The sequence below is a fragment of the Lycium barbarum genome, chromosome 12, assembly GCF_019175385.1.
Source record: "Lycium barbarum isolate Lr01 chromosome 12, ASM1917538v2, whole genome shotgun sequence".
Taxonomy (NCBI): Eukaryota; Viridiplantae; Streptophyta; class Magnoliopsida; order Solanales; family Solanaceae; genus Lycium; species Lycium barbarum.
This window is the reverse complement of record NC_083348.1, coordinates 72,282,250-72,351,303: the sequence shown is the minus strand read 5'-3', so window position 1 is coordinate 72,351,303 and position 69,054 is coordinate 72,282,250. Positions and strand designations below refer to the sequence as shown.

The following is a 69,054-nucleotide window of genomic DNA, read 5'->3' as shown; positions in this document are numbered from 1 at the left end:
TAGAACCTGATATTTTTTTCTGCGTACAATAATGTAGGCTCAATACATCAAGGATACGTAGACGTTCGGATCATCATTTTAGGGGTTGAAAAGGTGTCCGAAGTAAGTTTTGTTTGAAAACTAGTTGTAAAGTGGTCAAACCAGCTCAACTGGTAAGAGGCGCTTCCTTAGGGAGGACAAAAGTGACTGCAAGGTCGCGGGTTCGAAGCTCTGCAGAGTGTGCGAACTGTCTAAGCACCCTTTCACATACAATGACCCAGTAGTCCATGCGCAGATGCATGTCAGCAGAGAGGGCAACCCCAGTGCAGATCACTATGGATCCTCGACAAAAAATCGCCTTTTTTGTGAGGACCCACAGCTGAGCGCTGACCATGCTGTGAACCTCTGGGTATCTGACCCCATGAACATGCGTACATGACATGACATACTCAGGTATTGTGCGTGAGAGGGTGCTTAGCCAGTTCGATATACGCTGCAGCGGTTGGGATCGAACCCGCGACCTTGCAGTCACCTTTACATTCCCCTGAGGGAATCGACTCTTACCAGTTGAGCTGCAGCGTATATCGAACTGGCTAAGCACCCTCTCACGCACAATACCTGAGTATGTCATGTCATGTACGCATGTTCATGGGGTCAGATACCCAGAGGTTCACAGCATGGTCAGCGCCCAACAAGATGGTCATAACTTTGCGCTCGGAAGTCCTTTTTACGCGTTTTTTTTTTTTTGAACTTGCATATTTTTTCGAGATCTACGCGGACAAACTGCCATAGGCGGTTTAGCCGAGCCGATTTTTGAAAAAACACCTTTTATCTCATTCAATTTCAATTTTCCCCCAAATTGGCATGAAATTTTCAGATTTATGTACTTATAAGATGATGATACGCAATAGATTTCAACGTAAAAATCCCGGGGTAATGTAGCTGTGAATGTCAATTTCACTTCTGTGGTTTCAATTTTTGAAAATAAAGTTGACTAATTTTCTCGACATATAAAGTTGACTAAAATAACCTTACAGTCAAACACTAAGTTTTTTCAAACAAAACTTACTTCGGCTTCAGGAGCGCGGACTATAACTAGAAGGAGGAATGAAGTGTAGTACGTGCAAGCAAACAGGTCATAAAAAGAATCGCTTCCCCGACAGAAATCAGTAGTTGTTGTTGCTTGTTGGTTTTTATGTTTTTTCTTAAGTTGTACGATCGTTGTTTCCTTATGTAATCTTCCAAGAATAAATAACATGTTTTGTACCGTTTAATAGTTAGTATGTAATTTAACATTTACTACTCAATTAATGTGTGACGTTTATTTAACTTATATTTTATTTTTTATTTCTGTTCGCATATATAACACATTTAATTATTGCATGTGTTAAAATATTTATTTGAGTTAATCATGCTTTAAAAATTAAAAAAATCAATAAATTTTTTTATTAAAAACATAACCAAATATGATTTAAATTTAGGCAACGTCTTACCAAGTATTTGTTAAAAAAAAAATTGATTGTATAACGTGGACGGATCCACGTTATACAATATAAATTGTATAACGTGGATCAGTCCACGTTATACAATTATAACTTGTATGATTTAAAGTTTTCGTTGACTTCGTGTCAGATGAAAAAAAAAAATTGGGGTATATCGTGGATCAGCCCACGATATACCCCTTTTGGTATATAAATTTTTGGTCATTCCGTTTTGGTAAATACCGTGTATTTTTATACCCTTTAGGCTCCGGACTCCCATTATTGCTATCAAAGGGGCGAAATACTCCTTGTACACCAATATTTCAAGAAAAACTACATAAAAGGGCACTCGAATTAACACCAATGTCAGTGCCACTTGTGAACTCCTACCGCAGTTCCACTTTCAAGAGGAGTGGGACTCGGGGAAGCAAGAGGCGCAAAAGCGTTCTCAACGCGATTGGGGTTGGGTCTAGGCTTATTATTAGAATGGCAATAGGGCAGGTTAGGGTGGGGCAAGCCTTGCCCTATTAAGGTTTTGACCCGCCCTGTCCTGCCCCGTTTAGCTTTTCCAAAAAAATTGCCCTGCCCTGTCCCGCCCCACTAAGCCGCGCCCTAACCCACCCCGTTTATGTTATCTTCCCTTTCTCCTCTTTATTTCCACTTTGTAGCATGTAATTTTTTAAACTTCTTTTGATATATTTTTTAATACTAGTACTGCAATTGCTTTTCTTCAATGCAATCTATTGACTTTGTAAATACTATTTTTCCAACTTGGCCTACATTTTTTGACTTTATAAATACTATTTTTTCCTACAACTTGCTCTTCGTTTAATCATTTAGTACAGTTTTAATGCAATGTGCAGCTAATTAGTAACTCTGTTTATTTAATCTCGTTTGATATTTGAATAATGAGAAAAGGACGACAACAAAAAACTATGATATAGAGAAAGTATAACTAAACCCATAGGCATTTAATTTTTACTAAAATAACCGGGGATTTGCTTGATGGTTTATGATTGTACCCAACTTCAGGGGCGGAGCCAGGATTCCGACGAAGGGTGTTCATATTTTAGGACAGGGAATGTGTGAGCGATAGTTTGCACACCCTTAGTCGCTAGGCTATCCTTCGTTTCTATGTCAAGGTTGTTCATTACTAGTATATATCCACAAAATTCTATATTTATCATAGGCATTCGATAATTTTTTTCGACGAAGGGTGTTCATATGAACACCCTTCAATGGATGTGGCTCCGCCACTGCCCAACTTCCTGCTTCTGTCAATCAATCATTAGTATTCATGCTTCTGTCAATCAGCTTTCTCAAAATATTAGTGAGTATATGAGTCTCATTTCACCAACTTTTGGAAATTATTAAATTACCAAACGAAAGAAAATGAACAACAAAAAACTGAAAAGGAACAAACTCATATATCGAAGTGGGAATTGGGATGAATAAAATACGCGGGTCACCTGGTTTTACCCGACCCACTTTTAAACTCGTACCTTGCCCTGCCCTGCCCTGCCCTAACTCATTAAAAAATTTTAAAAATATTATTTTGCCCTGCCCTCACTACAAAAAAATGAATAATTTGCGGAGGTTGAAAGTTGCAATTCGCGGAGGTTTTAGCCTCTTCTAGCAACTAATGGAAGCTAAAACCTTTGCGAATTGCAACTTTCAACCTCCGCAAATTACTCATTTTTTTGTGGTGCCCTATTTAAATCCTTCCCTGCCCCGCCCCATTAAGGGTGTGTCCTGCCCCGCCCCATTAAGGGCGTGCCCTGCCCCGCCCTGCCCTATTTAAATCCTTCCCTGCCCCGCCCCATTAAGGGTGTCCTGCCCCGCCCCATTAAGGGTGTGCCCTGCCCTGCCCCAATTGTCACCCCTACTTATTATCTTGCTTTTCTTGATCACCGCCATTTTTATTCTTCGTATATTTAAAAAAAGAAAAGATTCATATTATCATAAGCAAATATAATTAATTAAAACGTTATAAAGAAAATGACTTGGTGTCGTATAATGGAGGAAAACATTTAATGTTAGCAATGAACACCTTTTTGGTTTGCAACGTATAGTTTAGAGCTTAGTCCTAATAACGGAGATCGTATGAGTACTCAATTGAAAAAATTAGACAACATTTATTAGACAAATTAAAGTTTATTGTGCAAGACATGTGGCAAAATAACAGAAAATGTTTTTCTTTCACTATTTTCTGTTTTAGGATAATATTTTATGCTTACTTATCAAACATAAATTATTTTCTACACAAATATTTTGGAGAGAAATACTTGTAATCCACATGCTTTGCACAAGCATTTGCACCGTAAACTTTGTTTAACAAATGTTGCTTCACTTTCTTAACCTATTATAACTAATGTCATATAATTATAAACTAACAAAGAATTGAAACAAAAAAGAGAGATGAAAATAACTACTATAACGGAGAAAAATAAAACAAAGAGAGACAAATGAAACACGCAAAATATGCCCCCCAATAAATATGAAATTATGGCAATTGGCTGATCGATTAGAGAAATCAAGGGGACTAATTACAATCAGCATTGTTTGTCCCCTTCCTTTAATCATATGGAAACAACTAAAACTGTAAATGAAACTAAATTCTGATAATTCAAAACCATTAACACATATGGTGAAAAAAATACCAAATACTTAAATGTTTTCTCTTACAAGAGTATGAACACTCGACACATTTAACTTTAACATTTTTAATTCGCTGGTTACGTCATATTGCCTCCTCCAGCTGATGATGATGATCCTTCACTAATCGAACACATCATGTGACCAAGTCTGCCGGATCGCAAGACTATGAGCGATTGCAACAATGCATCATTGGATGTTGGACCTTGTACCTCAACATTTCAACAAAAACCATTTAAAGTGGCACTCGCAATGCCACTAATGCAAGAGTCTCATATGGCTCCAGTTTACTAGGAGGAGGAGGGGTACTTGGGGAAGCAAGAGGAGCAATAGCATTCTCAGGGCGATGAGAATTGGTGAAGGCTTATTCTATTTCTTTTTTTATCCCACTGATTTTGTTCTTCATATGTTCAAAGAAAGAGAACATATTATCATAAGAAAATATAAATTAAGTGAAGCATTGAGAAGAAAACCTCTTTCTATTTTGTTACATACTTTGCACATACCTTGTACAAGCTTTTCGCCGTAAACTTAATTTGTTTAATAAATGTTGCTTTATTTTTGTGGTGCCTATTAAAATCATATAAACTAGGAATTGTAACAAAAATAAAAAATGAAAATAACTATTATTATAACGGAGAAAATTAAAAGAGATAAATGCAAAAAAAAAAAAATACACGCAAAATCTATATAAATTAGAAATCTAGAAAAACTTGAAACTAAGGCAATCGGCTGATTAGAGAAACCAAGTGGACTTATTACAATCACCAAAGTTTATCCCCTTGCTCGAGTCATGAAAACAAGAATTGTCATTTGTAAATAAAACTAAGCTCCGATAATTCAACATCATTTACACGTAAATAAAATACCAAATACTTCAAGTTTTAATTAATCTTGCTTCTGATGGAGGAGAATTGAGATCCAGAACAGGGTACTTCCCTACGGGGTCTGCCACATTCAAATTAGGAACTAGGCGGTGTATAGTTTGACGTGGTTTTGCAGCAGCCGCCTCTCTTCCTTGTGTTGCCTGTTCTATTGCTTTGTCCTCAACAATCTCCGCTAATAGTTCCGTGTTTGAGTTAAGATAGGCAGATCCATCCCTGTTAAACACTAGAAAAGGATATGGTCGAATCAGAGCCACAATAGAAGTTACAGACGATTCAATAGAACTCAGTAGCTTTGACTCAAATTCTGAATATATATAAGAATTCATAAACTTAAAATTCTGAATCTGCCTCTGAATATGCATCTTTCTTACTGAGACTTATTGGATGGAGAACACTCTATGCCCAAACAAGGCTTTGGGTGAATGAATGTTTTTCCATGCACCGGGCGTACTCTCTGCACTTCCAAGGAAGGCTATAAGGTGCTACACGCAACACATTTAGGTTAAAAATTTTAATAATTGGTTATAACTGCCTTTTTCAGCCGATGATGATGATCCTTCACTGGACACATCACATGACCGCTTCTGCTCGATCGCAAGGCTATGAGCGGTTGCAACAACATCATTGCTACCGATGGACGCTGAACTTGTACCCCAACATTTTGAAAAAACCACTTAAAGTGGCACTCGCAATGCCACTAGAGTGTCAAATGTGACTCCAGTTTTACTAGGAGGAGGAGCGTGGGACTTGATGAAGCAAGCGGAGCAATAGGAAATGGGTGAAGGCTTATTCTCTAGTATTTTTTTCTATCTCACCGTTTTTGTTCTTCATGAACTCAAACAAAGAAAAACGTATTATCATTAGAAAATATAAATTAGGTGAAGCATTGGGACGAAAATCTTCTGTTATTTTTCCACATGCCTTGCACAAGCACTCCACCATAAACTGTTTCTAAAAATTATTGTTTTATTTTCTTAGTACCTCTACCCTCCTCAAACCTCACCTGTGGGATCACATTGGGCTGTTGTTGTTGTTGTTTCTGAGTACCTATTATCCATCTATCTATATATATACTATATTATAAGCATGAAGACCCTAAGCGAAATGTCGTTCGTCTTTACCATTTAAAACATATTTCACATTGGATAAAAATTTAATTTAGTGATTTTTTTGATATATAAGAATTTAAATTCAACTAAAATTTTGGTTATTAAATCTTTTCTTATTTGAATTATGTAGAACTTTAAAAATAATCAAATTCTTACCTTAAATAAATCCTCTTCTTACTTGAACAATAAGCTAAATTTGACAACGATAAATGCAATTGTCCTTGTTGTATATTTGCAAAAGAAACAAACTTCTTGTGTTGTCAAACTCCTCTTCGAACTTTTTTTGTTTCTCTGTAATTTTATTATCCTTTGCAATATAGAAGTTATTAAATCATATTGAGTTCTCTATTAGATCACTAAAATTGATTTTAACTTTTATTTTATAACTCAAACATATCATTTGATAATATTTGTATAATTTCTAAAATCGTGTACTCATTAACATGGGTACGCGCTTTAGTACTAGTAATTACGTAACTAATAAGGAATTGAAACAAAATGAAAATAAGTACCATAGTGGAGGAAAAACAAAAGGATAAATGAAAAAAAACACGCCCAACATATAGCCGAACACAAAAAATTAAAATATAGAAACTTGAAATTATGGTAATTGCCAGATTAGATAAATCAAGGGTCTGTACAATCATCAATGTTTGTCTCCTTGCTCTTATCATGAAACAAGAATTGTAAGTTATAAATAAAATTAAGTTTCAATAATTCAATACTATATATCTAACACATATCGTGAAAGAATACGAAATACTTCAAGTTTTGATTAATCTTCCTCAGGTGGAGGAAAATTGAGATCCGGCACACGGTACTTCCTCACAGAGTCTGCCACATTCAAATCTCTTCCTTGTGTTGCCTCTTCTACTGCATTGTCCTCAACAACTTCCTTTGGCTCAGTTGGCTCAAATTCTGTATTTATATAAGAAACTAAGTAAAAATAATGTATTCCAAACTCAATAAACAAAAAGAGTAATGACTTAGAAATTATAAATTTAAAATTTTGAATCCGCCTATAAATATCACCTTTCTTACTATTGGTTGTTGGATGGGAGCGCATCATATTCCCTAACAGTGTATACGGTGAAAACCGGATGAGGGCCAATCCGGGGTAGCCGTGGCTCGGAGGAGGAAAAGGAGGGAAAGTTCGTGTATAGGCATCTGGTTTCCGGATAAGCATTCGGATCAAAGCCGAGCGGAAGCATCATCGGTCCCGGTTTTTAAGCTACCGAAGGTTCGGATCTCTTTCTGGGGGGGTTACCGCCGGAGGTCCGGTACCCGTGAGTCCGTTGGTCCGTTATGACCGTTACTGGGGCGCAGCAGTGGTGTCACATCATGGTCGGCTATCAACTATGCGTGTGTCAGACGGCGCCGTCAGTCAGATCCCATCACATCCATTCAGGGGCTGTCCCTTTATTATTATTTTATTAATTCATATTGAGGAAGACCCATGGGTTCATCACTATAAATAGGGCATTCCCTCCTCCCTTTGGGGGTTGGTTCATTTTTATTCAAAAGAACACTTGTAACACAATACCTATATATATACAGTTCTTGCAATCTCAATATTGATATTTTTCATTGTAAGTTTGTCATCTGTATCATATTTCTTCAATCAATTGGCCATACGCGGAGTCATCCGTCACTTGCGCTCCTTGCTCGCTTATCAATAAGCATTCTCATCCACGGTTTGTAATAAACATTGGGACTCAAGCACATATCCTATACTCACACACAAATTCAATTGATTACCGAATCCGGGGTAAACAGTTTGGCGCCCACCGTGGGGCAAGGATAATAGTTCTTGGTCCTGATTCTTGTCGTTCTCACCTCCAAACCGTAACACTCCCACCCCGTTTGTCTCGTCAAAAACGGACTAATGGCTGATGTTGAGCAATCTGGCCATGTCAATAATACCGAGATTGTGGCAGAAAACGAGGAAAGCGAATTACGGGGACTACCGAACCCCGCTGACCCGAACCGCGTCGACTCGAGGGAGGGCCTCAACCGACAAAACACGGTGGATCAAATTAATGCCGCCCTACCGGCCACTGATCCTCTAAGAACTCGTAACTCCGTCACATTGTCTCGGACCCAAAGCCAGAGAGAGCCGGAGGAAGCGAACGACGGCATTAATTTGCGTTTGATTTTCGAAATGTTGCAGGAACAAAGAGCGGCAATCGCCGAGCAAGGAATGGCGATTGCCCGGTTGCAGAGCGGACAAGGGGAGGCTGGACCGGAAAAGGCCAAGGGAACAGCAGAAATCGAGAGAAACGGGCCGCGGATAGTCGAGAGCAATGATTCCGGAGCCGGTTCTTCCACCGAGGTACTGAAGATGCTTGAAACCTTGGCGAAGCGAGTAGACTCTACCGAAAAAAGGGTAGAGACTTACAATTCTCGGGTAGATCAGATACCGGGGGCTCCACCTTTGCTAAAAGGGTCTAACTCGAAAAAATATATTCAAAGGCCTTTTCCTCCGAGTGCAGCACCCAAGTTAATCCCGAAGAGATTCAAGATGCCGGACATTCAGAAATACGATGGCACCACGGACCCACATGAGCACGTGACCGCGTACGCCTGTGCTATAAAGGGCAATGATATGGAAGAGGATGAGATAGAGTCAGTACTGTTGAAGAAATTCGGGGAGACTCTGTCAAAGGGGGCGTTGACGTGGTACGACCATCTGCCCGAGCATTCGATCACTTCTTTTGAGATGCTCGTCGATGCCTTTGTGAAAGCCCACGCCGGTGCAATAAAGGCGCAGGCCCGTAAGGCTGACATTTTCCGGATAACCCAAAGGGACGGCGAGTTATTACGGGAATTCGTCACCCGGTTCCAGAGGGAACGAATGGAGCTACCCCCGGTGCCGGAAGAGTGGGCCGCACAGGCCTTCACAAAGGGACTCAACATGCTAAGTTCGGTGGCCTCGGCAAAATTGAAAGAGAGCTTGCTGGAATACGAGGCCGTAACATGGGCCGACGTCCACAATCGGTATGAGTCAAAGATTCGGGTGGAGGATGATCAATTCGAGTTCTCTCCGGTAAGGACCAAAATAAGTAGAGGTTTCGAGCCGCCAAGGAAGGGATACGAGGCCAAATCTGAATCATCGAAAGAAAGGTTTCGGCCATATCCCTATCCGGATAAGAAAAGTTTCAGGTCGGAAAAGGCAATAGAGAGCCCGAGCCATTTCTCAGGACGGGGCAGCAAACGAGTGGAGCGGCCATCGAACAGTCGGGGACTCTCGTTTAGGAGCGATGCCGGAAGTTCCGCCGGCAATAAAGTTCCTCCAAAAATTTCAGAATACAACTTCAACGTTAGTACTTCAGGACTTGTCTCGGCTATTGGACGTGTCCCCGATGTAAGGTGGCCTAAACCATTGAGGTCGGATCCGGGTCAGCGAGATCCGGGTGTAGTGTGCGAGTATCACGGGACCCACGGGCATCGAACCGAAGATTGCCGTCAATTGAGAGACGAGGTAGCCCGGTTATTGAAAAATGGTCACCTCCGAGATCTGCTGAGCGACCGGGCCAAAAATCACTATAAGGAAAGGGAATCTTTTCAAAGGTCCGAGCCTGTCGAACCCCAGCATACGATCAACATGATAGTGGGCGGGACAGACGCCCCTCGAGGGCCGGTAATGAAACGGACGAAGATCTCTATTGTTCGTGAAAAGCGCACCCGAGGCCATTCGGCCGAGGGATCCATCTTCTTTAATGACGAAGACACAGAGGACATCGTTCAACCCCACAATGACGCATTGGTAATCTCTATACTAGTCTTTAAAACTAAGGTTAAACGTATTCTGATTGACCCAGGTAGCTCGGCCAACATCATCCGATGGAGGGTGGTTGAACAGCTAGGACTGCTCGGCCAGATCGCACCAGTGGCCCGGGTGCTAAGCGGGTTCAATATGGCGAGCGAAACCACAAAGGGGGAAATCTCATTGCCTGTAAATGTGGGTGGCACCATTCAGCAAACGATGTTCTATGTGATCGAGGGGGACATGAAATATAATGCATTATTGGACAGACCTTGGATACATAGCATGAGGGCGGTGCCCTCAACACTACATCAGCTATTGAAATTCCCCACGCCGGAAGGAGTAAAAACCGTCCGGGGCGAGCAGACCGCTGCAAGGGAAATGTTTGCAGTAGAAGAAGCGGCACCTCGGCCCGAGGGGCCGGAATGGAAAAGTGCAACCGGAGGAGAGATTCCCAAATAGCAATCAAAGTGCGTCGGGTTGAACCCGGTACATAAGGAGGAAGATTACGAGGTACCCAGATCGTTCGTCATGCCAGATGACTCGGATGCAACTCAGTCAACTGTGGAGGAATTGGAGCAGATCATCCTGTTCGAATATCTCCCGGACAGAAAGGTATACCTGGGCACGGGGCTCACCCCGGAGCTCAGGCGTCGATTAATTGAATTTCTTCGTGCTAACGCTGATTGCTTTGCATGGTCGCATATAGATATGACAGGTATATCACCAGAAATAGCAACTCACAAGTTCAGCCTGGATGGGAAGTTTACTCCGGTGAAACAGAAAAGGAGACCCATGGCGGAGGCTAAACACGCATTTGTGAAGGACGAGGTAACAAAACTTTTGAAGATAGGATCCATCCGAGAGGTAAAGTACCCGGACTGGCTGGCCAACGTCGTGGTAGTACCCAAAAAAGGTAACAAACTTCGAATGTGTGTCGACTTCAAAGATTTAAACAAGGCATGCCCGAAGGACTCATTTCCGTTGCCTCATATCGACAGAATGATCGATGCGACGGCCGGGCATGAGATGTTGAGTTTTCTCGACGCTTACTCCGGGTATAACCAGATCCGGATGTACCCGGAGGATCAAGAGAAAACATCCTTCATCACCCGGTACGGGACCTACTGTTATAACGTCATGCCTTTCGGACTAAAAAATGCCGGTGCAACTTACCAACGCCTAGTTAATGAAATGTTCGAAGAACAGATAGGGAAAACAATGGAGGTTTACGTTGACGATATGGTTGTTAAGTCCCTGGAAATAGAGGACCATTTAAAGCATTTGCAGGAAACCTTCAATGTGCTTCGCAAATACAACATGAAGCTTAACCCGGAGAAGTGTGCATTCGGTGTAAGATCTGGCAGATTCCTAGGTTTCATGGTGTCAAACCGAGGGATCGAAATCAACCCGGACAAGATCAAAGCCATCGAAGATATCGAGGTAGTGAACAGCATAAAGGGGGTTCAGAAACTCACCGGGAGAATCGCAGCACTAAGTCGCTTCATATCGAGATCCTCGGACAGGAGTCACCGGTTCTTCTCCTTGCTCAGAAAGAAGAATGATTTTATCTGGACACCGGAGTGCCAAGAAGCTCTGCAGGATCTAAAGAAGTACTTGTCTAACCCCCCTCTACTGCACACGCCGAAGGCAGGTGAGACACTATTTCTGTACCTAGCGGTCTCCAAAGTTGCGGTAAGCGGCGTTTTGGTCCGAGAAGAATCAGGTACGCAATTCCCTATCTATTACGTGAGTAGAACATTGGGGGATGCGGAGACCCGTTACCCCCATCTGGAAAAGTTGGCGTTGGCACTAGTAAGCGCCTCCAGAAAGCTTAAGCCTTACTTTCAAAGCCATCCCATATGTGTAGTAACTACTTATCCTTTGAAAAACGTCATGCATAAACCCGAGTTGTCGGGTAGGCTAACGAAGTGGGCTGTAGAGGTCAGCGGCTACGACCTCGAATACAGACCCCGAACGGCCATCAAATCCCAAATTTTAGCCGATTTCATAGCAGACTTCGCCCCAGCCATGGTCCCCGAGGTCGAAAAAGAGTTTCTGCTGACCTCGGGAAAGGACACGGGCATTTGGTCTCTGTATACGGACGGGGCTTCGAACCTTAGAGGTTCCGGGCTTGGTATTGTCCTTAGGGCCCCGGCCGGTGATGTCATTCGACATTCCATCAAAACTATCAAGCTAACTAACAATGAAGCTGAGTATGAGGCTATGATTGCAGGATTAGAATTGGCCCGGAGTATGGGGGCAGAAACTATCGAGGCAAAGTGCGACTCGCTTTTGGTCGCAAACCAGGTGAATGGCACGTTTGAAGTCAAGGATGAACGGATGCAGAGGTATCTCGAGAAAACCAGAGTGATACTTCACCGATTTAAAAAATGGACCCTGCAGCATATACCGAGAGAACAGAACTGTGAGGCCGATGCATTGGCAAATTTGGGATCTGCGGTCGAAGGGGTCGAAATCAACTCCGGAGAAACGGTGCTACTGACAAGAACGGCCATAGAAAGCGGACACGCTGAAATATACTCGACAGGTCTGACTTGGGATTGGCGCAACAAATACATTGACTACTTGCGTGATGATAAGCTTCCAAGCGACCCGAAGGAGTCGCGTTCGTTACGAACAAAGGCAGCCCGATTTTGCTTTGTGGATGGCCAATTATACCGACGCTCTTTCCACGGACCCTTGGCTAAATGTTTGGGCCCTGGGGAAACGGAGTATGTGATGAGGGAAGTACATGAAGGGACCTGTGGCAATCACTCTGGTGCGGAAGCTCTGGTCCGGAAGCTGATCAGGGCCGGGTATTACTGGAATCAGATGGATGAAGACACGAGAAACTTCGTCCGAAAATGTGACGGGTGTCAGAGGCATGCCCCGATGGTTCACCGGCCCGGGGAGTCGTTGCATTTAGTGGTCTCACCATGGCCGTTCATGAAATGGGGAATGGACATCGTGGGTCCGTTACCCCGGGCACCAGGTAAGGCACGCTTTATTTTATTTATGACTGACTACTTTTCTAAATGGGTCGAAGCGCAGGCCTTTGAAAAAATCAGAGAAAAGGAGGTTATCGACTTCGTTTGGGACCACATCGTCTGCCGTTTCGGCATTCCAGCCGAAATAACTTGTGATAACGGTCCTCAGTTCATGGGTAGTAAGGTCAACAGTTTCCTCGAGGGGTTGAAGATCTAGAAGATTGTGTCGACCCCATATCACCCGTGTGCAAACGGACAGGCGGAATCCACTAACAAGACAATAATCCAAAGTCTAAGGAAGCGGCTGGAAGCATCGAAGCACCGTTGGAGAGAAGTGTTGCCCGAGGTATTATGGGCTTACCGAACCATGGCCAAGTCCAGCACGGGCGAGACCCCTTTCTCGTTGGTATACGGGACCGAAGCCCTTATCCCCGTCGAGGTTGGCGAGCCGACTCTCCGTTTCAGGTATGCAACCGAGGAGTTAAACGGGGAGGCCATGGTCGTAAGGCTCGACCTGGCAGATGAGATGCGCGAAAGAACATTGGTCCGAATTGCGGCTCAAAAGCAGAGGATGGAAAGGTACTACAATCGGAGAGCCAACTTTCGGCATTTCCGGGTTGGGGACTTGGTACTTCGAAAAGTCACTTTGTATACAAAAAACCCAAACGAGGGAAAGCTAGGACCAAACTAGGAAGGGCCGTACAAGGTGACCGGTGTAACAGGCAAAGGATCGTACCAGCTGGAGTCCATGGATGGACAATGCCTACGCAACAACTGGAACATAGCCCATCTGAAAAGATATTACTGCTAAGGTATGATCCTCTCATATACCTTCTGTTAACCGTATTGTCTTTTTGCAGGAAATCGAACACGACACAAAAATAGAAACTTAGGACTGAAAGCACGTGTTGCACTCTTTTCCTTAAGTGCGGTTTTATCCCAAAATGGGTTTTCCGCCGAGGTTTTTAATGAGGCAGCGAGTACAACGTGCTACGCAATAAAGGCAAAGGGCCAGAACTCGGACACCCGAGGTTGCATCTCCCGAGTGAGGGCTTGGTAACACTCACCCGACCTCGAAGCTTGGACCAGTGTTAAGGGGCCACAGTACCCACATCGAGGCATGGCACGATAAAGAGAAACAAGGGAAGAAATTCAGCATTTGCCACGGCAAAAGCATAGGCCGGCCACCGGCCACCGCCTTCGATGTAAGGACCAAACGATCATAATGAATCGTGTCCCATTCAGCATTTGCCACGGCAAAAGCATAGGCCGGCCACCGGCCGCCGACTTCGATGTAAGGGCCAACGATCGCAATGAATCGTGTCCCATTTAGTGTTTGCTATGGCAAAGATACAAGGAATGAAAATTCTCCTATATGTACGAACACTTGTAATACAAAAGTTATTACAATAACCAATATTTTGGCAGTGCTCAAGTTGTACGCCCAAAACACTGGGCGAAGTGAGGTCATCTCAAATCGGCCTTAAAGATAAGTCTCACGGGCAGAATTAATCAACGACCACGGATCATCTTGTCCGAAATTCGGACCAATAGTTCAAGGCAGAATAAAAACAAGCAATCAAACGAAGACACAAGAGAAGTGTAACTTTCATATACGCAAAGGATACTTTTATAAAGAGTACATTTACATCAAAAATAAAAAAGATCCTATGCTACTCAGCCCGGCTAGAGTCAGAATAATCGGACTCGGTTCGTTCGGAGTCATCCGAGTCGGACCCAAGGGCACGGTTGGCCTCCTCCTCCATCTCCTTGGCCTGGGTAATCAGGGCCGGAAGATCGGATAATCCGCGATCGGCCTCTTCAAGGGTGAGCCGCCGAGACTTCCACTTCTCATACTCGGCAACAATGGCAGTATGGGCCTCGGCCGTCTCCACGCCTTTCCAGGCTTCTTCCAAGTGGGCCTCAACCTTAGCCAACTTAGCCTCTAGCTCGGCTCGGCCTGCCACAGCGATAGTCCTCATGTGGACAGCAGCTTCTAGCTCGGCCTTAAGAACGTCGTTGGCACTCACCGCCTCCTCCAGCTCGGCTTTTAAGCCCTCACTCATCCGAGACCGCTCCTCGGCCTTCTCTTCGAAAACTTTCATGCGTTCTTCGTACAGGGCGGTATCAGATTCCAGTTGCCGATTCCTCTCGGCCAAGATAGTCGCATCGGCTTTCACCAAGTCAAGTTCCCCTCGGAGTTGAGAGACAGTGGTCTCCAACTCGTCCAGCCTTGACGAAAACTGAGCTTTGTCTCGGCTGAGGCAAATCTTATCAGCCTCGAGGCTTCGGTTATAATCAGTCATGGCGGCCAACTCATTTTTTAAACGACAACTTTCGTCCTTAGCCGCATCGAGTTCGGGACGAAGGTTGGCGAGAACGGCGGCCTGGCTCAACTCTTCCTCTTTTTCTCGGAGGAGGTGCTTGTATTTCTCCGTTTCTCGGCCCTGGGCGTCTAGTTGGCCTCGGAGATCATCCATCTCGTGTTGGGCACGGATGAAGGCTTCGTTCACCAGTACTACACTCTGCAAGGAAAGCAAACATAAGGAATCAAAACCAAAATGAGCGCAAAATCTGATTGATATGCAAAGATGGCTGTAAGTTCTACCCGGTTGCCCGCGTGCATGCCTTCGTTCATGAGGCATTGCCAAGTGACCCCGGTCATTTTGCGCTTATCCGAGTCGGAAACAAGAGGACGCAAATAACTTGCCACTCCTACCGGACGTGATAGAAAGCCACAATCCTCGGGGACGGTGACTACGGCCGATCTGGTCCTTCTCGGCTCAACGCTCGGGGCTGGGAAGATGGTCACCAGGTTATCCCTAGAGCCAGATTCTGACTGTCGGTTGGCCGACCTCGTGACCCGAGGAATTGGAAGATGGCCAAAACCCGCAGCTTCACCGGTAGCCGGAGGAGTGGCTGAAAACATATCTTCGAAGTCTGCAACCCTCGGGGCAGGGGTAGACGAACTCGGTATAGACTCAATATTCCTGGCGAGGGTCGGGGGCTCGGAAGTAGAAACCGGTTCATGGCCGGGCGATGGACGAGCCTGAGTGGGGGCTTCGGTCTCCGGAACTGGAACGGTCCCTTGATCGGTTGCAGCAACAGCTGTTTCCCCGGCTCCTTTTCTCCTTTGCAGGGGAGTATCTTCCGAAGAAGTTTCACCTGAAATGTCGACGAAGTCAACCGACCGAAGAGGGGCCGGGGAAAGGATTTCTTTCGCGCTTGAAAGAAGAGCGGGAATTAAGATACCTTCATTCATAGAAGGCAAGGGCGGTTCGGAGTCAGTCTCCTCGGGTACTGGGGCCGCTAACGGTGCCGGGTCTACCCTCCGAACAATGATGTCGGACTCCACCTCCTCCCTCGGTGGCCGGGCAACACTCCTTGCTTTCTTTCGTTTGGACGGTTGGCCCTTTTCGGGGGGTCGTTTCCTTTTGGCGGCTTCGGCGAGAACGCGAGCGGAACCCGCCATGTCGAACGCGGAAGCCGGTGCAGGGGAAGCGGCCCCCGACTCCGATATAGATGCCACCGAACCCTTCGGCAAGCCTGAATGACAAAAGCATAGGCAGGTTAAGAAAATTGACGGCCTCGAATGGCTAAAGAGGCAACGAGATCAAAGGAAAGCCAAATATTACCATGATTTTGAGCGATCCATCGACCGCGTGATAAGTGGGCCCAAGTCCGGTCCTCATAGGGAAGCTGGTTGAGGAGCGCCGTGACCCACTCACTCAGATCTCGAATAACCGGGGGAACAAATCCATTTGCTGTAAAGTAACGAAAGGGTGGTGAGAAAACAATACCGTAAGCAACTGAACATATGATGACGATTACTCAAAGGATCGAACTTACGTTTGTCGTTCCATTTCTCCGGAAAAGGTTGATAGGAGGCCGGGATTATGTCCTCGGATTTTACCCGGACGTAGCGTTCCAACCACCCCCTGTCCCGGTCTTCGTCCATCTTCGAGAAGAACGGGTTCCGGCTGTGCTTGGCTAATCTTATGACACCACCCCGGAATATCCTCGGGGAATACAAACGTATTAGGTGGCCCAATGAGAATTCCTTCTCAGCCCTGATGGCCAGCAACCGGAGGCAGGCAACGACCCTCCAAACAATTGGGCCGATCTGAGCCAAAGTTACGCCATAAGTCCGGCACATATCCAGTATGACCGGATCAACCGGGGGGTCGAGCTTAAGGGTGAAGGGGTAAGTGTACACGTACAAAAACCCCTCCCGGTGGTCGGTTATGGATTCATCTGGCCCGGGTGCGAAAACCCTTACCGGGCGTGTGTCCCACCCGCAGTCTGTCCGAACTGTGTCGAGCCTGTCCTCAGTTATAGAGGAAGGATATCGCCTCACGTCGTATCCCTGGTCTGAAACGACGGAGGGTTTTTCTACCTCCAGGTCTTTGTTGAAGTTAAATTTTGCCGGTATAATATCCGAGGCCGCAGTTTCGGGATTACCCTTTTGTTTGACCGGGGATACGGCCTCGGCCCTCGGGGACGAGATTGAAGGAACGTCTGTAGAAGTGGTTTCAAACATGATTGAAAGAAAAGGAGAAAAGTAGGGAATGGCGTAAAGGAAACGAAGGAAGTGACGATTTGAAGAAGCAAAGAAGCAATTGACGAGAGTAGTGACAAAGCTAATTCCCTTTCCTTTCTTTTTTTTTGTATTGGTAAGAGAAGGTTTGGCAACGAATTTGTGAACGGAAAGGATGGTTTTTGACGCACAGAAGGAAGAAGAAAAGGGAGAGCAAACCAGAAAAGTGAAAAATGAGGAAAGGAGGGGCTTTATATAGGCGTAAGGGAGGAACGGTTATCGAGGGCGGCCAATCGAGGATCGCCACGTGTTGCGACATTAATGCGAGACGACGTGTAAAAGGCGGTTGACAGGAACGAACAAACCAGAATTGGACACGTGGGCAACAAAAAGGAAGACGAAACGCAGCCGTTCCCGCCAAAATAAAGTGATAAGAATTGGCCGTCCGGGTGGCCGGATGTACGATTCATTCACTTCCCATCACTCCGATAGATCGTTGGTCCGGGAAGCGTGGGGCTATCTGTATACGGTGAAAACCGGATGAGGGCCAATCCGGGGTAGCCGTGGCTCGGAGGAGGAAAAGGAGGGAAAGTTCGTGTATAGGCATCTGGTTTCCGGATAAGCATTCGGATCAAAGCCGAGCGGAAGCATCATCGGTCCCGGTTTTTAAGCTACCGAAGGTTCGGATCTCTTTCCGGGGGGGTTACCGCCAGAGGTCCGGTACCCGTGAGTCCGTTGGTCCGTTATGACCGTTACTGGGGCGCAGCAGTGGTGTCACATCATGGTCGGCTATCAACTATGCGTGTGTCAGACGGCGCCGTCAGTCAGATCCCATCACATCCATTCAGGGGCTGTCCCTTTATTATTATTTTATTAATTCATATTAAGGAAGGCCCATGGGTTCATCACTATAAATAGGGCATTCCCTCCTCCCTTTGGGGGTTGGTTCATTTTTATTCAAAAGAACACTTGTAACACAATACCTATATATATACAGTTCTTGCAATCTCAATATTGATATTTTCCATTGTAAGTTTGTCATTTGTATCATATTTCTTCAATCAATTGGCCATACGCGGAGTCATCCGTCACTTGCGCTCCTTGCTCGCTTATCAATAAGCATTCTCATCCACGGTTTGTAATAAACATTGGGACTCAAGCACATATCCTATACTCACACACAAATTCAATTGATTACCGAATCCGGGGTAAACAAACAGGGCTTGGGGTGAATGAATATCTTTTTAGGGCACCACGTATTCTTTGTCTTTCCGGTGAAATCTATAAGGGTTCACACGGGGCAGCTTTGGATTAACATTTCTAATTAGCTGATAATTATAATTGCCTCCTCCAGTTGATGATGATGAAGATCTTTCACTAAACACATCATGCGACCGCTTTCGCCCGATCACGAGGCCATGAGGGGTTGTAGCAGCACAATTGCTACTAAAAGGGCACTCCTATTAACACCAATGCCAGTGTCACTTGTGATCAATCCTACTTCAGTTCTACTTGAAGGAGGAGTTGTACTTGGGGAAGTAAGAGGAGCAATAACGTTTTCAGCGCGATTGGGAATGGATGAAGGCTTATTCTCGTGCTTTTCTTGATCACCTCTGCTTTTAGTCTTCATAAAAAAAAAAAAGGAGAGAAAATCATATCATCATAAGAAAATATAAATATTTAAAGATTGGGAAGAAAGTAAAATCGGTGATACATAGTGGAGGGAATCATTAATCCTTCCTCTCGGTTTCATCTTGTATGTCTTAGTTTGACTGACACAAAATCTAACAAAGTAAACGAAACTTTTAAATCTTGTGAGAGATGTGTATAATATACCAAAATGTCTTTGAATCTTGTTGTTTAAACATGTCATATAAGAAGGGGAGTACTACTATATTAGTAATCTTCTACTAGGAGTACTATTTAAAGCTTTGCATACGGACTATTTTAATATACTTTCTTAATAATTACTAAATTTATTTGATCATATAAATGTCAACTGGCAAAATACAACTGATGAGTACTCATATATGAACCAGATCTACGTGTTACATATCCTTAATTAGTTGATTTGCATACATTTGGACTGAACACAAAATGAACTAGACCTATGAAATGTCATTTTTGTAGATAGATCCTATGTAATATAATTAGATAACCAAATTGGAAAGACTTACATTGTTTCGATTCTTAGAGGACCTTTTCTTAGTTGGAAATTTCCATGGAGAACTTGTATTGTCTGAACCTGTTGATGAGGCCATGGCTGCTTTGAAAGAACAAGTAAAATTGGTATTGCTGAAGGAACTAGGTGCTGCCATGGGATAGGAAAAAGTAGTACTTATTATAGCTCTCAACGATAATCTAAAGTATTGTAATACTTAGTAAAAAGTTTAATGTATTACCAAATATGCACAAGATTTAGTTGTCTAATTAAAAAGTCAGTTATCTAATAAATATGTAACCATATACCTGTATCAATGTAATTTGAGTTGATATATAAATTTAGTCAGTTTATAATTTATTTAAACTCTTTACCAAGAGCAATTAAGGAATATTTACACTGGTAAATTAAATTACATGCAAACTGATTATAACGTCTAATAGGAAAATTATTTCTTTCTTATCATATTTACGTCCACTTTAATGTCACTCTTTTTATTCACTCATGCTCAAGGAAAGAAAAAAGAAAAAAAAAATGAAAGCACACTAAGTTGAGAATGATTCTTCAATTTTTATTAACAATAACAACTATTGTATATCACAAAATAAAAATAATTAGGGATTGATAACTGTATGTATCAATTGTATCAACTTCGATCCATTTATCCTCGTTTCATTTCGCTACTTAATAATTTATCTTTTAGAACAAAAATTAAAATTAATTCTTTAAAACTAGGGATAAAGTCTGTGAACATCCTATTCTTCCATTTGCAAGTTCTTAAATTATATATTTCGCTATGTAATTTAGGGCATCGTCCTTTTTAATACTATCAGTGATCATGTTGTAACCTATATATGCATAGGTGCATTCCAAAATTTTCGTGTGACATGATCAAATCATCTTAGGCCATCTTTTTCCCTCTATGTCTGCTCCTTGCATCGTCTGTATCATTTCTAATAATCTTGAATATATAATCACATTAATTAGTTCATCTTATTACATATAGTTTCTACAATATATGCATATCCTTGTGGATTTCTTGGTCCTTATATACTCAACATTCACGTCCGTATAGCATTATTGATCTCATAATTATTTTAAAAAACTTTCAATCGCTCAGAAAGATGGGATCCTACTATCCAGCTATGGACCCAAAATTTCTAAGTTGTGAATGCTCAACAATCTTTATCAATACTTTTGCATACTATAACAATTTTTTATTAGAGAAAATATAATTTGGATAAAACACAATGCCTGCCTGAGCACCCGATAACGTTAGTGAAGGTCCGCTAATATTGCTCCTATCTCACAAAATCTGCTAATACTCTTCCATTTCAGACATCAAACCTTAATATTGTATGTAGTAGGTAATTTATCTTTTTTTTCAAGATCACAGATTTCACATTCTAGCGATGCTGGCCAACAGATAACCTTTGGATGACCGGATGGTGTGAAAAAAGTTACATTGACGGTGTATATAACTTAAAACTCATATTTCAATAATATATCAAAAGTTGTTCATTAGTTTAGGTTTTATTAGTTTAGGTTTTTGATGACACTACTAAAAAAAGGGGATTTTTCCACCAAAAAATTTCGACCTCACTTTTTGGTGGAAAAAAATCGACCACATGAGGTCGAAATTTCCAAATTAATTTTTTTATTTTATTTTCTATAGGATTTTGACCACATGGGGTCGTTTTTTTACGGGAAAATATGATTTCGACCTCATGAGGTCGATTTTTTTTTTGTACAAATAATAAATGAAAAAAAAATCATTTTGCACAAAAGTAAATTATATAAATATAAAATAATTAATTAAAAAATTAAAAAAAAAAAAAACAAATTTCGACCGCATGAGGTCGAAAATTTTAATTCAAATCTGGCTTAATTTTTTCGACCACATGCGGTCGAAAACTTTCAATAAATAATACACCCACACAGGCGGATGAAAATATTTCATCTCCCCCCAAAACTTTCTCTTCTCTTTCAAAAACATTTACCCTCTCTAAACTCATCTTCCCCAAATTTCCCACCACCCCACCAACACCGGCGTTGTCCAAGTAGGCGACGCCATCTAGTTAAACCACTGGAGTAGCCACAAGCCGCCGCCGACTGAACAGCGAGCTGGGTTAGTCCTTTTTTTTTTTTTTAATCTCATTTTATCATTATTAGTTGCATTACTTTGTATAGTTGTAGTTTAATTAGAAGATTTGTTAACTTTATTGATTGTTCAATGTTTCTTTTAGGTATTAGATGATTTAGATAATATTTCTTTGTTTGCTTTTTGGTAAAAGAAAAGAAAAGAAAAAACAAAGAACGAGGAAAAAAAAAACTTCAAACGAAGAAAACACATTCTTTTGCTCTTTCATTAGAGCATTTCTTGAAATCTTTAAACCTTTTCGATTTTTCATTAATTTTCCACGAGAAATTGGACTGGTTATTTAGTACAGAAAATAAAGGAATTTTTCAGTTCATTTGCTTACCAGATCTTGGTTGTTGAAAAGTTTGATTTTTTTTTTTTTTGAGTCAAGTTGAAGTAATATAGTAATAGAAGAAAAATGAAGTGTTGCTTTTATACTTGTTATTTTTTAGGAGAAAAATCGAGATTGGTTGGCAAATCATTGGTTTCTTGATCTATTTGAATTTGAGTTCTTTTTATTGTCATTGAGGATTTACAAGTTGATTGATAATATCTGATCTGATTGGAGTTATTTAATAAATGGTACTATTGGATTATTTCTTGTTATGTTTGTTATTAAAGTACAACATTGTTTGATCTGCATTTCTTGATATATATTTTGTTTGTTTTGATCTATATGAAATTTGATTTAAAGGGTATTATTCCTCATTGTTATCAGGGGATACTTTATGCCATTGGGTTAATTTGGTCATGGTGATAAAGACTTGTTTATGACATTTTATTTTGCTAACTAAGTGTGCTGTAAAAGCTCCAACTTTGGTGAAAAAATAATAATCATAGATTGCTATAAGTCTATGGATGTTGAAGGGACTATGTTGTTTTCTTTTAATTTGTATGGATTTTATTTAGGTTGAAATTCCAATTAATCTTGTTCATCAAAGCATCTGAACTTTAAGATGACATAGTTAAGGAACTATGGTATGGTGTGCTTAATCTATGTTGGTCAGCTTAGTTATTTAAATTATTTTAGCATGATTTTGTAAGTCATGATGTTGGATTGGTACTCTGTTTGTTTAAAACTTTCATGTGCTGATTAGTTTAACTTATGGGACATAGTTAGAAAGTTGTGTTTGATAAACTTCAAGGAAGATTAGTATAGCTGAGCAAGTGGTCTTTACACCACCTATGAGACTATAAAGCTAATGCAAATTTGTCCTGATCTAGCTATAGGATAATGAAACATAAGACCTAAAACCTGGGAATTTTAAAAATTGTAAAAAGATATGTGTATAACTAAATATTGAAGAAACATTGGGTTTTTATTTCAAGCATGATCCTCCCTGTCCCCTTCTCCCTTGGGATTGGTTGTGTCATTATCTACATTTATGACTGTTCCAAATTCATGTTGCTCCTATATCCCAAATTCATTTTTTCTAACCTTTTTTTAGTAGTGTTATTTTCTTAAGGTCTTTTAGTCAATTATTTTCATATTAGGCTCAAATGATGCATGAATTGTCTAGCCTATTTCTCCTATCTTGAGAATAAATTTGGTACTTTAACAACAAAATCCTAAATTCCAAATTACATTGAGGAGACTACTTCTTCGACAGCAGGTTTGAGCGCACTCATTATCTTATGCTCGAGTATAATACCTTTTATATATGTAGTTATTTTAAAAACAAATGTAAATTCCACATCTTGATCTGCAGTGCATTTAAAAAGTTCCAACCACAACATGCCACAAAGAGCAGAGTGAAGGGTGCCAATCTCTGCTTAAGATAAAGAAAGTAGAAAAAATCTGTTCCATATTTTTCAACTAAAGTCCAAATACAAATCAAATCGAAACAATAAACACATAAAACACAAAGTCCCCATAATGTGTGTAGTGTATTGCAGAATTTATTAAATCCAAGAAAGGAAATGACCAGAAGAAACAAGATACAGGGAAGGTTTGGTATTTAGTAGTGGAATTAGGTCCAGCCAATTGGGGTATGCTAAATGTGATGTCCTTCTATGAATTAGGAATAATACCCTTTTTCTAAGCTTTTTTTTTTTATTGTGTAGATGGTGTGTGATAATTGGGGTAACGTAGACGACCTTCCCATGGTAGACGATGTAGGTCACAGGCCAACGTAGATCATGGTTTTGTGGATGAGGATAGTGAGGAGTATTCGGATCATGTCTCTAACACCCAGCGTTGACTTTTTGATTCGTATACTTTTGGATTCTAATTTTGCTATGTTTTCTTGGATATGTATATGATATTTAAGTGTTTGAATGTAGTATTAATTCGAATTAGAAGTACTTTGAAGGTGAATTTGATTGTAGAATGTAGTTTATGGTTGTTTAAATTTATGATGTTTAAGTGTATCAATGTAGTTGTAATTTGAATTAGAAGTACTTTAAATTGGAATTTGAGGTTGAATTTGATTGTAGAAGTATTTTGATGAATTGGATGTGTTGATGAATTGCATTGTTGATTTGGTTGATGAATGAGATTGGCTGGTGGGATGCTATAAAAGCAGCTGAATGCTGAAATTTTTTTTCCAGATTTTCGACCGCATTAGGTCGAAAATCAACCCAGATATTGATAATTTTCGACCTAGTGAGGTCGAAATTGTACCCAGAAATTAGAATTTCGACCGCATGAGATCAAAAAATTGGGAAACATTTTGAATTTCGACCACATGAGGTCGAAATCTGGCAACAATATTGCTAAATTTCGACCTCATGTGGTGGAAATTATGATTTTTTATTTTTATTTTTTAATATTCTTTCATATTTCGACCACAAGAGATCGAAAACTTTAAAAATATATTTATATAAAAATAATATTTTCGACCGCGCGTGGTCGAAATTTTTTATTAATATTTAAATAAAAATAACTTTTTTCGACCTCAGGTGGTCGAAAAAATTATTTTCGTAATTTAGGTAGAAAACTTATTTCGACCGCGTGAGGTCGAAAATTTTCAACCACGTGAGGTCTAAAAAAAATTCACCCTAGCTGTTAGCGACCATGCCTTGTGGTCGAAATTTTGGTCGAAAATTGGCCTTTTTCGACCTCATGTGGTCGAAAATTTTGGTCAAATTTCACTGTTTTTTTAGTAGTGTGACTTATGTCTTATTAGAATTGTTTAACCTTCAGTTGGTGCAGGAATCATGGAGTGAATTCATCATTGGTGGAGAAAGTGAAGTCAGAAATCGAAGCATTTTTCGAGCTACCAATGGAAGATAAGAGGAAGTTTGAGCAAGAAGAAGGAGATCTTGAAGGATATGGGCAAGCCTTTGTGCAATCTGAAGAACAAAAGTTACTGGGCAAAAATGTTTTACATGATCACTCTCCCTCCCAATTTGAGAAAACCTCACTTATTTCCAAAGCTCCCTGTCTCACTTGGGTATATCTCCCCCCCCCCCCCCCCCCCCCCCAACAAATCACACGAAATTTCTGAGTTTAGCACTTTGTCTGAAAAGAATTACTCTATTCGTTTCAATTTATATGGCAGAGTTTCAATTTATATGGTGCGAGCACAGAGTTTGAACAGAATAAAAAAGTTAAAAGTTGTAATTTTAAATATGTCATTAGATTTCATCCTAGTTATAAATAGCATTCAACCTTTTTGGTAGTCTTTCCAAACATGTGTTTCGAACGTAATACTATAGTCTAGGTTAAAAGAAATTAGAGTGGACAAAAAACAAAAAACGAAGCAGATGATCAACAGATAGAAGTATTTATGATTGGGTGGATATTTTTGAAGGACAACCTCACATTTGATTGCGTGTTATCCCTTTAAATCTGTACTGAAAGCATGCAGTAGTCAAGCCGTGATGGTATCAACTACCTCCTTTTTTCCCAAACGTATCTACATTTCCGCGAGGGCCCCCAGGCCTCAATAAGAGAAAAATCAAGATTTTAAAATTTTGTGGTCTTAACTCTTAAATATGTTGCTATAATATATGTATGTTCATAATTTAAAACTCATGATCTAAAGTATGTAACTATAGTAATTCTTTTATATTAAGGGTAAAATAAAGAAATTATAAGTTCAACTATTTTCAAAGATACCGTCCTTCAAAGAACTAAAAAGAAAATAGGATCACATAAACCGAAAAAAGATGATTTTTTTCGTTCCAAAATATACTACTCCACTATAATTCATGAAACTAACCACTTGATTTGTATAATTCTCAAGGTCTCTAGTCTACCTAGCTTGGCCTTTGAGGCTAATGATATATAGACTTTGTAGGGAAAGATTTAATTTATTTATACCGATAATATAAAAAAGATTTATAGTATTGATAGCTTAACTAGTTGTTATATGTACTTCTTTTTTCGGTTAGTTACCAATCCACTTTTTTCGGTTAGTTACCAATCCATGTTTAGTACATAATTTTACCTGCAATTAACTCTAATAACTTGATATTTAGATAAATATTTTTTACATCGTGTAAAAACTTACTTAATCCGTTCCACTTTGTTTGACATAGCTTGACTCCGTAAAAAGTTGAAGAAAGGAAAAGAAACTTTTAACTTGCGATCTAAAACGTGGCATAACTTTGTGCCAGCAGTGTGGCTATAAGACTTTTGAAACTTATAATTTTTGAAACTTGTCACAATATTTGTACAACTATAAAAACTTCTCAACAAGAAAATATAAAAATGTGCATTCTTTTTTTAACATAATAATGGAGTAAGAAAATAGTTTCAAACAAAAAAGAACTGATACATTCTATAATCATTCATATATTTAAATTCTTGGACCGTCAATACTCAACAGAACTGAAGGAACTTGCAATGAAAATTATGTACAAAATTGCAAGAGCTTTGGGGATACAAGATGAGGGCTCGATCTTAGGTCTGAGGTATGGGTCGAATCATGATAAAGAAGGTTCGGTGGTTGTATAATTCCCAAGCGGAAAGTCGTATACTTTTGTTGTAGATGGAGTGATCAAGCGGCCCTTCTTGCGCCAACATACATCCAATGGCATAGAGTGATGCGTCAGTATGAACATGGAACTCCTTATTCCAATCCGGAAACCGAAGGATTGGGATATGAAAGTACTATTTATAGAAGGGGTGCAAATGATGAGAATAAATTATTACCCTCCTTGTCCTCAACCAGAGCTTGTCATGGGCTTACGCCCTCACAGTGATGTTCAGGCTCTTACCATACTCCTTCAGGTTAATGAAATTGAAGGCCTTCAAATTAAGAAAAATGGAGCTTGGATTCCTGTTTCATATCTTCCTAATGCTTTTGTTGTCAACATTGGAGACATTTTAGAGGTAAAATGATTTTTTTGGTCTTTTTTTTTTTTCCGATCTTCTCAATGGTTCGTGTTGAAGGGGAGCCTTGGCATGGCTGGTAAAGTTGCTGTCATGTGACAGGTTTGCGCCGTGGAAGAAACAACCTTTTGCAAAAATGCAGGGTAAGGCTGCATACAATAAACCCATGTGGTGCGGCCCTTCCCCGGACCCAGCATATAGCGAGAGTTTCGTGCACCGGGCAGCCCTTTTTCAATGGTCCATGTTGATGGTGGTAGCAGTTGTTTTAATTTGCAGGTTATGACAAATGGAGTTTTATAAAGCATTGAACATAGAGCAATTGTTAATGAAGATCAGGAGAGGATCTCTATTGCTACATTTTTGAGCCCCGAATTGTATGGTGATTTTGGTCCGGCACCAGACCTCCTCACTCCTCAAAGCCCTGCAAAATTTAAGAGGATCGGAGTAGCAGACTACTTTAAGGGATTTGCCTTTCGACAGGTCGTTGGAAAATCATATATAGATACCATACGCATTAGAAATGGAGATGATGGGAGCAATTGAACTTCGCATTTTGGATGCTTCTTTTCATGCATACATGTTCAACCATGCATTCATATTAACCATTTGCATTTCAGTGATACTAAGCTTGTAGATGTGCTTTAAAGCAGTTTCAAAGAAATGCATGTCTGGATTTGAGAATTGCAGACTAGCTACTAGGACATGTTTCTGTTTTTGATTGCCTTGTAAATTGCTACTACCATTTATTAGGATGCACATTCTGTAATAGTAGATACTAGAATAGTTACAACTCGCCTTAGCGCTTATCTTTTCAAGCTTTCACTCACTTCTAATTAAGATGCTTGATCTAAATAACGAAATTTATTGCTCTTCCAGGAGATTGAACAACTAATGCTGTGAATCAATTAACATCAACGTCCATCAATGGCACCACTCCTGCTTAAGAGCTTGTCAAATACTAGTAGCCCTACACAAGATATCCGTCAATTCTACACGTTTCTTGTTACTTCTTAGCACAAACACACTTCAGACAACTGACTTGACTATTTATTTGCCAATTGCTGAGATAATGAAATTTTACAATCTGGAATTGTGGTTTTTTGAAAATATCCATGAAAGTCTGTTGGCAACAGAAGACATTAAAATTCTGTTGCAGCCCCAAAAGCTATACCAATAGCTCTTGCACCAAGTTACTGTTTTTAATATCAAACTGACTAACCAGTTTTATGCACAAAATTCTTGCTCAGCTTCACGACTCACCCTCTGCAAAACTCTGTTACGCTAGTACAAACCAAGAGGTAGACTAAAAGTTCTCTCTGAGTAAACTAAAAGCAAAGAGAAAAAGCAATGCATCATAAAATAACATACCAAAAAGCTTGATCGCAACTGAATAAGCAATTCAGAGAAAAATAGATAACTTACAGCTCAATCAACATAGCATCAAGGAAATCCCTTTAGCCTAGCAATAGCATATATCGAAACAGAGATGCTAGACAGAAGTGGAGTACAACTTATAATATACCAAACAATTTATGGGACGGATGTTATCGTATGTACAAAGGACTTAAACAACTTGTTCTTCCATCAGTTTCCTTTTTTGGTCCAAGGGAAAAGAGAATGGCAAACAACAGTTGAGAGTCCTTACCAAAAATCAACTCCAAATAAATATTTCCAACTAAAACTCAATGCTCCTTTCAATTAAGATTTGATGCTCGTCGTGTCCAAATTAACCAACTTCATCTTGTCCCCATCAGAAACTATAGTCATATGAAAGATAATAATAAACCGTTACTGTCCAAGATTTCCAAGAAGTCTCTCTACTGCAGCATGAACATTGCCTGCAGTGGCAATCAATGCCCTGATATTTTCTTGAGTGTCAAAGAACCCCATATCTTGTAACTGTGCTAGCTGAGTGGCATATAATTCCTCCGGAGGCACTACAGCAAGACATCAACAGGAAAAAGATGAGAGCAGGTTAAAATTTGAGGGACAGTTTGACTAAATAGAGAGGAGAAAATATTAACCGTTGGATCTGTTGGGGACACCACCCAAACCCCCCGACCCAAGTCCACCAAACATGTTCATCAGCATTTCCATTCCCATATTGTTGTCAGCGGCTGCAATTATTGAAAGAACCATAATGATGGGTCAAACTAAACAGCAGCATGCAAAAAAATAGCATTGTACTTTGTCCTTCACCACCGTACTGTATTCGATATCACAAGAAGCCAGAAAAAGAATCGGAACCTACCATACATTTCCCCATACGGAGGATATAAAGGAGGATGGATTGTACTGAAGCGAGTATATCTTAATATAGCTAGATTTCATATCTCAGCACTTAATAACGGATGCTGGAGGATGTCACTGAAGCTGAGTATGTCTTAATATGATTACATCACATATGTGAGTGTCAAAAGTGGGCTATTATCTACACACTGTTTCATCTAAAGTAGCAGCAACTGATGAATACATCCAATGTTCAGATTCCATAATTAGCCAATAGACTGAACAAAGTGGCTAGACAAACAAGCTGCAAGGGACTTTAGTCCCCTTGAAAGACAATTATCAAATCACATGACAGAGGTGTGGTTCGAAACTAAACCACCCCATTAGTTCCAAACCCTACAACACCCATACCCTTGTGGCCCCATCACGCCCAGACCTTCTACCAGCCTCCCCAACCAATACCACCCACCCCCAACAGCTTCCCCTTAAACTCATGACCTCAACATGCTGCAAATCTTACCGTTGCGTCAAGACTCCCTTCTTAAGAAAGCTGTCAATGGGTAGAAAATGATTTTATACTGTTTGGGGCCTAGTTTTGGTTTCCAATCATGTTTGGTGCAGCCATGAGGTTCCTTTTGATATAAATGATTTGGTATTATCTCAAAAAATCATAGTTTGGGGTAGGCTCTTGACCTTTTGTACCGACTTAAATCCCACAACATCAAGTTATTTATTAACTTTCTAAGAAACCAGTCCTTAAAGACAAAATACAATGAATCTCTGCCTAAGAAATGAAGGTACAAATTTGCAAATTGTTACTACTAGACCCTTTTTACAACAACGACGCCTAAGACCCAAACAAGTTGAGGTTGGCAATATGAGTCCTAACTTCTCCATTTAAGCTCAACTTATGTCATCATCATATCAAATAAATATAAAATTTAAAAAAAAATTGATAACCATAAAAGTGAAAGATTAAGTTATAATAATAATAATAATAATAATAAAACTGAAGTTCTATAATAAGACCTATTCTCAACTATAAGATGTCACCTACATTGTGCCCTATATTTAGCTAAGTCCGCATCCAAAAAATTGTAGGTCTTTCGTGACAACTTCTTCCATGTGATTTTAGGTCTACCCCGCCCCCTTTTTAACACCTTCACTCAACATAATTTCACACCTACAGAATGCTGCATCTCTAGGTCGACAGAGGACATGACCAAGCTATCCCAAGCGACCTTCTCTCATTTTATCCTCAATGTGCTCAATGTGTGCTACTCGAACCTTCTGGCGAATGTGGTCGTTTAAAATATAATCTAATCTTTGTATGACCACACATTCATCTTAGCATCCACATCTCTGACACTCATCCTGTGGATATGTTGAACTTTAGCAGCCAAGTATTCATTACCATATAATATTGTCAGACTTATAGTTGTTTTGTAGAACTTAACTTTCAGTTTGGTAGGCATCCTTCCATCACATATACTAGACCTTTTTTGCACAACAAAATTATAGTTTTGGAACGAACTTCCAAAACAAAGGTAAGGGAATTTTGGCTCCTAGATAAGATTAAAGCACTAATCTTACCGAAGTAACCTAAATCACAGGTAAGATTGCAGTTACGAGGTTTGGATTTGAGGTATTCGATGGCGTAAAATTTTACCTGCACCTCCAGCATTCTGACCCGGTCTGCAAGAGTGAAAAAGTATCACGTCAGCATTGAACCAGAAATACCAATAAGTTATCCAAAATGATCCAACCACCAGAAAGACGGTCTGAAACATTAACTTAGAGCATGTCCTTCCTTCCTAATTAAGAAGGTTCTCTACTATTGGAAATGCAGTATGAGAATACGTCTGAGAACCTTCCAGTTTTCATTGCAAGTGTATACAAGAAATGCTGACTAGCTAATGGGAATTCAGAAAGATATGCAGAACTTGTAACACAAATCATGAAGCATGCAGAACTCCAGCCAAGTGAACTAAAAGAGATAGCTATCAACTTACTGGTTTGTTTGTTGTCGACCAAGTTGAGACAAAAGCCCTTGCTGGAAAATCATAAGTTGCTAGAGAAAAGCAAAAAATCAGAAGTCAAAGGACACATAAAGATGATGAACCAATGGATCACTATACCATGTTGGATAGATAGAACTTTAAAATTTAAGACTTCGCCTAATATTTTGCCTTTTGAATTTAACTAAGGTGCCGTTTGGCCATAAAAATTATTCTCTTTTTTTCCGGATTTTTTTTTCACTTTTTTCACTTTTGGGCGTTTGGCCATAAATATTCCGAATACAACTTGAAGTTGTATTCCGGAATACCAAAAACTCAAAAAACTTGTTTTTCAAAAAAAAAATCACTTTTTTCACATTTTTACAACTACATTTCACCAAAAACTACAATTTCAAAAACTATGGCCAAACACAACTCCAACTTCAAAAATTCCAAAAAAAGTGAATTTGTTTTTGGTATCTATGGCCAAACGCCTACTAAGACTTTACCACCTTAAATCTGGGTAAACATTATAAGCCGCATCCAGAAACAAATAGACGGTAACACCCATTAAGTGTACTGATATCTTACTCTTGTTTTTTTTATAAGGGATATCTTACACTTAATTTAATTAACAAGTAAGTCAATTTCAACATTTCAATGAATCTAAGACTCTCTGCACTTATTGCTTGAGTACTTTGAAATCTTAGAAGTGTAGTTAGTACAATGAACAAAAGCAAATTTCTACATTTGGACGGGTGCATGACTCTTGAGTCCATTATATACAAAATCCGAAGATGAGAAGAGAACATGCATTGACTCTAAGAGAGAGATATTGTTAAGATTCACAATAAGTGGTGTTTTTACCTTTTCATTTTGTTTCAAAATAAGTAGTGTTTCACAAAATCAAGAAGGCATTTGATTTTTTTCTTCCAATTTTACCCTTATTTAAATAAATGGAGTTTTACATAACCAAAACCATTAAAGAGCTACTTCTTTTTCAAGACATTTTGATTAAGGGTAAGCTAGTAAAAACACTTCTTACTTTCTAGGAGTGAGTAATTTTCTTAAGCGGTGTACCCAAGCTAAAAACACCACTTATTATGAAAGGGAGGGAGTATAACACAATAATCTTTTCAAATATCTGAAGTTCCTCTAAAGAAGCTGGACATTATAACAGTTTAATTTTTACTTGAATAGGAAATGTGAAAGACTAATACACTGCTAGTTTTGTCAACTATTAAACTTCCCTTTAAGGAAAGTGAACTTTGGCACAGCTTAGTTTTATGTTATGGAAAGTGGGAGAAATACAGTGATTTTGAGAGGTATAACAGTGGATCTAAAATTGCCCAATTCAAAGCCAAAAGTACCAAAATACATTATATCAATTTTTTCCTCTTTTCCTTTGATCCACATAGTTAGCTTCTGACTTCCTTTTCCAACAATCTGAACTTATGATTTAGCATTGTTTCAATTGGACATGTTATAGCTCATCTCATTCACAAATAGGTAATGAGGCTAAATTAGTGAAAAGCACATTTATTAGGAATCAGTTGCCCAAACACCATATAAGATATCTGCATAGTTAGCTTATGACTTCCATTGGCCAACAGTCCGAACTTATGATTTAGCGTCATTTCAATTGGACATGTTATGTCTTGTCTCATTCACAAATAGGTAATGAGGCAAAATTAGTGAAAAGCACATTTATTAGGAATCAGTTGCCCAATCACCATATTCGATACATCCAATGCACCACACTTCAGGGAAGCAAGACAAAGACAGCAACCAGAAATGATTTACCTGCATTGTCTCAGGGGAAGTCATCTGCCGAATAAATTCAGGGTTTTGCATCATTTCTCGAAGATGGGAGTTGGAATCAAGCATGTTCCTTAGCTGTGGGTTGAGCCCAAGCATCTGAATACCAAGATAGTACTGAATGAGAATTGAGAACTTGACAAGAAGTTTCCCATGACAAATAGAAGAAGATAAATAAAATAAGGAAATAAAGACATAAATTTTATGACTGCAAGAAGCTTCAAGTCCAAGACAAATTATACCTGGTTCATGTATTGAGGATTTGAGAGGAGAGACTGCATCATCTGTGAGACGGCTGGGTTCTGCATCATCTGATTTAGTGAAGCAGCATCTGGCATGCCACCCAGCATTTGCTCAAGATCTGGGAGCGCAAGCCCACCTAAGCCAGCAGGCGGTGTTGCCCTGGTTTCCCCAGCAGCATTTGACCTAGCAGTGGTATTAGTTTGGCCAGCTGCAGCTGCAAAAAGTCAAAGAAAGGGAAAAAACAATAATAAAACATAATGACAAAAGCACAATCATCTGTTTTATCTAGCCAATTATGAGATACCTTGATGCCTATATACTGCCTGCTCAAGGATCCTAACTGTAACACGGATCTATGCATACAGCATGGAGAATGAAAATTCTTGCAAATCAGAGACGAGAATCTTATGAGAACATGACATTTTATTTGTAATGTGCAATGCTTCCCCTGGTGAGTATAAATTCAAAACAAACATTGGACAAGCCGTTCACAGCCAATCATAGCAGCCAAGAAGAAAGTTCTTCCAGAAGCACAAAAAAGGAAAAGTCGCTGCCTATTATAAGAGAAACCCGACTCAATCAAAAAGAGGCAAAGCCCAGCAGAGACCCAAAAAAAAACCAAAAAAAAAAACAAAAAAAACACAAAAAAACAAAAACAAACATGCTCATTTGCCAATACCTTGGTGGCAAAGTTACCCATTACACGTGCTTGTGCGAGGTAGCAGGTACCCGGTGGAATAATCAAGGTGCAACCCGGACACCACCCGAAAGAAAAAGAGGCGAAACAATTAAGCATGTCAAAACCAAGCAAAGCTTGTACGATCAACGAATACGAAATGATAGTAGCTTACTGCCAGCAGAAGCCCAAGGATTAGGAAGTGGATTAGTATTTGGAGCAGGTGTGTTCGCGGCAGTCTCAGAACCAGTAGTTGGAGGATTAGTTGACTGGTCTCTGCCTTGCCCCGCACCCTGGGCACCCAAAAGAGCCGCAAACGGGTTTGAACCCACATCACTTCTTGCATCTCCAGTCATAGTTGTTGCATTTAGGAAAGGCTCTTGTACATTTTCATACATGCGCCTCAGCATGTTAAATCCCTCGGGAGAAGATTCAATATTGCTCATTGCCCTGTCAGTATTACGCATCATCTCACGCATAAGTTCAGGGTTTCGCGCAGCCTCCATTGTCTGACGAAGAGTAGCAGGATCATTGAGAACGTGGGCAAGCTCTGGATTACGATCCATGATCTCTCGCATTTGAGGATTGTTCATGATCATGTTACGGATGATTTCTGGGTTATTCATTAAATTCTGAACGAGAGGCATATTCAGCATGTCTCTCATCATGTTGGGGTTTTGGGTCAACTGCTGCTGGACCTGTTCAAAATCCGGAAGGCCAGCTCCAAGTAAACCACCGCCACCGCCGCCACCACTTCCAAGACCAGGAAACAGTGAAGCCCCAAGGCCCGATCCAGCAAATGGACCGCCTACATTTGGAGCGGCATCAGAGGGTGCATTCTGATTAGTATTTGGATTTTCAGTATTGGCTGCACCTGCAGTATCAGAAGAGGCAGCTGGTGCAAAACCTCGAACCAAATGAACAGTGTGATCTGCCTCAAGACCTATCAACCACATAAATAAGATAAGCAAGACATCAAAAGAATATATTACTGCAACAGCCTGATAACATGTCAAACACATATTTCACTGAGAAAGAATATAATCATGTAAAACACAATGCCAGGGCGGAGGACAAGATACTCCATCCATTCCCAATCGTGGGGAAGTGGAACCACATTTCATCCCCAATCCCGTGTTTTACACTTCTAATATCCTCTTTCTTGTCTGTTCCGATTTTTTAGAGGTCGCTATTAACCATCGGCACCTAGTTTCTATAAAGTACAATCCTCTCAAAATGTGGCCTTCAACACAACACTCAAATAGGATTCTAGAGTCTGCATGGCAAGTCAACACACCAGACCTTTCTTTTAGACTTAAACTATAGTACTTGCCAATCTATATGATATCACTTCTTACACCTCTTTTGGGAAGTAATGCTCAATCGTATGAATGGAAGTCCTTTTCATCACTATCTATCATCATCATCATATGAATTAAAGTCTAAACCCTTTGAACGGAGAAAGCATTAACTAGAGGTCCTACTTTGTGAAAATACTTCCATACAAATCAACATCAAAAACAAATTCTTGCCTATGAAATTTAGTTCGATAATAACTATTGAAGATTATTATCAGCTTATATACTTTTCACTGATTTACTATCAACAATTAGGCCCGCTTATCAATGAACTTCCCAAAAGCCACATTTAGTTCATCACTCCTTAGTTTATCCCCCAAACCTCTCAGGAAGTCACCAATAGCAGCATACAAATCCGTACCATTACCCATTCTAATATGCGTCTCCATATTCATTATTAGCTATACATGCACACATCCCCCATTATTTCCACTTTGAAACATGAATTCATTCTCCACTTGGGCTAGCATCTTGTGATTGAATTCAAGACTGGACAATTAATAGTGACAAGCACAGCTCTTTCTTCTTCTTCTTTATAATTATTATTATTATTTTAAATTATTATTATTTTTTGGGGGGATAAGCAAAAGGAGAGAAACACAGCTCTTTCTTAATGAATTATTCAGCAAAGACACCACATATGCAGAACCCAAAACCTAAGTCTGTCTTATCATCTTTCTTAATATTAGTGGATAAACCCCCAAATACCAAACCTTTTAAACCGGGAGCACGTATTAATGTTGCCAATATTCCTTCACATAAAAACCAAGTAACCACAATCAACAAAATAGCACGACGCAAGAAATCGCCTAATAAAGGGTATGTTTGTTATTCATGGAAAATGTTTTTCAGGAAAATAAATGGTTTCTTCCTTATTTTCTTGTGCTCGGTAAGTAAGCCAAAAAAAATAAAAAATAAATTTACCATCCTACAAGCATTTGTATATAATCAACTTGTTTTCCTTACCAAACACGAGAAATTGGAAAACATTTTCCTCCATACCAAACGCAGCCTAAATTAGGGATACGATATATGAACTAAGCAGCAGCAAATAAAGACGTGCGAAATATATAATTAATTAAACGTGTACCGTAGCTAGCTAGGGTTTGTTCGTCCTTTAAGATCCGTCCTTTATAGATCAATCTCTGCTGTCCTGCAGGAATATCGGAATGCTGAGCAAGGACAGACTTGAATGATCCAACGGTGGATTCTAAAGTCACCTCAACCGTGAATTTTGAGCCGTTGGAACATCGAACATTAATTGTAACTTCCTCTTTTGTCCCCGCCGCAGCAGCAGCAGCACTAGTAGTATCGCCGCCGCCCATAATACTCAAACACCCTTCCCTTAAACAATTATGGGAGGTCTAATTGATTAATTAATGGAGAATTGTAGATTGATTGTAAAAGGAATGATGAACAATAAGCCCTAATTCAGATGATTTCACATCGGAATTGGGGAAGCGGAGATTATAAAGAAATAACAGACAGAGACACTTTTATTGCGATTAATATTATATTGCCAAGGGAAACGAAAATTAATTAATGCTATACAACTTGCTACTATTCCAATTCGGGAAATACGTAATCCCCATATATTAGTATTTTATTTGATATAGTACTCTCACCTCTCATATTATAGCGTTGCTTTCTAAAAATAATTATTTCAAATTTAGTTAACTTTTTCCTCTCAATTTATGTAACACTAATTGGATCTCGAGATTCAAATAAGTTTTTTTTACGGTAAATTTTTTATATATTTTTTAAATATTTAGATTTGTCAATTATTATTGTGACTTATACTATTTTTTATGTAGTTTTCAAATATGTAAATTTTATTTTTTTAAAAAAACTTAAAAGATTTCATACTTGAATTTACGGTCAGAATTAAATTACTTGACACTAGGAATTCGAATTGTGCCACATAAATTGAAACAAAGAGAGTATCATTTTAGAAGTTCAAGACAACATTCATTATTCTTTTCTCATTTTACTGGTTCTTCAAGACTATAAAAATCGCAATTATAAAGAGATGGCATATAAATAAAATAAATATTAAATGAAAAATTATATTTTAAGACGTAAATAAGGATAAAATAGTTAAAATTTCTCTTAATTAATATATTATCAAGGGTTGGTAAATGTGGGCATTAAAAGATAAACACGATAAATTATTTGAGAAAGAAGGAGTAGTATTTTATAAGGGTTGTGTGATTAAAATAAGTGAATGTATTGACTTGCTGCTTAAGTGTAGAATAAAGGGGGAGACTAAGAAAAGTTGTGTATATAATAATAAAATTAGCCAATAGGCAATAAGTATCGAAGGTGCCTTGAAGTTGGAGAAACTAGAAAACAACAGCATTAAGTAATGGTGGGATGCCATACGGTTGGTAGGTGAAACCGTGAAAGTGAACATAATGATGTATAATTGTGTCTTGTTCTTTTCATAATAACTACGCAAAATGCACTAGCTGGTGTTGCATGCACAATAGTTTAATAGTGAACGAAATTTATAATGTTAGTTAACTTAACGTATGCATAATAAATAAATATTAGTTTGACCAAAAAATAAATTTAAAATTGCAACACTCTTTTATGTTTGTTAACCTTATTCACATGTCTTGGGGTCACGATAAGTTACCTAATTGACACTATTTTGAGTTATTAGAGGCATAAAATTATGTTGTTGACGGGTGGAATGATAATTATGTGTTTGAAACTGAGTTGGAAATGAATAGAATAGACAGGTCTTGAAAAAAAATTGTATTGCGATTACAATGTGTGGTCGCAACACAACATTTGCAAATCTAGCATCATCAGAAGGACTGGATGGTACGATTGCAATCATGTGAAGGAGTTGAATCAGAAAGTTTAAAATTTTAAATTAAGAAGGGTTAATGATCGCATTCTCAAGTAATGTGAGTCGTTGAAAACTCTTTATCTGTTGCAGTTATCATACGATCAATCGTTTAATAGTTTTTCTTTCAAATATTCTCATTTATATGACATTAAATGTCGTTTGTCTATCATATATTTTTTAGCAGTCTTCCATCATAAATTAGTATTTCTCGATTTTATGTATTGAAAAGAATTTTTCATTGAAATATTTTATGGCCAGTAGTCAGAGACTCTTTTATTGGGATTTATTATATTGTGATGGAAGGAAATTAAAATTAATTAATACTGCTACTATTCCAATTCGGGAAATATGTAATCCCATATATTAGTCTTTTATTTGATATAGTACTCTGACCGTCTCAAATTATAGTTGTGGCTTCTAAAAATAGTTGTGACTTATAGTATCTTTTACGTAATTTTTAAATATGTAAATTTTATTTCAAAAAAATTAAAAGATTTCATGCTTGAATTTAAGGTCAAAATTAAATTGTTTGACTCTCGAAATTTGAATTGTGCCACATAAATTGGAACAAAGAGAGTATCATTTTAGAAGTTCAAGACAACATTCATTATTTTTTTTCTCATTTTACTTGTCCTTCAAGACTATAAAAACTGCAATTATAAAGAGATAACATATAAATAAATAAATAAATATAAAATGAAAAAATTATATGTTAAGAAGTAAATAAGAATAAAATAGTTAAAATTCGTCTTAATTAATATATTATTAAGGGTAGGTAAAAGTGTAAATTAAAGGATAAACACGATAAATCATTTGAGACGGAGGGAATAGTATTTTATAATGGTTGTGAGTGATTAAAATAAATGAATGTATTGACTTGCCGCTAAGTGTAGAATAAAGGGGGAAATTAAGAAAAGTTGTATATAATAATAAAACTAGCCAACAGGCAATAAGTATCGAAGGTGTCTTGAAGTTGGAGAAACCAGAAAACAACAACATTAAGGAATGGTGGGATTCCAATTTCCACCGGCACTAACTGCTTGTTTGGATGGTTGTTACCTATTTTATTGTATTGTGTTTCAGTTTAAATACAATGTTCGTTTTGATTGTTATTTTAATTTTATTGTATCGTATTGTTAAATTCATCGTTACGTAATGACGAAAGTCCTATTTTATATAACGACCTATTTGGTGTTATCGCGTCGTTATCTTATTTATTTTTATTATTATTTATTATCTAATAATCATATTTTGTCTTTTATCGTATCTTTTTATGATAGACCTACGCCCGTACCTTACTTTTCTTATAGGTTTATACTTGAAATAGTTGATGTCTAACATTATGTAACGACCGGAAATGATATGATCTATCCAAACATTATATTCATCAAAAAATACACGACATTACAATACAATACCATACGATACATTATGAAACAATATATAACAACCATCCAAACAAAGTGTAAGGGCAATGCCATACGCTTGGTAGGTGAAACCGTGAAAGTGAACATAATGATGTATAATTTTCTCTTGTTCTTTTCATAATAACTATGCAAAATGGGATCCGCAACCAAAATGCCCCAAAAAAATCACTTTGAACTAAAATAACCCAATAGAAAAAAAAAAGTTACAAAACTACCTTTAGCGCAGTAATTTACTGCGCTAAAGCAGTTCATGGAGACAGAGCTGTTAACTGCTTTAGCGCAGTATTTTACTGCGTTATAGAAGCAGTTAATTTTTTTTTTCTATAACGCAGTAAAATACTGCGTTATAGAAACAGTACCAAAAAAAAAAAAATTGGCCAACTTTATTTTTTGCAACACTTCGTGTTTTTTTTCATACTTTGACCAATGATTAGTCGTGTGTCAAGACTCCGAAACGTCAATATTTATATAGAACCTGATATTTTTTCTGCGTACAATAATATAGGCCCAATACATCAAGGATACGTAGACGTTCGGGTCGTCATTTTAGGGGTGGAAAAGGTGTCCGAAGTAAGTTTTGTTTGAAAAAACTTAGTGTTTTTTCCATACTTTGACCAACGATTAGTCGTGTATCAAGACTCTGAAACGTCAATATTTTATATACAACTTGATATTTTTTTCTGCGTACAATAATGTAGGCTCAATACATCAAGGATACGTAGACGTTTGGATAGTCATTTTAGGAGTTGAAAAGGTACCCGAAGTAAGTTTTGTTTGGAAACTTTAGGGTGTTTTATTTTTTAAGATTTTGATTTAAGCATGTTGTTTTTTAATCAAGACATAACTTTATTTTGAATATAAATATAATTCTAAAAAATATAGGGAGAAAAACTAGTTGTAAAGTCGTCAAACTTTAGATGGTCATAACTTTGCGCTCGGACATCCGTTTTACGCATTTTTTTTTTAACTTGCGTATTTTTTTGAGATCTATGCGGACGAGGTTTAGTCGAGCCGATTTTTGAAAAAACACCTTTTATCCCATTCAATTGCAATTTTCCCCCAAATTGGCGTGAAATTTTCAGTTTTATTTACTTATAAGATGATGATACGCAATAGATTTCAACGTAAAAATATCGGGGTAATGTAGCTGTGAATGTCAATTTCACTTCTGCGGTTTCAATTTTTGAAAATAAAGCTAACTAATTTTCTCGACATATAAAGTTGACTAAAATAACCTTACAGTCAAACACTAAGTTTTTTCAAACAAAACTTACTTCGGGCACCTTTTCAACCCCTAAAATGACAATCCGAATGTATATGTATCCTTGATGTATTGAGCCTACATTATTGTACGCAGAAAAAAAATCAGGTTCTATATAAAATATTGACGTTTCGGAGTCTTGACATACGACTAATCGTTGGTCAACGTATGCAAAAACACACTAAGTGTTGCAAACAAAAAGTTTGCCAAGTTTTTTTTTTTTTTTGGTACTGTTTTACTGCGCTATACCAAAAAAAATAAAAAATTCTTGCAGTTAAAAACCTTTTGGCAACGACTTTATTTTCAATAAATCTAAACCCTAAAAATAAAAAACCTTAAGCTAATGACAACAAGTCTTCAAACAAAAATGGACGTCTATGTATATAGAACACTTAAACCTAAAGTTTACAAACAAAACTTACTTCGGGCACCTTTTCAATCCCTAAAATGACGATCCGAACGTCTACGTATCCTTGATGTATTGGGCCTACATTATTGTATGCAGAAAAAAATATCAAGTTCTATATAAAATATTGATGTTTCGGAGTCTTGACACACGACTAATCATTGGTCAAAGTATGAAAAAAAACAATAAGTGTTGCAAAAAATAAAGTTGGCCAATTTTATTTTTTTTGGTACTGTTTCTATAACGCAGTATTTTACTGCGTTATAGAAAAAAAATTAACTGCTTCTATAACGCAGTAAAATACTGCGCTAAAGCAGTTAATGGCTCCGTCTCCGTGAACTGCTTTAGCGCAGTAAAATACTGCGCTAAAGGTAGTTTTGTAACTTCTTTTTTTGTTGGGGTAGTTTGGTTCAAAGTGATTTTTTTGGGGGCATTTTGGTTCCGGACTCATGCAAAATGCACTAGCTCGTGTTGCATGCAATCGCTTAATAGTTTTTTTTTTTCAAATATTCTTATTTATATGATGTTAAATGTCGCTTGTCTATCAGATATTTTTTAGCAGTCTTCCATGATAAATAAGTATTTCTCGAGTTTATTTAATGAAAAGAATTTTTCATTGAAATATTTTATGGCCAGTCGTCAGAAAATTTTTGTGACGTTCGTTTTTTCAATGGACTATTATTGTTCATGAAGGCATTTGACTTCATCGTAAATAGAATAAATACATCTCACGTTATTATATTTACCTAATCTGTAAACTTTTTTTGGATATGCAGTTATAACTTCTACTTTAAGCTACGCACACATAAATTGCAATGTTAAACAAATTAATTTTATATCACTTTAATAGTTTAATTTATGATGTATCATTTTGTTTTGAATCCGAATAAAAGGAGTTTGTACATTATTGTAAATCATATAAGATGCAAATGTAATGCCAACAAATAGTGATCTAATAATTAATGTGAACCGTATTAAATTTTGATTATTAATGTTCAATTTATATTCTTATTCCCCCCCCCCCCCCCTCAACCCCCTCCTCCTCGGCTAGGGTTTCTGAAGCGGAGCTTGATTTATAGGGAAAAAGTTGATCTTTCAAAAGAGTGGGAGGTCGTGTATGCCTTAATTAATTTTTCCTATTGAAATAAAGATAAATAATCACTGTATGATTTTTTTTATTATTTGTTATTTATGAACTTTCACTGCATTGACTTACAACGTAACAAAAAACTTGTAAAAGAAAACTTGCTTGATAGTAATTTCTTTTCATTTTTTTGCACGGATTGCCCTTCTTTTGGGGTGGTTTTTAAATTTTGCCCCTCATATTTGTGGTCTTTAAATTTTGCCCTTCGCTTGAATACCTGAGGTTCTGGGTTCGAACCCCCGCTCAGATATAAAATAAAATAAAAAATTCGTAAGGCAGGACTGTGGGAGTGTATGCCGGATCCGGCATAAAGTCCTAAGAAAAAACTAAAGTTATGCCGGAGGGGGCATAACTTTTCCTCAAGGCATAGTTTAGTTATGCCTTATGGGGCAAAACTTTTTCTTAAGGAACTATGCCTTATGGGGCAAACTTTTAATTAAGGCATAACCAAAAGTATGCCCCATAAGGCAGAACTTTTTCTTAAGGTATAGACTTTGCCTTATAAGGCAAACTTTTAGTTATGCCTTAAGGAAAAGTTCCGCCTTACGTGGCATACTATAAAAGTTTGCCCATTAAAAGTATGCTCCCACCGGCATAAACTTGTGAAGGAATTACCAAAGTTATGCCGAACCCGGCATATTTATGCCAAGTCTGCCCATAAGGCATAAGTATACCGGGTCCGGCATAAGTTTGGTAATTCCTTAACAAGTTTATGCCGGTGGGGGCATACTTTTAATGGGCAAACTTTTATGCCGGACCCGACATAGACTTGTGAAGGAATTACCAAAGTTATGCCGGACCCGACATACTTATGCCAAGTTTGCCCATAAGGCATAAGTATGCCGGGTCTGGCATAACTTTGGTAATTCCTTCACAAGTGTATGCCGGTGGGGGGCATAGCGAAATTTAAACTCTGTCTTGCGATTTTTTTTTTAAATTTTGACTGCGTGGGGATTTGAACCTGAAACCCATGGGGTTTAGCCGAAGGGCAAAATTTAAAGATTTCAAATATGAGGGGCAAAATTTAAAAACCACCCCAAAAGAAGGGCAATTCTACGAATTGCCCATTTCTTTTTGAAGATTTTTGTTGGAAAGAAGAAGTTTAATTTGAAAAAAATATACGTGAGCCCATAAATTACTTGTAAATCCGCCCTTATTTAAACTCCTTAAAAAGTGTTACTACTTGGAGAAGCTTTATGTTAAAAAAAATTGTGTGGTGGAGATAAAGCAATAAGGCTCATGTCTTACCCTTTGTTTCAAGGAATGAAAAAATGACATTATATATATAACATACTAGTTCCTAAAAGCCCGTGTTGAGCCCGGGCCCAAGATCAAGGTAAAGAATATTCATTATTTTAATTAGAAAAAAATAATTTGTGTTGCGTTCTTTTCTGGCACAACTCTTTTATATGGTTGCTTCTTAATTATGTATTATTAATTATTTAAGTTGGTCGCACAATTGGATAACTTACTAAAAGAATTATTTATGACGAAGCAAGTATTGTAGGAAACAACTATTAAAGAGGCACATCTAACTTAATGTTTTGTAAATTAACATAATTTGAAGTATGTAAAACAATTTCAAACTAACTATAATTGTACATTGAAAAGACATTTTAGTATTTTATGAATTTGTTAACATATAATTTTTAGCTTAAGATAAAAATATATGTTTTGGTATATATTAATTAGCCGTTCGTAATCTCATCGGCTTATGCTAGTAAAATACGATGATTAAAGCCTAGGTCTAAATATATCTATACACACTATATTTATTCTTTCATTGAGAGGCTTAGCGAACTTAACTGAAAATAAAGATAAAATTAAAAATTAAAAATTAAAAAAAAAATTGAATCTTAACTTATTTTAATAGATGCTAGTTCTAATTAACTCATAAAAAATATATCAATAATATCAAAGAAAAAATGTTTTTCTTAATTTAAATATTCTTTTCCTTTCAAAAAATGCATTTTCTTTTTCATTTTTTTTAGTGTTAGTAGAATATTATTGTGTAAATTTATGTCATAATAACCTTAAGCTATCAATCTCAAATAAGTAAGGATCGACTAAATTTAAATAAACTAATCATGTCTGAATGCGACGACATAACTAATGATTTTGTAAAATTGTGTTAAAATATCATACATAAATTTATATTTTCAAAATACAAATTAAAGATCATTAATAAACAAGAGCATGGGAAATTTAATAGTAATTTTAAAATTTACCCAGTGAAAAATACTATCTAGTACTTTTTCAACAGTAAATGAGCTCCTTAAAATTATTGTATTTTCTCATGTTTGTCACAATTATTTTTGTTAGATATGACATCATCATTTTAGACAACTTTTGAAGCATTTTAAAGGATCTCAAAATTTGTTATATTTAGTTATTTACCTAGGTGAATGTGGCAATCTAAGTAACAAATAAATAAAATAGGGGTAAAAGTATGGGATAGAAAAAGTACATATCCACATGCAACAAGTTAATTTGTGGGACTATGTATTATCAAAATAGGTTTGTAAATTCTTGATTTATTTAAAACACACTTTGGCATATGATGTAATATATATGAAATACAAAGGACAAAATTGAAAGTGCAAAGCATTTGGTTAGCAAGCTTCCCAACAAGAAAGTTGAGAACTAACCAAGGACTACAAAACCCATTATATTGTCACTTATATATAATAATAATTTAAGCAGAAAATAAACAAATTCTATTTTTTTTCAAAAACCCTATTTTGGGTGGTTTTAAAATGAATTAGAAGCTAAGAAAGGTTATCATGAGCAATAGCAATAATCAGGTTCATTAATATTTCTGATAAAGCAGATGTTACTACACGAGAGCAAGGAATAAAAATCAACAATTCAACTCGTTGATTTTAATGTTCTATCATTCTGCTAGTTTAGAAACAAAGGAAAAAGACAGAGGCTCTAGGTCAGAAAAGTATTAACTAAAAAAATCTCTCGAAAAAGATTTAAGCAAACACATAATCCATAAAATAAAAAATCTCGCTAATTTCGAAACTATTTTTATGGACAAAATGCCATCTAAGTGATTGATATCATCCAAGCCAAAATGTTATTTACTTTGGATATCTTAGATTTACATAAAAGACAAAAAAGAAATAATCTTTAATTTTTTTTGTTCTTTTCGTAAAAGGATCTCGTATTCTCGTTAATCCATCATGAAGACCCGGATATAGATCTCAATTAAGAGGAAATGAATCAATTAATCTTTACCATTTCATCACATTCTTTTCATAATAGCTCATTCATATCTTAACTCACACAAACCATACGTCAAATTCCTGATAATTTAGGTAAGTTTTGTTAGAAGAAATTGAAACCCAAAAATAAGGTTCCCAAAAGCTGCCTTTCTTTCTATAACTATTAATCCAATTTTCGATTGTGTAAAGGCAGGTGACCCAATCGTGTGACCCAAATGGGCTAAATCAAAGCCGCAAACGCTGGTTTTGTTGTTGGCACCTAGGACTATCAAAAGAAGTGGCCAAATAGGCGCCTTTTTCTTGATCCCGCTCTCAAACTATAACCATGCTCCTTTAAATTAATAAAATTAATGGCGGCGCTAGCCCAACAAACCAAAGGCAATTCTTTGTTGTCCCGTTTCAAAGCCTTCCTTGCCTCTCAGGTGCTAACTTGATTTCACTTTTTTTTTTTTTTCCGTGCGGTAGTCTGTGTTTTTTCATTCAGGCAAATTGTCGAACACTTTATAACATATTTGTAGAATTTTTTCTATGTTCCAGAAATTTAATCACAGCACGTATTCTAAAAACAGACGCCGGCAACAGCACCCTGCTAATATGGGTTCTGGCTCTGTCATTGAGACTGGTAAACACTGCTTATTCCTTATTTATAATTATAATTACCTCCAAGTATATTATTGATTGTTCTGTAATAAAGGTCATAAAAAAGCATGAGATGTTATTAAACATTATAAAGTTGATTTTTTTTTTTTATATATAAGCATAGTGTCTAGGCCAGCTTGCGCGCACCTGGATTGATTCCACACAATACCTGTCACCTCCACTAGCAACAGGTACCAGGTAACTCTGTCCACCAAGCTAAGACAGATGGGAAGAAATCACTTAGTATTTTTGTCTCTGCTGGGATTTGGACCTGAGACCTCATGATTCTTTACCCACTTTATTGACTACTCGGCCACATCCTTGGGTGCTTTTAAAGTTGATGTTTCTCACCAAGAATTTGCCATGAATTCCATAAATCAGTATTAACAAGCACATGCCCCGTTTAAGTCCAGTGTCATAATGTTCTACACACATAACAGAAGGTACTTCCATTACATTGCATCACGAGTGGCGATGGTTTGTAAGTAAGATGAATGCTATTTTATGTGATTAGGAGTAACACTATGATTTGTGATTAGGGGTGGTAAAATCAGCCCATGAAAAACATGACCCCCCCAACCCGCCCAAGTTTGGGCTGATCATTGACCCACACATTTATTAGCTCAGCCCACAAAAAGTTGGAATTGACCCATGAGAAATCTTGTCAAAACTCAAACTATTGTCAAAAAGACATTTTTTTTGATATGTTATATAAAGCCATAATAAAGAAAGGAAATAGTTTTATTAGGTACTAAAAACTTATAAAAGAATAAAAAAAGAAATTAAACTCAGTAAGAATTCGGCGGGTTGGGTTAATGACCTGCTCTTTAGCCCATTTCAGCCCAAACCCCCCATTTGACATCTCTATTTGTGATGATGATGATGATGCAGGTGAAATTGACTTCTCAAAGTGGAGGAAGCTTAACTCAAGGGACTTTGGGATAACTAACTCCATGATACCAGCATCTGCGTCGATTGTTCTGAAGGTTCTCCAAAGTGGAGGTGATACTTATTGCTTCATATGATGCTTAGTTCTTTGTCCGGATTTCTTAGTTAAAGATAGGCACTATATAAGCTCCCAATTAATTGTAGTTTGCTTGGATAAAGAGCCACAATAAGATACTAGCTTAATCGCCTTTCCTTGGTTGTCAATGGCTTGAGGATAAATTTTGACCCTTGTCTTGGGAGTACTTAGTTTACATGCGTGTTTGTTATTCAGATATCTCATGAAAGGTTAGTCTTTGACAAAAAGTTGCAATATACAGGGTTTGAAGCTTACTTGGTTGGTGGATGTGTCAGAGATCTAATTCTCAATAGAATACCAAAAGATTTTGATGTAATCACAACTGCAAGGCTTCCACAGGTCCAAGATACATTTAAATAATATCCTAATAACGAGCAAGTCATGTTTGGTTTCAGTACTTGTCTCCATGATTCGATATTTATGTCGGCGTGTTCTATTTGTCATAGATAAAAAGGCATTTTCATCGTGCAGTAATTGTTGGACGACGGTTTCCAATATGTAGAGTGCACGTCCATGGTTCTATTGTGGAGGTTGGTGCAACTTTATGCTATAGATCTGTTGCACATTCTATACTTATATGTTTGCGCATGGGCATGGCCTATTTCACATTTGTATGCTTATCTTTTTCTTATAAGTAGGTACTTGATGTAAAATGAAAATCACTAAAGTGCTTTGAGAAATGAAAAGTGGTTTAGTCTTACTATTCAAATTTATTTGTATTTTATCATTTTGATCAAAATATATTGTCCACTGTTTAAGAAAAGGAGAACGATCATTGAAATACTTCCATCGGTGTCTGACCTCCCTTGGAACTTATACTGGATAGACAATAGATCTGAAATCGACAATAGATCTGAAATCTTTTTCTCCTAGATGGCTGATATGCTGGTTATCATCTCTCACCCACTATACAACTTTAATTAGTGAAAAATTCGGGTTTCCGTCTCTCAGGTATCAAGTTTTGATACTGTGGCAAAACAAACCGGAAAAAGAGAGGAACATTTTGTTCCTAAAATGCCAAGGGGATTTCGTCAGAAAGATTTCATTCTCTGGAAGAATTCCATGCACCGAGACTTCACTGTTAACAGGTATCTCTTTATGTTTTATTCCTTTTAGAAAATGGAGCTAAATCTAATTTCTATCCTGTAAATTATTCCGTGGGAAAGAGAGGCTCCGGAGGCTTCGTAAGTTGTTCAATTCTAATGGTAGAGTCGAGTTTGTTTTGGTTTGCACCAACCTCACTGAATATCTAATTATCTATGTAGACAGGCAAAGAAAAACTGAAAAAATGAAACTCATAACAAATTTGTTGTTTTAATCACACATTTACATTTGATTTGATTAACTGTGTTGATCGATGCTTAGAAAATAATGGAAAAGATAATACTTGCAGAACTATAGGAGATAGTGGGCAAAGGTCTTGAGAGGAAATTGGAGGAGTGCAATGTGGCATAGAGGTGGCAGGCATGTACAGGTAGGTTCTAAGCTGTGCACTGCCATGCTTGATTTCTCCATGTTGTGGTCCTCAATTAATATCTAGAAACCTAATATGGTGCTTATTTGCATTGTAGAATCATAACCTTCATCTTTAGTAACAGAGACGAGGTATAAAAGCGAGAAGTCTACTTGTCCAGTGGTAGAGCAAGTGTCCAACAATGCCCTTGTGTTTTCCACCTTGTGGGATCCTTGGGAGGTGGTGCTACAATGTCTCGTGTTTTATTCCCTATGGGGGTCCTTGATGACATCATAAATGCAACTGAATACCTACTTTTGGATGAATCATCAAGCTGTGTAAACATCCTTATGGATGAGAAAAGTGATTGTCTAGAGCTCCAATTAAGAAGTTGGAAGTTACTTATTACCAGATTTCTTTTATTATTATATACAGTACTTTACCACCTCACACAAGGTAGGGGTAAGGTCTGCATAGACCATTCCTCACCAGACCCCACTGTGGGATCACACTGGGTATGTTGTTGTATACAATACTTTACCAGTCTCGAGAAAAAAAAGAAGGGGGAAGTTACTATCGGACACTCCAAGGTGGGAAGTAGAAGTATGAGAAATTGTTGGCCGAATAAGTGGCTTAATTATAGGCAAATTGTCGCATAAGGTCTTGTAGCTATACAAGATCACTGGTTCATTTGATTCTGTCAGTTTGATCTTATCATCTAGAACAGGGCGTGTAAAATAGGATGAAGAACTGAAGATAGCCTTAGGCATTGTTGTTCTGAAAGCAAGTCAGTTGTTGATCTGGTTTTGATCTTGGAAACCAATGTGTTTCTGAGTTTTGTTTTGGGAAACTGTTCATTGTACAAAAGAAGATAAAAAAAAAAAAAGATTAAAATGGCCAGAAATCTTTATTTGCTACAAAATGTATTTTGAACAGCCACAATAATTTAAAAAGAAGCGTTTTTTTTTTTTTTTTTAAAAACACGGCGCAAGGAATAAAAGGGCTCCATTCTTATCGGGAAGCAGTGGAGGTTGGTGTTGGAAACTTGTTTTAGTTTCCAGAACTGGTTTGAACTTCTCCACAAGTCCTTATTCGGAATGAACTATTGAGGATCAATATTATTAGGGAGACTATTTGCATGTTAACCATTATCTCTTGAAGAACCTCTCCGCGGTTGTCTATTCTGGTGGAAAGCAAAACATTTGTATTGGCAAGAAAACCACATGAAAGCATGGAAAACAGTTGTTTTGTTTTTGAAATGCAATTGGCATAAAATTACTCAAAAATGCTGTATAGCCATTACTTATCCCACATGAGTTTTGCAAGCCCTTTGAAAGGAGTTTAAAAGTATTGACTACTCCATTAATCGGCTTAAGGCTTTAGGTTGAATGCTCAAATTGTTTTGCGTGGTATTAGAGCCAGCTTTTGGTACGCCCATTCTGACATTTGTAAGTTCGGATGAAGTTCACCTGTGGACCCAAATTTACTTTAAATGTGTGGGAGGATGTTGAGTTGTAAAATTGTCCTATTTGAGGACGTCCAAGAGGTTTGTAATGGTTTTGAATTTTTGGCAGTAATTCTTGTTTTATAGGTTTATGAGATTCAATTAAATAATATTGAAAAGAGAATTCACTCTTTGCCTTAAAGTTTTGGGTTGGATTCTCAACTTCTGTGACAAAAACGATTACCTGTCCAACTCTATGAATTATTATGGTCCCTTTAAGTGCCTTCTCATAAATCTTTATGGACCTTCTCAATAATTGTTAGTACCTTTTATCTGTTAGTGATATGTCAATTGGCAATGTTATATAAGAGCATTATACCAATTTGGATAACTGAATTAGGCAATCTGTTTGGTCTTATTATGACTCCACTTAATAGAAGAAAGGAGCCTCATATTGCTCACCCTCTAAATTAGTAGATAAAGCAGTGACATTTATTTTTTATGCTAGTATCCTGGGAAGAACTGATTTTGCCTTAGGCTTATTTTTCAGTTTATTATTTACAACGTTATCAATGGCATGATATAACAAGTCTTGCCCTCATATACCATATTGTAGGATGGTGGAAAATGCTTGTTTCCTAGTTCTGTAAACCAATGCAGTTATCATAGTAGATGACATAGGCGAAATTGCAGTCTATAGCCCATGCCTTTGGTCTGGTGGAAAGAGCATGGCACGTGATGTGTGGGTTAGGCACAGATATTGGGTTTGAACCTTGCCACAGACAAAAGCATGGTATTTAACCGGAGAAGGGTAGAGAGGCGAGCCATTATCCTCTCGGGGATTTCTCGATTATAAAAAAAATTACAGTCTATACACGCTTCATCTGCAGTTCAAAAGTCTAATTTTTTCTTATTTATAGATATTTTCTCTATTTATTTGGTGGTTAATTGGATCTCTTAATTTGTTGAATATGTGGTGCTAGTTCACTCATTTTGTGCATTTGTAAAATTGTGGGAACAGTTCATTGTGGTGTTAGTTAACTCATTTTTGTGTTTATAAAATTGTGGAACAGTTTATTTTTTGATCCATCCGTGAATACAATCTATGATTATGCCGATGCAATTGTGGACTTAAAGTCCTTACAGGTGAAATTATTTTACTTCAAATACGTAAAGGTCCAATCATTTTGATGTGTTTGGGAATTTACGAAGTGTTTTGTCATATTTATGCAGTTAAGGACTTTGGTACCAGCACACTTGTCATTTAAAGAGGATTGTGGTAGGTGCAGCTGTTTTAGAGATTTGCCTTGACATGAGAATTAGAACTTTATTTCATGCATTGTATATTGATCCTTTTGTTTTTTGTTTGTATAGCTGGCCGTATCTAGTTTGAGATTGAGCCTAGTTGTTGTTGTATAGTTCTTGAAGATGACAAAGGAGTGACATATTAGCCAAGGATATTGTTGGATTTAAATAGGTTATTATTGGAAACAAACTGTTACTCAATTGAAAATCTAATACTTGTTTTAGATTGTACATGGTATGTCCAGCTTTAATACAATAATCAAATGTCTGACCAAAAATAGACGTGCCCTAAATGATTTAGTAATTAGTTTTCATTGTTTGACAAATATTTGTATTACAGCTTTGACTCAAAAAAAAAAAAAAAAAAAAAAAAATTGTATTACAGCTCCTGCACAACTTGTTTGTGAAGAAAAGGATCACTCTTTATCAGATCATTAATGCAGGATTGTATGTTTAAGTAGTATATGATGGAGGGATCATTCTTGTTGAGGTTGCGTCTGAAGTTGGGTTTTATCTGTTGTCGAAGGGGATGAGAGAGAGGTGTTTAGGTCCACAGTAGGAATGAGGAACATGGATATTTGGAATGGGGCTTGTTGTTTCATCAGAGAGAAAAGTTGGTTTTGGTGCTTGTGCCGCTTGGTTGGGGGAGGGGCAGATTGCTAGTATCGTGCGGGTGAGAAGGGGCAGAGTGGTGCTTGAAGATGCGGGTGATAATGCTCCCTACGTGGATTGCTAGTATGCTTCTGGGTTGGGGGAGGTGAACGTGCCATTAGGCATGAGCTTGGAGGTAGCACAATGAGTTGAAGAGTTTGATGAAAAGTTTTGATGGAAACATCATAATCTTCATTGCATCACTTATTAAAAATATTCTTTATGTACTTTAAAAAACACTACCCCATCCACTACATCTATCTTGAACCAACTGAACGTCATTCTTTATGTAAGGTGAACGTGAAAAGTGTTTTCAGAGGTTTACTAGTAAGAGTGCTTTTCCAAAAGATGAGGAGGAGGTCGTAGGGCTGTTGAATTGAAAAATAAAAGACGAGTCGCATGAATTTACCCCAATGCCTTCCTTTCTTAATTTTTGATGGAACTGATCCTGGATTTTCTTTGTCCTCAGCAAGGATCTTGCGCGGCTTGAGACTGGCTGCTCGCCTTAAGTTGTCCTTTTCAGAGGAGATTGAAATTGCTATGCACAAACTCTCGTCGTCCATAATGATATTGGACAAGGTATGAACAATGAATTCTATGAACGGGTCCGGATAAAGACCAAAGATCTTGAGCGACCGATCCGGCAGAACAACTCAAAACCATTATTAACTTATTTACTTCTGTTTGTTCTTTTAACTCTCCTATTGTTTAGATTTCTCTATGCTATTATACCTTCTTCTCATTGCTTGACATCCCTGATGCTAAAACCACAATGGAATCTTTCTATATAACTTGCTTTTTGGTTAATATTTTTGCCTGCATGGCCTTAACTTTTTCTTGTGCAGTCTAGACTAATGATGGAAGTCAACTATATGCTGTCTTATGGAGCTGCAGAGCCTTCTCTTTCTTTACTTCAGAGATACAACATCCTTGGCATGCTGCTACCATTTCATGTATGCCATATTGTTTCATTTCATTTTGGTTTGATGTGAGTTCCATGTTTTTTTGGTTCACTACAGTAGCTTAAACTTGAGTAAATGTGTCATTTACAGGCAGCACACCTTGCTCAACAGTCTAACAAACAGTTGAGTGAAAGTTCTGTTATGCTGATGGTATATCTTCCTATCTTGTATTCATTTTTACTCCATAAATTTGTATAATTCCTTGTATGTGCTTCCTCACTTATTTGATGTCAACTCTTCCTATGAATGTCTACATATTTTCTCTAGACTTGTGGCTTCCATGCGTCCTCCAGAAATCTAGTTTATTTCCCACATATCACATATGTGAGCACATGCACAGAGTTGTATCTGGGCATATTTGTCTTTTCGCCTTATGCATGTTTTGTTGAATTTCAGTAGTGTTTCACGCATTAAATTTATTGGTCTGAACATTTTGCAGAAACTGTTTTCCAGTTTGGATCGATTAGTCACCTGTGGTCGACCTTCTCATGATAGTTTGTGGTAAGTTGATTTAACTTCTAGCCATTGGTGGTGGATAGTTTGTCGAAGTTGATATATTATTAAACTAAGTATCACATCTGACCTTCTGAACTGATATTTTTTGGTTCTTTTCTTTTGAGATGGGTGCTTTTGTTCACCCTTCTAACAATTGCTACAATCACCTATAATCTTTATTTTGCAGCTGCTCTCTCGTACGGGTTGAATTTTTTCCATTTTATTTGACATCTATTTCAGAATATGGTTACTGGATTCTTGATAGCTCTGCAGGATTTTGTGTTTAAGTCATTAATGTTATATCATTTCCTTGCATGTCATCTTCTTCCTAAAGAGATGGTCTTTGTCTTTGGCTATTATTTGTTATAGTGTTTCTGTCACTTTGAGAAATGTATTCATATATGAATTGTTTTTCAATGGCTCTGGACCTCTCTGTTCAAACCTTTATTATTTGAGTGAATAAGTTAAACCCCCCTAAACTACCGCCATTAAACTATTGGGTTTTTAACCTATCTTGTTCTATCATCATACCTATTAGCTTTATAGGAGAACTATTCTTTCTTTTTGGCCCCAAGCTATGTTGTTCGGACTCTTCAAAAATGTCGACGGTTGCATGTGGGATTCTCCAAAAGTAATGCATTTTTGGAGAATCCGACACAGGTGCGGCAACATTTTTGGAGAGTCCGAGCAACGTTGGTCCCAAGTGTTGATGTTTGCAGTAGATATCATTGTTTGTCTAGCTGAAGGTTCAGGGCTTTTATAGCTTAGGGTAGAACATTTGAGTTAATTTTGATTTCTTTTATGCTTTGAAGGAAAGTTTTTAACACCCATCTTTGGGATTTTGTTCTCCTATGGTCGTCTTCTACTAGTAATCTTTCGCTCTGATGTAAGTTGTTTTTGGTTTAAGATCTCTCTTGTTTAAGGTTTCTCATCAATCAGAAGCCTGCTCTGAATGCCACTTGTTTTATAGCACTGAAATGGCAAAACCTCTTCGACCTTCTCAAAAAATAAATAATTGAAACACCTCTTCTAGTTTTAGTAACTTGCATTTCACTTCACATGCCAAGGAAATTCACACTGAATCCAGTGATGAGGTAACATGGCAAAGAAATAGAAGGAGATTGCGCTTTTGTTCTACTTTTGGAAAATAAAAACAACACAAGCAAAGTGCTAGACATCCTAATCAAGTTTTCACCTAGCTGGCTTATGTATAATAAATTGAGAGGAAGGGGGGGTTGGGGTGGGGGGGTGGGTGCGTGTGGAACAGATACCTGAATTTGTTCATACCAGTTCAACAAGTAAATCCATAGGAAAGAAGACGCAGCATTGGGAACAGAAATCAAGCTATCCTCATTTTGTCTTTATACTTGTATACACATTCTGGACCATCAGAATGGCAGTGTTGTCAAAGGCGCACTTAAGCCCTGAAGCAAGGCTCAAAACATGTTGAGCGCTTCGCCTCGCTTTATGTGCGCTTCAGTGTCATCATCAAGGCTCTTAGACATACTTTTCCTTGCCAATCAGCTTCTCTTGAAGAGATAACACTAGATAACTGATATTTCACTATATCGTTATGTTTTTTACAATTTGTTTGTCCATATATTTGTTATTCATGCTTATTACTATTAATCTTGGGCTAAACATATATGTTTTTTTATTTTTGCACCATTGCGCCTTTTTTCATTAAAGCCCACGCTTTATTTGCGCTTTGCGCTTAAAGCCCCAGCTGACCTTGGAGCTTTTTTGAGCTTTTCGCTTTTGATAACACTGCTGTATGGCACATCGTGCTGCCTTTTCCTGATATCAAAAGCCTAAGTTGGGATCATCACTATGAATAGGCTCCATTACTTAGCGAATAGGAACCTTTCTTATGCAGCTCAGATTGGTACTTGCTACTCTGTTCCTGCATTCAGCATTTTGCTTTAAGTTGAAATTTAGGAGCATTCTGGACATCCCAACTATTGAAGAATCTCTTTGTGTTCAACGCTGTAGGGATTATGATGGTAGATTTAAGCAGAGGGAAGGTAATAGCATGGTCATTATTGTGCATTGGTTGATTATAATTTTGAGCTTGGAGTATTTCATGGTTCTATAGTGCATTTTGACTACAGTCAGCCGTAAGAAATGTGGGGAGTTATGTTAACAGTTCACTTTCAGCGTAGCAGCTCATAAGTCATAATCTGGATTTCTGCAATCAAACTGGTGTGCTGTTTCTCAGATCACTGGTGTTATCGCCTTTTGAAAGTATATTGGATGATTCAGGCTTGAGCTAGTGTTGAGAAATTGGCTTCTAGTGGCTAGGATTCTTGACAATATTTTTCCTTTTGACTGATGTATGTGAGCAGGGTTGCAGTCTTGGCATTTCATCTGGCACTAATCACTGATCCTCAAGAGGCATTTGTCGTCCTGACTTTTGCTTCTGTGTTGTACCATGGAAATTGGAAGGAAGGTGCTACATTTGCTAGAAGACATTCAGATGCTGCAGCTATTTATGCACCTGAAATTTCAGATTGTCAAGGCTCCATATCAGATGATGAGCTTGTGGAAAGAGTTACAGATCTGGCAGTGCTAGTGCAAAATTCTATAGACATTTTGACTGATAAGGACAGCCTCCAGGAAGCAATGTCCAAGTTCCCAGGTTCCCCGTGCTCTGGTTTGGTAAGTGAAACTACTTCGGTTTCTAGATCTAGTTTGAGGCAACTTGTTAACTCGTATGGCTGTTTCATTATGACTTTATTGAGCACCCAAAATATTTCTTCTGTAAATACTGGAGTAATGTGAAAAAATAGTATGTCCATTTGAATGCAACTTTTTTTCACCTGTGAGTCAAATTGACCATTTTTCATCTGAAAGTGGGCGCTGCTTTAGTCATTTTTCTGAATAATACTAAAAAAATGGTTTAATCAAAGTGTAACCTCAGAACTTAATTATTGAAAAATTATACGTGAGCTTTTATGACATAAAACTAGCCCATTTTCCTCTCAAAAGTGGACGGTGGTTTATTAAACCGGACAGGAAGAATTAGCTAATTATAGGAGTTCCACTGTTTTGGTAAGAACATTTTCTGTTTGTTTCTACTTGTAAGCTTAGTATGATGCACAGAATGACTAATTGAGTTGTTATTTTGTTGGTGAAATCTTTTTTTAATCCATATCACACTTGTTCATATTGTAATGGTACGAATCCCAGATTGCAAAATCTGGAGATGTGGTAGTTGGACGTCTTCCTCAGAGATAAAGACAAAACAAGTCGCAGTATCTGCAATGCAATGCCTGATCTCAGAATTTTTTGTTGACATATGATAACTTACGACTAGTCTATTTTCCTCTCAAAAGTGGAACTTTTGGGTAGTTTTTAGACTTGAAACCTATTGAGTTTTTAATTCCTTGGTGAAATCTCTTTAGTATTCCTTTTTTTATGATGATAGTGTGCGGGCCAGCTTGTGCACAGCTCGACTATTCCACTGCCACCTTCTACCGGTAACTCCACCCAGGCGCCCACCATGGCTTACACAGATGGAAAGAAATCACCTAGTTCTTTGGCCTCCGTGGAGATTTAAACCTGAGACCAAATGTTTCTCCTCGCACTTGATTGACCACTAGGCCACACTCTTGAGTGCTTGCTACTCCATATTACACCTGGTCCTAATGGAACGGTAGGATCCCGGATTGCAGATCTGCAGCTGGGCTGGTTGGTCGACTTCCCCAGAGATAAAGTCGAAACAGTTTGCCTTATTTTCCATACAATACCTAATTTGTTTATACCTTCTTGATATCAAGACGTTTATAACCTCTTTGAAGCTGGTGCGCAGCACTGAAAAAGAGCGGTTAAAATGATATAAACACCCTGCTGCTTACATAGGTTCTGAAGTAGTATTGATTGATCAGACCATCTTTTGGTTTAGCAAAACTAGTTTTTCATATTCACAGGAAGCGGATTATCCTGCAGTTTTCTATAGATTTTGGCTCTGAAGTAAAGGAATTGGGTTTCCTGTGACTAAGAGGGCCTCATACTTACTCTTTATCTGGTTACATTTTGAATGTATGCCTTTCATTTAACTTCTAGGAATTTTGGACTAGTTCCACTTGGAATAAAATTAACGCTCTCTCCCCATCTAAAAGGCCTCATTATATTCATTAAAAATTTACCTCAGCTTTTACGTTTAAGAGATGGTAATTTAGCAGAAGCTCTTGCCTCTGCCAAGTGCCAACAGTAACCGTATATAGTCATGATTCTTTCTTTGTGCCCTGAATGAAGTAGAACAACAAGCAGTATCTCAAAATTGTCAATTTCTTGGTGAAGTCAGTGTTCATCTTTTTTTAAGCCTGTAGTGGTGATTGCTCTATTATTATTGTAGATTGTTGATTGACTATTTAATGAGCTATTTTGTATTCAGGTGTTTGTATCTAAGAACATGGGGAAGGGCGTTAAGGTAATTTTTGACGCTTTGATAGAAGATGTTAGATCTCTCAAAGCCAGGAGGAATAGTTTTGAGATAGATTATACTCTGCTTGGGAAAGGACAAACGCGTGAGACAAGGTTCGTTCTCGGCAAAGTCATCCTTGATGCTATAGCTCCTGGGGTCATTCCAGGTAGTAAAGTGATCAAACATACCCTGGTTAAAGTTGACGCTCGATTGAGTAAAGATGCCATGGAGGAGAATATTGGTGGAAATGTGGAGTTCAAGAAGAGGAAGTTCATGTGTGAAGATGATAATCAGCCCAATGCAAATTATGAAATTGAACACAATAGAGCTGAGAAGCGGAAGTCCGTTATTGCTAAGCAACCCAAGGAAGAGGCTGTTGAGAAGCATGATAAAGAATCTCTTAGTCAGAAACTGGATAACAGGGATGCTGTAACTAAGAAGAAAACTAAGGGCGAGCATGGTGAGTGGCCTCAGAATGAAACAAGAATGGTGCTTGAAAAGGTGAAGCAGCATCAAGTGCCGCATCACAAAAAAGAGCGACAGAGAGACGATAAATATCAGCAGACTCAGGTAGACCGTTTGAAGCCTTTACACAATGTTGACAATGGGGTGACTACCAAGCAACACAATTCAAAAGAGAAGCTTGATTCCACACAAGAGCAGAACGAGGACAAGAATGAGTCGTTAAATAGCAGAAAACGGGATATGCAGGGGGGTAAGTTGGCTTCGGATGAGAAGAGTAAACCAAAAGCGGGAAAACGAACACTTTCAGATCTTTTCAGGAGGTGAGTTTAACTTTGTATCATGTAAACTTGTACTATCTTCTTCAAAAATGAACAAGAGCAGAACTCAGTGTAGCTTACCCTTTTTTAATCCCTTTTAACCATATAAGTTCCTAGATCTCATGTACATGGCAATAGATCGTGTTGTCGCGATTGCCATTTTTTGACTGACATCATTATTTTTCATCAATTGGTAGGCTTCAATTTTAGTACTAACTCATTTTTATGTTTGAAGTACTTTTCTCAGTCTTCTCGTCATTCGTTTTAATTGTAAGCTGTCTTCAGTGTTTGATTATGTCTCCTTTCGTGAAGATATATACATACTTTCTGTCCCCTTTTTATTTTATTTTGAGAATCAAATAAATTTTAAACATAGATGTTGATACTTTTGGCCTTTACTATATGTCTATAACGTATCATCTTCTTGTTTGTGCAGCATCTAAAATTCGTAATACTGAAAAAAAGTTACTTATAGATCCAAAGACAGTAATGAACAAAAGAATTAGTAACTTGTATGAAGAAAAATTTAACCGAAAAAAAAAACTTGCATGAAGAGAAATACCAACAACAAAATATAAAGAAGTAAAATAAATATGCACGTGCCTTTAACAGATTACCATTTACCAATTGCACATATGGTCCTTATATCTCAGACAGTGTCAGAACCTATACCCCACTTTTTCAAATTTCCAATGTACGAATAATTCCCGGAGAAAATATTTTCAAGAGTTTGGTATTAGAGTTGAGGAAATATGGATGGTAAGTGAGGATTACATTGAAAAAAGGGGAAAAGTAGAGTTGAAAAAATGAAAAGATTCCCATCACAGTGAAAATAATGAAAGTGGAAGGAAGCTTCTCCATTCTCTCGTATAATCATTGGATTATAACTTTATAAACTCAACCCTGCAGAGGAGATACCATTTTTAAAATTAATATTATAAATATGTCGGAACATGCCTGCTACAATAATTATACGCACACACAATCACACATATAAGACAATAAAGTAAATTTCAAAACTTACTCACAGACCAAAAGCAACACAGTGATTTTGTAAGAGGATAGTAAATAGAAACAGTGGGCAGTAAAAAGCTTTTGGCTTTCCGTTTATGAACTTCATTTTAATGCTCACAAACCATTATAAATTAGTATCTGTATGTTAATTTAAGAAAGTTTCAGTGACCTTTCTCTTAGTTTTGATTTGTAATACGAATAGTCCGTGTGATATGAGATAATACACTCGTAACTAGATTAAAAATGAAAATTCTATCATGTTCAAAATTTGCCATTGTGGGCTTGTGGCCTTATTAATTGAATGGTCAAAATATAATGACATAAACCTTGCCTCAAATACTCTTTGTGCTACACAATTAATGCAAAATATAAAAATAAAACATCTCGTTTATCACATTTTGAATTTTATGTTCTCCCTACTCTTAAATCAATAGTACAAATCAAGGAATTTGGATTTCAAATTAAGAATTGCCAAGCTAGTATTTATAGTATATATCTACTGCGAGATTTTTAATAAATGATTAACAATTTGAAAAAAGAAGAAGAAGAGGAAGAAAAAGAAATAAATTCCAATGCCAAATTGTCTAATCAGTCCCTGGAAGCTGGAAGTTTATCTTCTTGGACAATATTCTCCGCCAAGTTCTACTATTAAGTAAGGCAATTTTTTTTAATCTTCTTTTTCTTCTAGTCGTTCATACATAGTTGACCTTATTCATAGCTGCATTATGTGACTACATGTTTAATATTCCTAAATCTTATAATTAAGGTTGCAAATCCATTTAACTTCATGATAATCAACTGTTAGTGTATGTGAACTCATATTTCCAAACTGTAATTATATTACATTTTTTTTGTGATTTAATCTACTTTCAAAACTAAATTTTGTGTGCATATACATAACATAGTTATCTATTTTATTTCAACTAAATTTACAGAAAGTGATGTCTTTATAACCGCGCTATAAATTCACTAATTTGATGAATAAACGAGTACAAGCCAACTTTAGTAATACTAACATGGTTCAACTGTTCAAGCCAATGTGCTTGTCTTTAATTAGTAAATCTGAGATTTAATTTGAGATATTTAATGTTGTGCTGTAACAATTGTAATGGGTTGTCACATTAAAAAGTTAGTATGAGTTATAAATCATAATGTCATAAATTTTAACGGATAACTTGTTTCACCTAACAAAGTTTGAAATCATAATAAATCTTAATGAACCATTAATTTATGTGCCACAAGTAAGATAATCAAGATACAAGTACTTTTTTAAACTAACATCTAAACCTTAACATCAAGGAAACGTATTAGTCCTTTCACACACAAAATTTATGGCATATTTATTAGTTAACTGCATGCCCTTACTGTGCTTTAAGTTTTTTCCTTGTATATTTTGTAACTATTCTTATCATAAATTTTACTGGATGACTGATCCCTTATTTACCACTGCTAAAGTTTGTTTAATTAAGGATTAGTCCTTAAATTAAATACCTTCCTACTCTTATTTATGGCCTTTAATTAAGGATTAGTCTTTAAATAGCCTGTTTGGCCAAACTTTTAAAAACAACTTATTTTAAAAAGTATTTTTTTCAAAAGTACTTTTCAAAAAAGTACTTTTGGCTAAAAGCAGTTTGTGTTTGGCCAATTAATTTAAAAAGTACTTTTGAGCAGCAATTAGTGTTTGGCCAAACTTTTAAAAAGTGTTTTTATGTGTATTTTTCTCAAAAGCACTTTTTAAAAAAGTGCTTTTGGGCAAAAGTAATTTTTTTTAGCTTCTGAAAAATTGCTTCTGCTACTCCCCAAAAGCACTTATTTTCTCCCAAAAGCTTGGCCAAACACCTCACTTTTTTTAAAATAAGCACTTATTGAAAAAATAAGTACTTTAGGGGGAAAGATAAGCTTGGCCAAACAGGCTATTCCTTGCTGATAATTCTGACATAAGACCAGGAATTTGAATTTCAAATTAAGAATTAGCTAAATTGCTGGAATCCCAAGCATTGATATTTATAATCCTAGCAATTCATAGTATATCTACAGCATAGTTTTTTTTTGTTAATGCTTAACACTTTAAAAATATAATATCATCAATTCAAAAACCAAGCGGCAAAAAAGAAATAAAAGAAAAAACTCAAATGCCAATTTGCTAACCGGTCCCTGGTAGTTCTTACAAAATATTCTCCACTAGGTTCTATCAATTTTAGAGATTTGTTTTCAGGTCTTTTTGTTCTTCTTCCCAATTGTGGATCCATGACTAGCACTTACTTGATAGCTACATTATATGTGCCACTTGGAACTTGTTTGACCAAGCGGCTAAAAACTATACTTATTTTGAGAAAGCCTTGGTAGTTTTTCAGAAAAGTATTTTTGGGAAAAACAGTTTGTGTTTGGATAATTCATTTGAAAAGTGTTTTTGATTGTTTTTGGTTAATTTTTTTAACACGATACTTAGCGTCAAATTACGAAAAAGGACAAATATCCATGCACGATTACTATTAAGATAATTTTATAGAGAGAAATTATTTTAAATATATATTATGAAAGACTTTAGTTAAGTTTTTACTTCTATTTAATTAAAATTAAAAAGTATATATTAAGATTTTCAATCAATATAATACATAGAAAGATATGTCTAAACATTAATTTCAAACTTTAACAGTTAAATGTATGATTGAGATCTCATTAAGAATCAAAAGGAAATGAATTGCTACACGTCGTAACCAAACGGGTTGTTTCATAATTAGAAGATAATCTTTAGTAAGTTGTTAGCTACGTAATTCATCTAATGTCATAATAGTTGTACGGTAGGGTTATCTCATTTTGAGTTAATGCACTTGTTTTCAGAAAGCCGTTGCTCCATAAATAAACTTATACAGTGCCGTAATAGGGTTATATATCTCATATAACGGTTATCGTAAATTTATAATCACGTTATCATACATTTTCTAGACAACGTATTACACATCATTACTGCTGAAATTACAATGCATTTCGATGAATCATTAATTACGTTTGAACATATCTTTAGTAAGCTGCTTGTTGTGTAATTTATCCACAGTCAGGGGCGGAGCTACCTTTACCCTAGGGGTGTCAAGCGACATCTCTTCGCCGAAAAATTACATTATATAGATAGGTGAAATTTTGATTTTATACGTATGTATACTGGTGTTTGACACCCCTTGACACAAGCTAAGGGTTCAATGTAGCAGTAAGGAGTTTCAAAAAGTCCCTAAAGTCGTGGGTTCGAACCTGGGTCACGACTTAGCTACATTTTTTGACACCCCTTAATATGGATCCTGACTCCGTCACTGTCCACAGTCGTAGTTGTACGGTAGCATTATCTCATATGAAGGTTACTATAAATTTATAATAATGTCATCATATATTTTAGATGACGCATTACAAGTTATTAAAGCTAAAGTTACAAAAGCATTTCGACGAATTATTAATTACGTTTGAACGTGTCTTTAGTAAGTCGTTTGCTACGTAATCTATTCAATGTCGTAATAGTTGTACGGTAGGGTTATCTCATATAAAGGTTATTGTAAATTTATAATCACGTAATCGTAATTTTCTAAGTTTCATATTACACGTTATTAAGACTGAAATTACAAATATATTTAGACAAATCATTAGTTATGCACCAACAACAAACATTAACAAATTAAATATATAATAAGCACACTTTCAACTAACACTAAAACCTAGACACATCAAGGGAAAAGGAACTAGTCATTTCACACACAAAATTTAGTGCATTAGTTCATTTTTTGGCACATTCTAGTACTACTAAAAACCCCACAAAAAGCTTCATCATTCATGAAACTAAAATAGGAGGAGCCAATATAAGTGGGAGCCCTACAACCAAAAAGCCCACAAGTGGGCAAGAGCGTATAGTATGACTATGACCTGTACACTATGGGTCTTCTAAAAGTGCAAACCCCAATAAGTTAGATTATTAAATGAATCCAACTATTAGAATAAGTTAGGATAACACTTACTATAATTACTACAATAATATCTAGTTTCTTACACTAATTTGAAAGCAACGTCTACTTTGTTAAGCCACATGACAAATCAGCTACATGTGACCGTTGTTACATTAGCTGGACTGTAAAAAGTCGTTTATACATGCTTATAATTGGATCCAACGGCCCTCTTTTTTTTTTCTTTTTTTTAACTAGCCGTTTCATTTGAATAAAAAGAGAGATTTTGTGTATCAGTTTGTGTATGTTTTTTTCTTTTTATTTCACCAGACACAACCCATTATTTTCTCATATCCCCATCTATAACTCTCTTCTTGTTTCTTCATTGTTTTTTTCTCTTCAAGACTGATCTTGGTTTTCTTTGTATGCTCTCAGGTTTTAATCTGGGAGTTTTTACATTATAGGTTTAACTGACAAAAAGGTTCTCTTCTTTTTTCTTTCTTAGAAAAAAAAGATTCTTGATTTTTCATTCTTGATTGAGTTAAGTTCTTTTAGTAATCAAGAAAAAAGAAATGGCCATCACTGATGAGAACAAACCTTCAAATGTTCAAGGTATAAAAAACTGGTTCAGATTTATTTTTGTTTTGTGTTCTTTCTTTTTTATGTGTGTAAGAATACTAGTAGCTTTTGATAAGCGTGTTACTGATTTTTTTTTTTCTCTTTTCATTGTTAAGTTAAAGGTAGGGCTGAAATGGGGGGCACAAGAAAGTTTGTTGGAATAGAAACAAGAAGCAACAGAAGGGTTTTAGGTGCTATTAATCAGAATTTAGTGACTGGTCATTCATATCCTTGTGTTGTTAACAAGAGAGGATTATCTGAGTAAGCTCTAATCTCTTTTGGATTTTCAAAATCTTTGTTTGACCATTTTTTGAGTCTATCATTCTTTGTGTTTTTCTTAGCTCATTTTATGATTTTCTTGTTCTCAGTGCAAATGGAATCTGTGGCAAGAATCTTCCTGTTGCTCATAGACCCATCACAAGGTTAGACATTAAAAAAAAAAAAAAAAGATTAAGATCTTGTTTATTTTGAATTTGAATTTGATGTTCGATTAACTGATACATGTATAAAACTTTGTAAATGAAGGAAATTTGCAGCACAACTTGCTAGCTCCCAGCAACATTGCTCAGAGGTACAATCTTTTTCCTTCTTATATATTCAATGATGAATTAGATTTTTCTCCTTTTTTATATCTCAGATATTAGTTTATATGGAGTAATTTTTTTTTTATATAAAATAACTCGGATAATAATACGGATGGTCTATCAGAAACAACCTCTCTACCCCACAGAGGTAGGGGTAAGGTCTTCGTACATTCTACTGTCTCCATATTCACTTTTAGGACTACACTGGGTATGTTGTTTTAACTCGGACAATATAATAATCTTTGATTTTTTATTTTTATAGGAAAACAAGAAACCTAAGATAGCAGCTGAAGAATTCAGTGTATGGGAGGATATCCCTCTCACAGATATGGAGGAAAATGAGGCACCTAAAGACCAGCCTGTCCCTATGTCCTTGGAACAAACAGAAACAGTATCAAATGACAAGAATCAAATGGTAACAAAATAAATATCCTGTCCTAAAACTTTAATGTAGTATATTAATGTATATGTTTTGATTAACATTAATTAAATACATCATAAATGTTTTCAGGAGGTAGAAATGGAGGATATCTTTGAGGAAACTATAATAGATATTGATGGCAACGATGCAAAGAATCCACTTGCTGTTGTTGAATATGTTGATGATTTGTTTGCCAACTACAGAAAAATGGAGGTGAGTTTTGTTATAGCTCAGTAACTTACTGGTTAGCATTGCATAGATCCTTAATTTATAATGCTTAAGCAAATGTTTATAGTTTTGCTGATATGAGTTTCAATTGTAGTAAGGTTTTGATACATTTTGAATGCCCACCAGCTGTTTAAAAAGTTGAATAAAAAAGCACATTAGTTAGATCCGACATATCATACCTTTTTCCACTGTTTTATGTATGCCTTTACTAGGATAGATTACTATTACTTGCTTTTTCGATGAGGAAAGATTCCACACACCAATTATATTTCAAATTGTAGCATCTATGTTTAGTGAAAGTCTTCATGAAAATGATTAAGATTTGAAAAACCATATTACTTGACATGTAAAAAGATGCCTACGTGCAATTGGTTGTATCCTGTAGAGCTAAAAGTTCAGAATTCTAGTTATCACTGAAATTACTTGAGCCCTTTCTTTATTTGAAGGATTTTTGAAATGTGAAAAAGATTTATTTGAAGGCTTATATGGAAGGAGAAAGGACGTCATTTTTCACGATTTTATGTTATGATTCATAGAACACTGAGTATAGGAACCAAACCATATTGTTTTGTGGCTCTCAAACTTGTTTGGTAATTTCCATCTGTTTAACTACAGAGAGTTCTGCTATAGTGACACTTTTTCTTAATTTACTTAGTAAATGTTTTCTCTGCCCATGATTAATCATTGTCCATTATATTCAGGGTTATGGCTGTGCTTCTCCGAACTACATGGCACAACAGTTTGACATCACTGAGAGAATGAGATCTATCCTAATTGACTGGCTAATTGAGGTACATATAGTAAATGTTTCCTCTGCCCATGCAGAATTTTCTAATAAATTTGCTCAAAGTATGGCATCAACTAATACTTGCTCATTCTGATCAACAGGTACATCACAAGTTTGAGCTCAGGGAAGAGACGCTGTTCTTAACTGTTAATTTGATAGACAGATTCTTGGAGAAGCAAGGTGTTGTTAGAAAGAAGCTGCAGCTTGTTGGTTTGGTTGCAATGCTATTAGCCTCCAAATATGAGGAAGTTTCTTGTCCACTGGTGGAAGATTTGGTGTTTATTTCGGACAAAGCCTATACAAGGAAGGAGGTTCTTGAAATGGTATATTTCTGGTCTCATTATAGCTGCAATTAGTAATACTTTGATCCACTTTTAGTGTTACTAAAGATGGTCTTTTTTCCATATCATGCAGGAAAGAATGATGCTCAACACACTGCAGTTTAATATGTCGGTTCCAACTGCATATGTTTTCATGAGAAGATATCTTAAGGCTGCTCAATGTGATAGGAAGGTTAGTAGCTCTTGATGACAGCTCCTACAGTCCTACATTAGTGCATTCCTGGTTTTTAACATCTTGATTTTCATTATCACTGATGGCCCCGGAATTTAGATGTTGCCGGTTCTGAATGTTTATCGACCTCTTTTTACACTTAGTTCTTTCACAAAACAAACACATTATTGTATCGTGTCACTAACTTTTACTCTTGGCTCTAAACAGCTCGAGCTGCTGTCTTTCTTCTTGGTTGATCGTGTCACTAACTTTTACTCTTGGCTCTAAACAGCTCGAGCTGCTGTCTTTCTTCTTGGTTGAGCTTTGCCTTGTGGAATACGAAATGCTCAAGTTTCCACCATCCTTCATAGCTGCTGCAGTGATCTACACCGCTCAGACCACACTCTATGGTGTCCAGCAGTGGAGCAAGACGTGCGAGTCGCATACTGGTTACTCTGAAGATCAACTTCTGTAAGTCCATTTAGAGGAATCTTCCAACTCAATTCTCAAGCTTGCTCTTCTTGTTTAGTTACTTATTTTTTCTTTTCTTGCTGTTTAGGGAGTGTTCGAGATCGATTGTTAGCTATCACCAGAAGGCAGCAACAGGAAAACTAACAGGAGTACATAGGAAATACGGCACATCCAAATTTGGTTATACCGCAAAGTGCGAGCCTGCCCATTTTCTTGTGCAGACCCTACAACAATAGAGAGGAGAGGGGCATGTACAGTTATTACTAACTTTATATGCAATTGGGATATATCGGGGTAATGGGAATTATAGGAAAAACTTACTTTAGCAACTGTGGTTGCCCCGGGGAATTTTATTATTTCTTTTATAGAGCTCATTCTTGTTGCAACATTACTATGTTCAACATTTGAACATGCCCCGATTTCAGTTTCCTTTACAGACAGAAATAAAAAGTCAAAAACTTTTCACAAATTTCTTTCTCGGTGGTTTTTTGGCTTTTTGAGTCTTTTCGGATTGATTTTGCTTGCTTTCTTAGTTGTTTCAACGAGATTGTTACGTGAATGAATCTCTGTACCTTGAAATTGACCCAACACGGACTTCTTGTTTCATAAGAGGGGGATGTCCATTTGTGTTTGAAGAAAGCTTGACAGTCCTTGCATTAGACAAAAAAGTCTAAGTTCAGGCATTGACAATCTCAAATTTTAGATTTTTCATTCATAATTATCATTTCGTGTCGCTCATGGTTTCCTCAAAGTGCAGTTGGTTGCATATTTTTTGTACACATTGCTTCTCGACTCAGTAAGCGTGTAATAGATTTTACCTGAAGTTTGCCAAACACTAGCTTAAATGGTAAGGTGAAAACTCAGTATTGATGCATAACCTACAAGATAACAGAGAGGTAAAACTTGCTCGAACCTGCTGTTTTTGTCAAGTCACATTAATTTACCACATAATTAAGTGACTCGATAGCATGAAAATATTATGTACAAACAGGGGTGCATTTAGAGGGTGGGGACCCGAACACCCTCGGCAAAAAATTACAGTTTATATATGATAGATTTTCTGTGATTATACATATATTATTTAACTTTTGAATACCTAAACAAATGCAAAAGGTCTAGCATCCTATGTTAGATTCCCAGGAACAACATTAGTCTTTATATTTAGCTTTTGTTGTTTTTTTCTGAACCCCTGAGTAAAAATCCTAAATCCGCCTTTGTGTACAAAGTACAAACACACAGGTAAATATTTTTTAACTTGGTTCAAGCGTCGTATATTGTGTAATAATGGGTTCTATTACCAAATAAAAGGCCGTAGATATATATCCTCCATAAAATCATTTTAATGGTCCGCAAATCATGTTCTCTATCTTTCTACAAGCTCATTAAAGAATAGTTCCTTAAAAGTGAAAAAAGGAGTTCTTCTTAATTCACAAAAGACACTTTTATTTTGAGACACCTTTTTTTTTTTTTTTTTTTTTTTTTTAACTTTAATCTGGTAATATGACAAAGATTTTATTCCCTGTTTGTATTATGATACTTTTGAGCTTCTTTAGTAAGTACCTTTGCTAAATACTTTCGTTTGATTTCTAGCTTTGATGTTTGAAAAGCAAATTTTAAAACAGACATAAAAGAATGGTTGAGATTATGACAAGAAACGTGATTTTAGTGCAAGGTTTTTATCTAATCGGCCATTTTTCTTTTCT

The 69,054-nt window shown here is 37.2% G+C and overlaps 3 protein-coding genes and 1 pseudogene across 3 annotated transcripts; 3 read left to right on the top strand and 1 right to left on the bottom strand.

Annotated features, from left to right (window-relative positions):
* The first annotated feature begins 24,721 nt into the window (after window positions 1–24,721).
* LOC132624412 (oxoglutarate-dependent flavonoid 7-O-demethylase 1-like) lies at window positions 24,722–28,103 on the top strand (annotated as a pseudogene).
* A 238-nt stretch (window positions 28,104–28,341) lies between these two features.
* Window positions 28,342–36,826, bottom strand: LOC132623848 (ubiquitin domain-containing protein DSK2a-like). The gene is made up of 8 exons (XM_060338659.1): window positions 36,398–36,826; window positions 34,125–34,892; window positions 33,273–33,487; window positions 33,016–33,129; window positions 31,228–31,286; window positions 30,885–30,910; window positions 29,011–29,103; window positions 28,342–28,923 (listed from the first exon to the last, which is right to left on the bottom strand). The coding sequence occupies exons 1-8, from the start codon at window positions 36,630–36,632 to the stop codon at window positions 28,775–28,777; spliced, it is 1,659 nt and encodes a 552-aa protein (XP_060194642.1). The 5' UTR covers window positions 36,633–36,826; the 3' UTR covers window positions 28,342–28,774.
* Window positions 36,827–45,691: 8,865 nt separating this feature from the next.
* On the top strand, window positions 45,692–59,059 carry LOC132623946 (uncharacterized). The gene is made up of 14 exons (XM_060338762.1): window positions 45,692–46,054; window positions 46,170–46,254; window positions 47,163–47,273; window positions 47,537–47,634; window positions 47,742–47,825; window positions 48,247–48,383; window positions 51,266–51,338; window positions 51,426–51,471; window positions 52,618–52,727; window positions 52,994–53,101; window positions 53,201–53,260; window positions 53,550–53,611; window positions 55,951–56,263; window positions 58,002–59,059. The coding sequence occupies exons 1-14, from the start codon at window positions 45,983–45,985 to the stop codon at window positions 58,818–58,820; spliced, it is 2,178 nt and encodes a 725-aa protein (XP_060194745.1). The 5' UTR covers window positions 45,692–45,982; the 3' UTR covers window positions 58,821–59,059.
* A 4,942-nt stretch (window positions 59,060–64,001) lies between these two features.
* LOC132624835 (G2/mitotic-specific cyclin-2-like) lies at window positions 64,002–67,820 on the top strand. The gene is made up of 11 exons (XM_060339561.1): window positions 64,002–64,362; window positions 64,485–64,629; window positions 64,737–64,790; window positions 64,894–64,939; window positions 65,215–65,367; window positions 65,464–65,586; window positions 66,303–66,392; window positions 66,490–66,711; window positions 66,803–66,901; window positions 67,173–67,351; window positions 67,440–67,820. Exons 1-11 carry the CDS (start codon window positions 64,323–64,325, stop codon window positions 67,585–67,587), a joined length of 1,299 nt encoding a protein of 432 aa, XP_060195544.1. The 5' UTR covers window positions 64,002–64,322; the 3' UTR covers window positions 67,588–67,820.
* Window positions 67,821–69,054: the final 1,234 nt, after the last annotated feature.

Coding starts and splice junctions, on each gene's coding strand:
- LOC132623848 (XM_060338659.1), bottom strand. CDS start 36,632: ATGGGCGGCGGCGATACTACTAGTGCTGCTGCTGCTGCGGCGGGGACA. Junction 34,893..36,397: donor ACAAACCCTAGCTAGCTACG/GTACACGTTTAA, acceptor TGTGGTTGATAG/GTCTTGAGGCAGATCACACT. Junction 33,488..34,124: donor TCCTTGGGCTTCTGCTGGCA/GTAAGCTACTAT, acceptor GACTTTTTGCAG/CTGCAGCTGGCCAAACTAAT.
- LOC132623946 (XM_060338762.1), top strand. CDS start 45,983: ATGGCGGCGCTAGCCCAACAAACCAAAGGCAATTCTTTGTTGTCCCGT. Junction 47,274..47,536: donor GAAGGTTCTCCAAAGTGGAG/GTGATACTTATT, acceptor TGCAATATACAG/GGTTTGAAGCTTACTTGGTT. Junction 48,384..51,265: donor CGAGACTTCACTGTTAACAG/GTATCTCTTTAT, acceptor ATTGTGGAACAG/TTTATTTTTTGATCCATCCG.
- LOC132624835 (XM_060339561.1), top strand. CDS start 64,323: ATGGCCATCACTGATGAGAACAAACCTTCAAATGTTCAAG. Junction 66,712..66,802: donor GGAAGGAGGTTCTTGAAATG/GTATATTTCTGG, acceptor CATATCATGCAG/GAAAGAATGATGCTCAACAC. Junction 67,352..67,439: donor TACTCTGAAGATCAACTTCT/GTAAGTCCATTT, acceptor CTTGCTGTTTAG/GGAGTGTTCGAGATCGATTG.